The following is a 72,089-nucleotide window of genomic DNA, read 5'->3' on the forward strand; positions in this document are numbered from 1 at the left end:
AGAAATACATATATATATAAATGTATTTACTTATGTTATTTGTACACAACTTTTCCCAAAGTTCACAGTTTATTCATGCGTCGCATAAAGCAAATACTTTGTTAGGTTTCTCTAGGTTTATACAGAATCTTGTGCCAGCATAACAACTTCAGTTATTGTAGTTGTTTTGAATATTCACATAAGAATCACATGCCTAAGAATGTAGCCATTTCTTTCATGCCTGGTCTGAGAATGTTACTGAATAGATTTCTGGAACAATTTGCATAAATAGTCACTTTCATGATTTAGTTTTCTCTTTTGACTTACTGCTATGGAATTTTTTCTTTCTACTCCACAAACATTTTCATGCCAGCACTTAACAGCATCTAAATTCTTCCCTTCCCAAGGAACAGACAATTATATTTTCATCCAACAGGACAACTTATCAACTGCAGCACCTGTTTTCAAGAATATCATTGCTTTAGTGTTAATTTTGGCTGGCCTTGTGCATTGTCAACTGTTATTAAATGGAACTGTGATGTTATACCACAATTCATATTGCACAAATATTGGGTAACATGTTACTTCAAGGTAGGAGGAAGCTGAAGCAGATTCATATTCCTGTACACACAGAAATATTTGAAATTAGAATGACACAGGCTGGACAGACTGCAGTCTTCCAGAGCACTACACCAACGTGCATTTCTTGGATACTAAAACAAGTTGCTTGGGATTTTTTGTGCTTTTTGTAGCTGGCTAAAAGTTGTGATGCATTTTGCAGACACCCAGCTAAACCCTTGCCCAGTAACTATCAGAGACTGAGCATCAACTATTAATCAGAAGATTCATATCTTCCAAGATCTGTGAAGATGCGTATTTGTGTGTGTATAAATATTACACATATATATATATATAAAAGATGCTGCATCAAATCTTTAAAGCCAATGCCTGGGTTTTGCTCGAGGCATAGAAAGTGCCTCCAAGCCTATTGATTAAATTTAGTGTGCAATCCCAGCACTACATTGGGAGGACGGTGCTCTCACATCAGCACTGAGCAAGAAAAAAAGCTGCTCCTGAAGGAATTCAGAGCGTTTAGACTGATCCTCTATTTTAAACAGTGATCTGACAGTGTTTTCCTTGACACCGTAGCAGTGAGGAGCAATTGTACCAACAGGATGATAGTAACACACAGTAGTAGATATAAGCACAGTTAAAATGACATGTGATACAAATTATATTTTCCAGGCATGGACAGCAGGTCTTTTGAGTGTATCTTAACTCTGTTATTAAGCTGCAAAACTAACATCCACCGCTGCTGGGTATTCACACATGTATTTGTACAGAAGATGAGGGTATGTGTGTGCAAACCTCCTGCTTGCTCTTTTCTGTGGCTACAGGACAGACCCTGGCCCTTGTGTATCAAGGAACAGAGAATTGCCTTTTCTAACCCAAAGCACAATAGCCATTTCTCTACCAAAATGCAACTAGATTATGTTGTGGTGGCAGTTCTGTAATGACCTAGAAATGAATGCTATCAGACTGGAAGTGGGAACTATTTCCCCTTCAGGGAGAATGCGAATAGAGCTCCCTCCTCTCCTGGCCAAGTGTTCCAGCCACCACATGATCCTATCCCAGATCTTTTGTTTAATTTTGCTTCAACTTAATCATTCTTGCATCCTTTGTTCACAGAGCTCCAGTTTCAATAGATGGGATAGATAGTACTCCTACCCAAATTACCTGGTAATGAGGAAGGGTGAGGAAAGAGCTGAAAGGAGCTATTATGCTTCCTGGTTATATTCTTATGTAAAAGAACACTAGTACCTGCATCTATTGAAAATCGAAATTGTGAGTGCAAGTCCCTGATAAGTAGGGAAAGAAGGAAAAAAAAAAAAAACAAACAACAAAACCAACCTGCATTATGTTCCTCTTTAAAAAACTCAAGAAGGAACAAGATGGTTAGCCTCGACTCAGTTCCTGAGGAGCTCAGGAAGCACATCCTCCTGGAGTCCATTCCCAAGTACAGTGACTAAGTGACCAGATGACTGTGAAGGATCTAATAATTGTGAATAAGAACTAACCAGCCCTTTCTGAGGCCTCTGACATCCATCCCCTGTAGCATCATTTAGGAGCTGAGGGATCCTGACCTGGGGCAATGGATGATCAGAGTGGATCAGAGACTGGCAGTGGGTCCTAGGCCAGACGCTGGCCACTCACAAACAGGACTTCCAGGTTGGTTTTGTGGAGGCATCTTATATGATACTGAAAGTCCCAAGATTAAGGTGCATCTCAGCCTAGACAGATTTTAGGACTAAGACCTGAAACATCAGTATCAGAGGAATACTTTTGCCTGAATACTTCATGTGATAAGATTTCCACTACTAGCTTGGGAAATTGTAATTTTTTCTTAATGTTTGCATTCTTATGTTATCCTAAGTCTGCACTATCTTTATTTACCATCAGCCTCAATAATTTTACCTGTCAGAGAATGAAAGTATCTGAATTAAAAGACAATGATGCATGAAAATCAGTAACCCCAAAGTTACAAAAGTTGTTAAAATGACTACTCCGTGTTTAAGCAGATAATCACGCCTCAGGCCCACCCTTGCAAAACATTTATTTCTGAATGTGAATCACTGCCACTGTCTCTACCCAAGACATGACGAGCTCGCAAGGATTTGCAGCCCCGCTCCCTGTGAGGCTCCGAGCTGGCTGGGACGTGCGTGCACCCCAACCACGGACCCGCAAGGGCTGAGTCATGCATCAAGCACCCCAGAGGCAAAGTGGAAACAGCAGCTCCCTCCAAACCACACACAAAGCAAACCCAAGTTTGTGTACACACAGGATGGCTCAGATTTTGATGACTTCAAGGATCTGCCTCACACTGCCTTTCTCATTGAGGTCCATTATGTTCTCTCTCGTCCGTCAGGGCTGCCTGCTTTCACATCCAAATAGCATCATACTGAAACTGTTGAAATAATTGAAAAGTACATAGCAGTCTTTCCTAATACTCGGTAAAAGATGTGGCAAATCATTTGGAAAGCATAAAAGATTTCTGCTTAACCCACCCCCACAGGTTTTTCCAGTGTTACTGCAGACTTCTGAATGTTACAACTTTTTGTGCAGTCTTTTCACTAGAAGTTTCTCCGTTCTTTAGCCTTAACTGGCTAAATACAAAACCCTACCTAAAATCATGCACAATACAAATATTCTGTCATTTAAAATCAGGTGCCTCGGTGTGGCTCAGATTAACTAGGAAGGTTCCCACAGCTTCAGACCATTGAAACAAAAAGTATAGAGCCTTTTTGAGGTGGTTTTTTTTTTTTCTGATAGGAAATTTTGCTCCATTTCATCTTCTTTTAGGCGTTATCTGTCAACCTTGTAGCCTGCAAGGTTGCAGCCAATTAAATCATGGCTTGTTTGCTATCTGTGTCAAACTGAGTTATACAAAACCACAAAAATAAGGTTTGGTTCTTATCCTGATACTGTCTCATTAACTACAACATTGCACAATTGTATCAGAAATATCTGACCCTTAGCTATAATAATTCACTAGGATGATGTCATCTGAGCTGTCACATTCGCTATAGGGAGGTACTATGCAAATAATCTTGATAACAAAATGCCTCCCTTGCTTTTGAAGGTTGACTTTAGGGTCTTAGCTTCTTGTGTACAGATGAAAGATCGCAGCTGCGCCTCTTCATGACAACCTTGGGTTTTTAACCCTTTAAACTTATTTTTAGGATTTTTTCTTTTTTTCCAAAAACAAGATTTACCATTGAAAGTGTTTATATGCCGTTGCTTCCTAGAAGTAATTTGAGCGGGAGGTCAGTGTAAGGCCATTCACCTTTAGCTTAAAAAGTTTTTGAAAGGTCATGCTTTGGACTTCGCAAGATTTTGCCTAATTATACTTTAGGCCGGCCTGCCACATTTTTTTCTAACTCCTGTTCCCCTCTCCTTCTTCTCTTTGTAATTCCAGCAAGTATTTCATTCTCCTGGTTGTCAGCTGTAGGAGTGATATCCTGAAGGGAAACTTAGCTCAGATGCAGTTCCCACCAGGTAGTTTCAAGGGACTAATAATTTTATGTCAAATTATTGTCATCTGTTTTAGGATTTATGCATTAGCATGGAAAGGTTAAGTATTTTCACAGTTATTGTCTATAACTCCATCATGCATACACTTAAATACCTGATTTTAGCAAACCATGCTCTTATTCCACCTGCTTCACTATATTCACACTGGATGTTGTGAAATCTGACAGCACCTTTTAATCAAAACTGGGTTTTCACTTGTGTCTTGGTCATCAGAAAAGCAGAAGTTGAACTTTCCCCTGCATCTCATCATTGTCCAATTTCACTTTCCCCCCCCCCCCACTTGGGTCACCTACCAGTCTAATGCTTGTGCCAAGATCTGCTTCTTAAGGTGTTAAATCTGCAATTATTTCTTGTGGGTTTTTTGACTTATTTTTCTCTCTGTCAGCTTCTGTTTTTCCTCTAGCCTCTACAACAGACTAGAGCTGCAATCCCATCACTCCAACCATTGTCTGTCTCTATTCCTTTATTGTTAAAAGGAAAAAAAAGAAAGAAAAAAAGAAAATATTTTACAGTTCAAAGTCTCTTGAACTTGTATTAGCATTAGTTTTGGAAGTCTTGAATTTCCACAACATTTCGAAATGGAAGGGTGGTGCAGCTGGGAAATAAAAAAAACCAAAAAAACAAAACAAACCTAAGAGAAGATTACTTGCCTAAAGTGTAGGGTTAAAAAAACCCAACCAAGTCAGAAAGCTTAAAAACACCCAAAACAAAACAACCACACAATATTTCCTTACTACTAATCTTATTTCTGTTTCTCCCCCACTCCCAATTGCTCTGTGAATTTGTAATTCACTGCTTCCAAAGGTTCTTCAAACTTGTTCTACTGGTTTTCTGAAGCAGACAGACTTGTTTTTCTAAGCTCCTCAGTACACCAACCGAATTTATTTAATTTTTCATTTTGCTCCTGCAGAGAACCCCAGGACGCTCCTTGAAGGGCCCTAAGTCACTCCGCTGTATCCTATGGATATATTCAGTGTGTACGCCACAATGCTGTAATTACCTGGCGTACAAAACCATACAGAGCAGAGTTAAAATGAAGGAATTATTTAGCAGCCATAAAGACCTTGATCCTTGGTGGAAAAGTGCCTTATCATAACTAATGCAGCCAGCTGCAAGGGGAGCAAATTTCAATGAAAATCCTTCCCTTGCTCTGTCACAGACAAAATAAAGGAGGAGAGAGGCTGCTGTGTCGTCATGGGTGCAAGGGGCTTGACAAGGCCCTCGTAAAGGTGTCCTACAGCAACATCCACCTTGTTCTCTTCCATATCCAAGTTTTCCTGGAGGAAGTTCCACCCTCGTTTCTTCCATATTAAAAGGTGTCTGGTTCCAAGGGTTTGTAGGCATCCACAAACTGTAAAGCTCAAGGGTCACTTTAATGTGGTCTAAGGGAGGGATGTGGGATGCCCCTTGGAGCTCTCACAGTGCTGCAAACATTATTTTCGGATCTGCGTATCCCCAGTAAGCAAGGTGGGGAAGGTGGAAAAGGTTCAGAATTTGGGCTACGTTCTGGGGAGGCTGTCGGGGCAATCAGTAGGAGTTCTGTCTGAAACGGGCCAGTTTGGAGCACAAGGACAAAAGGCAATGAAAAAAAATCAAGCTCGGAGCTCTGTGCTTGGTTCAGAAAGACGACTCAAGTAAGGTGTTAAGGCGAGGGCCCGTGTCAGCCCCGCGGGAGTAAGGGCTCGCCTCCAGCCAGGACCTTTCCCCCTCAAGTTTGGCGGCCGCGGAGCGGGGCCGGGACGGCGCCTCAGGCCCGCGGCGGGAGGCGCGGCCGCCCCCTGCAGGGCCGCGCCGGGAGGCGCCGCGGGAGCGGGCGGGACGGAGGGCGGCCCCGGGGCCGGGACAAAGCCCGGGGCGGCGGCGAGGGGCACCGCCCGTCTCCCTCCGCCCCGCACTACTTCGCCCCAGATGTCCCCGCCGCCGGAGGGGAAGGGGGGCGGGCCGAGGCGGGGCCGGGGCGGGCGGAGCGGGGAGCGAGGGAGGCGCCGAGCAGGGAGAGCACCGGGCGGGCTGAGGCAGCCGCGGAGCGGGGTGGCCGCGGCCCTGGCACGGCGGCGCCCGGGGGCGGGAGCCCAGGGGCCGGGCGGAGGAAGAGGAGGGGCGCGGGCAGCGGCGAGAGGAGCCGTCTGGAGCAGCCGCCGCGCCGAGGCGGCGACGGAGGTGAGCGAGCGGCGGGAGGAGGCCCCTGCCCGGGCGGGGCTGACACCGGCCCCGGGGCTGGAGCGTCCCCGCCGGGCGCGGAGCGGGTGCCCGGGTCCCCGTGCGGAGCCGGCTGGGTGCGCGGCGGCGGGCACGGGGCGTGTGGCGCCGCGCCGGGGGGGCAGAGGCAGAGGGAAGGGCTGGGGCGCTCCCCAGCTGCTCGGGGCTTTTCCCGGAGGGAGGTGGTCGCGCTGCCGAGCCGCTCCCGAGCCGTGCCTGCGCGGCGCTGCCCGGGCTGGCGGGGCGCGGGGCTGGAGCCCAGGCGGTGGCTCCGGGGTGCCGCGGAGGGCACGGGGCGGGGGCGCGGGGTGTCACGCCGTGACCCCGGGGCTGCCGGGCGCCGCTGCCGCGAACAAAGAAGCGTGCGGGGAGCAGCGCTGCCCTGCCACACAAACTCCCGAAAACGCCCGCAGCCGGCAGGAGGAAAATGGGGTGAGGAGAGGGTTCGGTGATGAAGCCTCGCTAGGAGGAATGTTTCTGGGATGAAAGGATGTATTCAGTTCTCCTCGGGAGAAAATGCAAGACTTGCTGTGGTTTTGAAGCCGCTGTCATATCTGCTCATTGTTTATTGTTGGGTTTTTTGCGTGTGGCTGATCGCACATCGTAACGGCAAATTTCCTTTAAAACGACTCCCTTGATTAATTTCACAGTGTTAGCAAAAATAAGGAATACAAGCCCTTGACTTTGGTCTTTGTTGTCTGCGTTTGCAGCTGACTGAATTATGACTTGCATGTAGGGTTAAAAGTGCTGTCTCCTTTATTTCAGAGCTCTAGGGGAAGATGTTGTCTCTTCTGACATCTTGCGATTGAGATACCTGAGAACAGGTTCAGTAAGATGCAAGTCCCTGAAGAAGACACTACGAATGTATTGAAATAAGAACCCGTAAACATTTTTTTTTACCCCCATAGCCTGCATAAGAAACTGTAATGTGAAGCACTTCTCGGACGCTCTCCCAGATGTATGAAGTCTGCAAAACTCACTGTCCAGACTGGCTGCTTTAGTCGGTGGTACTTGCCACGTTTGTGGTGTGTGTATATAGTACTCTGAAGAGAAATCACTTTTTTAATGAAATTCCCAGAAGGAACATTTTATTATGGACAGCTTTTTCTCTATGTATATCCAGAGAGATTAATGCCTAGAGTTGAAAGGCATTCAGTATACACTGCAAAGTTGGCTTTCCCTCAGCTTTTCCAGATGTATTGTCTCCCCTGTACACTGGGAACACACACAGCTGCCTGAACCACAGATGCAGCCATGGAGCTGCATGAACTTGTGAGCCACACCAGAGGTCTTGCTGAGGGCTGGTCCCAGCCACCGCTGCACGATGTCAGCTGAGCTGTGACTGTGCCATGCTGGTCCCAGCACAGCGCCCAGATGGAGTGACACCCTTCCTGCAGAGGAGAGGCTGCTGAGTTTTACGAGGAAGGGTGACTGGTTGCTGTCGCCTCTTGTCAAGTTTTGCGCACCAGATCGTCCTGTGCCGGATGAACGCGCGTCTCCCTGCTCCTGGGATGTCAGAGATGTGCCGCAGCTTATGACACATCCGAGAGAAGAAGCTTTATAAAATGGCTCAAACCAGCTTGCTGCAGGGAAAACAGTTTTACTGTAGGGAGTGGGTTTTCCACAAGCTTCAGCACTGCCTCCAGGAGAAAGCAAGCTGCAGCGGCAGTGCTGCCAACAAACCATCTCTTGTAGCGAATCCTGGGAATAACACCGGTGGTGTCTCTGGGAAAGGAGCTGCCTGGGGTGTATTGTTGGTAGGAGGGCCCGGTAGTGGGAAGACAGCCCTCTGCACTGAGTTACTGTGGCCAAGCTCACCTGCAAACCTACAAAGAGGCTTACATCGGCAGGCCCTGGCCTTCCATTTCTGCAGGGCCCAGGACTCTGACACACTCTGTGTTGGAGGCTTTATTAGAGGTTTAGTCACACAGATATGCCGCAGTGGACTGATCCAGGGATATGAGGACAAACTAAGAGATCCTGCTATTCAAAGTCTCTTGCAGCCCGGGGAATGTGAGAGGAACCCTGCTGAAGCGTTTAAAAGGTAAAAACAAATTTAAAAAAACCCAACCCTATTGAAAACAAACCCAAAATAAAACAAACAAGAAAAAATCTGCCATTTAGCTCTTCCTTCCAATGAGCCTAAGATGCAGATAGTTTAAAACATGTTTGTTTAATGGCTAGTTGTCTCTGTCAGAGCGTGCAGACTTACCATGGAAAAATCTAACTTTGTCGTTATAGCTGACATAAATAAATATTTACTTTTAAAACAAAGTTTATTATTAATAGTGAATTTATTTACATTTGTATATTAGTACCCTCAGATGTAACTGAGTATTTTGGAAAGACTTGAAAATAATTGACTTCAGAGTGGAAAATATCTAGTCCATGGTCTCCCATGTGCCATAAAGGTAGGGCAGTTGTGCTTCACAGACCCAAAACAGACCTTACAGGACCCTTGGAAAAGCTTCCAATAACATGCTCTGTCTAAGAGGAAACTGGGCTAATGGACCTCTGGGTCTGATCCAGCACATCAGTTTTATGTTTGTCTAAAAATATGTGGTAGGAAAATGTCAATTAACTCCTTATGTTACTTCTCACAGTATGCACAGATTGTGTCAAATCCTTATTGCTACTTCTTCTGTAAGTATTTCAAAGTGTTGAGGGGATCAGAAATTGATCAAGAGAGCCCCTTAAGAGCTATCTAAACTGAATGGAAAACAAATAGATTTTTTTTATTGGTGTTCCCTAACAAACCACAGTCTTCTGAGTATGTCACTGATAATTCTGTTTCCGTGAGGATAAGTATATTTGAAAGGATGTATTAAATGTATATTGCAGTGTGTATCCATGGATATACTTAGAACAATGTACAGTCTTGAGCACAGCCTGTGTCAGTGTGTGTCTATTGGTCTTTATTCCTTTGGGTCACAATGAAGGAAAATTCATTAGGGATAAGGCTTCATCAAGAGAGCTTTAATGTGTTGTCAGTATAAAACTTCTCTGGAATACTGGTTAAGCTGAAGGTTTTGGTACTTTGTAACAGTGTAATTTTTTGTGGTACTTGAGGGTTTATTGCCTGTTTCCAGTATAAAATGACTCCTCTATTTTATTTTTTCTTTCCTGAGTACTAAGATTGTGGAGACAAGTACTGAGGTTGAACCGTAGTGCTTGCTCTCATTGTCATGGTGGTGTAAAAGAACCTTCTAGTTCTGATGGCTTTATGTCCTTGCCTGCTGAATAAACAGGATGCCTGTCTACATTGTTCTCGGTGTAGTGTCTTAAAACAAACAGTCTAAACCGAGACTGGCTCTAGATTTTGTTGTTTGCTGCTAAGGGAATATGCAACTTCTAACAGCTATTAGGGTCCTAATTTCAGAAGTATTAAGCCCTCTTAAATTCTAATGAATAAAAACTGGGTGCAATTAAGTGTCTATAAACAGAGTAGCAGACTGGCCATCTAGCTTCAGGCAGTCTTTTAAAATCATGAAAGTGGATTAATCTGGTAAGAGCTTGTTTATGTTTAAAAGTCTATTACAGGGAAATCTTTGTAATTTAGTATAGGCAAGTTCTCAGTAAGAGCTGGAATCCTTCCTCTGTTCTAAAAGTAAGTGTCTTACTGCACAGAACAGGAAATAGGTAAATGTCTTTGGACAAAAATGCAACCTAGAAATATAAAATGTAAGATATAATTTGTTTAGACTGATTTTTATGAAGATAGGGTTTAATGATGGGCTGTTTTGAGTAGGTCAATATACAGGTTCTTGGTTTTGTACTGGAAATATAAAATAGACACAACATCCGGCAATAGTATTTTCCTTCTCAAATTTTGCAGCAGTGATTGTGAACTCCTAATACTACACTAAAAATACTTAAGGGGTGGTGCAACAGCTTCAGTCAAGATTTTTCTTTTCTCCCTTCGTGTATTCCCTTGCTCGTGCTTATGCTGATCTCCTGCTCTCAAAAGCAGCTGTGGTGGATGGTCTTCATTCTCCTGTTTCAGATTTAAGGGAGATGAGGTGTCGCAGACAAGGTGCTGTGCTGGGAATATAAGTTTTCAGCACTGTGGCAGGGGACTAGGAGGTGGCTGTTGACAGCGGCACCACGAGCTTGTTCTGCTAAGCGATACAATCTCTGTCCACAAACAAGAGGCACTTGGCAACCCCCTGCCCACCATCAGACACCTCAATCATTTGTTTGTTTAATTGAACCTTTGCTAGTGTGTAAACCGTGCAAGGAATGTTTTAGCAAAATTATAATTTAGGATGTCCCGTGGTTTCAAAGACTTGCCACTGAGCACTTCAATCCTCTGCTCTGGTGTGTTTATGGTTTATGTCAAGTGAAAGTTGTTGTAATGTGAAATGAGTTCTAGGAAGACTTACCAGTCAGATGATTGCATCTCATTGTGTAAAGGCACTGAAGAAGCACAAAGTGCTTGTCTCAGTGCTCCATCGATTTTTGCCTTATTTTAGTTTATTCACTAGAAGAGGAGAAAGATTTTTCTTTGAAGGCATTGTCAGATTTTTTGCTCTGGTTTTCACAGCTGCTCCAGACCCAGCCATGTATTCATGGCCTAAAATGGAAAGACTTCTCTTCATAAGTGTTAAACAAGATGATATCACTCTATTTTTGTGCTAATTGTCCTGGAAATACTGAGAAAGAAAATCTTCCTAAAGTGTTGTAACATGCCAGTTTATAAACAATATGAAGTTTGTTAGTTAAAATACTGACATGTTTTCCTGAAGGACGTTTCTTAAATAGATTTCCAACAGGCCTGATGGTCATAGTGATACATATGCAAGTAATGGCCCCCAGAGTTAAGACATTTCTCTTGCTGTTTAATGTCTCATCTTCAGAACTTCCTACGCATTTATAAGCTTTAAATGCCCTAAAAATTCTTTCAGTGTCAGATCTTGCAGTTTTGAAGAACCGGAAGGGCTGAATTATACAAATCTATTTAGCATTTTGCATTTGTTGGTGCACTGACAGCTGAGAGAAAGAACAGCTACTTACAGCACTTTTCTTATCAGGCACTCAGTGCTGGAACAGAAAGCAGCTTAAAATGTGAGGGAGAGTGCGGATCCCTTGCACTCAAATTTTCAGTGAAAGTAAAGCAGAAGGGAAGGAAAAGATGTTACAGGCACCAGAAGTTAGGAAATGATGTGATAAACAAAGAACTTAATTCAAAATGTCTATTAGGCTCTTCCTCCCTATTGATACAGAAAAGTTAAATGCTCAATAACCCAAATTTTTCAATGCAATATCTAGGGGGTTTTTTTGGTTTTGCTGCAGCAAGTTTATGCTTCCAGTGATTTAGTAGAAATACAGGCAGATACCACTTATCCAAGGCCGTGAAGGCATAGAGGAACTCTGACATAAACTGTGGATAATGCTGAAATTTGTGTAAACTAGGCTGTAGAAAGGCATTTCCCTTATGTTCCTGGTTTATGTTTTTCAGACAGAGGAGATGACATTAAACACCTTCCGACAGTAGGGAAAGGCATGTAATTCCCATGTGTTGTGCTGCAGTTGGGATTTCTGGTGGGAGGCAGAGCTTGTTTCATTCACAGCCCAGAAAATGCCTGTCACTAGAAGTGTGGGCATAGTTTACCCTGCAGAGTTGACTTGTTTTGCAGCAGTTGCTCTTGAAAGATACTCAAGGCCAAAGCTTCTGGGACAGAGAATTCAGAGGTGGAACATGTCAAATAACACCATCTTTTTAAACTTCCACCGAACTCACCTTTAGTTTGTGTTGGACTGGCACAAACTTAAACCAAATTTTGAATTTTGCTTGGGTGTGTTGCTGCAATTAATAAATCACCAAAAAATGGTGAATTTCCACATCTCCCAGCAGGCTGGTGCAGGTAGAGCTGCTTCGCTCTCACTCAGAGGTGGAGTTTATTTCCAACTTCTGAGTATCTTTTCAGGGAACTTCAAATCTTGTGAGACTTTTCGCATCCTTATTTCTCACATACTGAATTTGGGTCAATGATGTCCAAGTGTTTTTTCCTTGTGAAGTATCCTAACATTTTATTGCTAAAGTAATTCTCATACAATTACTTTGATGTAAGAAGATCTAAGTGATTTTTATCAGGAAAATGAAGGAAGCTGTGAATTCAGATTTCCACTTACTGCACTGCTAAAGTTGCATTCCCATGCAAGTAGATGTCACTTATCAGTAGAGACCCAAAACCCCCAGAAATTTAAAAGAAATAAAGCCACAAAACTAAGCCAGAAAGAGCTGCTGAACAAATCTATTACTCTTTGAGTTTCACAGAAGTTTTCTCAAGCTGATGTTACATCCTCTACCAAAAATGAATAGGGAAGCTGTACCTCAGAGCTTATGTATTTTTTTTTATTTTTTCCAGAAAGGACACCAGATTCTATGCATTCTGTGCATTAGCTGGTGCTAAATTCAGTGGTTCCTTTTGCAGATTCCCTGACTATCACAACCTTTTTTCTGTTTCTAACTCCTGATCTCTGCATGCACAACACATTTGCCGTGTAATTCAACATGACCAATAATGCTGAGTGATGTAAAAAGCCAAACAGTTTTATAGTTCTGTAGAATATGCAAATACCTGTAGACTTGAGTGTAAGAGGTGTGAGAGGTCACGTAAGGTTCTCTGCTGACTGCAAGTTTGAAGCAGAGGTTTATGTTGATTAAATTTGAAGTCCTTGTATGAGTTGTGTGAGTCACACCCTTGGACAGCATTAAAGTGCAGCAGGTTGTGCCAATTGCTGTTATCTATGTAAAGTTCCTTTTGCCTGCTTGGAGAACTCCAAAGGATTGAGCCTCTGGTGTTTTGTCTTCAGCAATGTAATGGAAACCTCATAAAGGGCAGAATTTGGAGGAAAAACCTCTGAGTGTCAGCCAGTACTAACAAGCATTTCCTTCCCCCAGCCTTTCACCTGTATTGCCTTTCTATGTTCCTAAGTTATTTACCTTTTTCTTCCCTCAAGAGTCGTGTATCATCACAAAGTTGCAAATTGTAGGTCACAGACATTTTACTCCTATATAAATGATACAGGGCAACAAGTTTTATTTCAAGTTCTGGCTTCTTTGTCTGACAGTGTAGAAAAACAGTGGTTTGTTCAGCAAACTTCCTGTGACATTTGTCCAGGGACTTTAAATCTGCAGTACTGAAATGCATTTTCCCTGCTTAGATGAAGGAAAAGATTTAGACATTGAGTTGTAAATGATAACAGATGAAGTGTGAAGCTGTTCATTTTTAGAACTCCTTGTACCATCTTTGAAGTCAGTAATATAATTAAAATTATAATGGAATGTGTAGGCTTTATTGAACAATTAGCTAGTGAGCTTTTTGCTGGCTTGGTGTAGGTTATTCTTAATTGCAAAAATTTGAGTTCATTTTGGTGTGAATTTGAGATGAATTAGGAGTATCCTGACTATAATGGATTTTGATATTGCACCCTACAAACTTGGGAGTTTTCCGTGCTAGTGAATTAACCAAAGTATGTGTTTCCACTGCAGCTTGCAGCACCCAAGTTCTGAGTCTGCTGTGAAAAGCTGAGAGGCAGTGCACTGGAGACAGTTAAAATACCTGAGCGTGGGCTACTGGAAACCCAAAAGCTGCAGGCATTTGTATCAATTTTCTCCAGAAGACATTAGTAATTCAGTATTAATCTTTTATAGATGATAAATGACTTGGGTTTTCTCACCCCGGTCTCAGACTGTCTGGGAGTGATCTACCTCTTTTTCTCTAATCTACTTTGTTCTGGAAAGGGCTGCTACAGAGCCTTTCCCTCTGCTTCCAGAGCTTCAGTACAATCTTGGGAGCTGTAGCTCTCCAGTGGTTGCAAGAAGGGTGTGAATATATAGATTTTGTCCGACTCTCTTAATTTCATAGAGCTATAAATGGTAGAAACAAAGGCAAGGATTAACTGTATCCTTTTTCATGCAAAGAAGGATCTGAATGCATCATAAATTAATTTACAAAACCTTTTAAAGAGGAAAGTTGTTAAATCTCCAGTATATTTGTTACACATTTACCACATGCAAGTTCAAATGTGCAGTTGACTGATTTGAACCTTGAGAAGGTTGGAAGGGGAGCTCAGAAAAATCAAGTCCAGCATCTCCTTCACCAGACAGAAGTAATTGAAGATGCTGGCTTCATCTGCTCTTATGCTTCACAGTTCTTCCAGAAAAAAAAAAGCCATATGTTACTCTGAGTTGGTTTTTTCCTTGCTATAATCTGAGTTTTTTACTACTTAGGGTGTTCTCCGGAGACATGGAGAAAAAATTCTCTTTTTCCTTTTTGGGACAGCCTTTTACATCTTTGAATACAGCTTTATTCTCTTTCATCTCAACCTGAAATAAAACAATTCATTTTGTTACTATGTCCTCACAGGTCACACCTTAGAATGTGGCATTAAAAAATCCCTTACCTAAATAAAACAGTTCAATTTCTAAAGGGAATTTTTCTTAGCAATGTTGTAGATGTGTAAATAGGCAACATTCTGCTTTGTACTTTCCCAGATTTTTGTCCATTCCTACATCTTTCACTTATGCTTGACTAGAATCCTGAAGCTAGTTGGACACTAGCCCAGAAGAGCTTGATCTGATAAAAGATTAAATTCTCCTTTTCGTATAAGTTTTCAGCTAAAAACGATCTTATTAGAGCTTAAATCAAGATGTTTTGTTTATCTGTGATTTATTTAATATTCAAAAATGATGGAGCCAAGATACCAGCTGAAAATCATACCAATTTATGAGTGAGATGAGAAACGATTTCTGTAAGAGCATGCCACAAGAGGTTAAAAAGAATCTGCCAACTCAGCCTGTCGCAGAGTTGCAGAGGGTAAATTTGCTTTTGTGAGAGCATCTTGAATTTGCTCTTGTGAGAGCATCTTGACTCTGCTGGAGCTTCTCAGTATTTATATGTAACTGGGCCTTTAGAGTTTTAACTGATGCTGAGTTTCATAAGAAACTCTGTGTTCTGCTGTTCTCCAGACCATTAGAAGCGTTGAGCATTGCCTGAAGCTTAAGTACTTTGTGGCATGTTTCTCTTTAGGCTTTTCCCTTAAAGCTGTGGAGTTAACGGGTCACATAGCAGCAGTCAGTGTTTCTGCAAGAGCAAGCTGTATGTTCCTCTTTCATTGTATGGAAGCACAGCCTACAGACTGAACATAATACCGTTTAAGGTTTTAACCTTTTCAGATTAAATTACCATAAGAAAGTTTCCCCGAGGCATTTTAATAATGACAACTTACATAGACCTTTTTGTCTTCTACTTCTATAGGCATTAACATTTTGGCTTTAATCAATGAGGCTCAGACTTAAACCTTACAGGTTTTCCTATAAGCTGTTTAGTTAGATGGACCTTCATAGCAATTCTTACTTGTTAATTATTTCCCTTCCCTTCAGTTTTCTGTGCACATGTTCATAGCTTGTGCCAGGGTTTAGGTTTCTTTTCCTTTCTTCTTTTTCTTCAATGAAAAAATGAAAAGGATTTGGTGGATTGTGAAGTAGGAGGGATGTAGCGTGTCGTATATACTGGGAGAAGATAGTATTGAAATATTGCCTCCTGAAAGCAATGACTTGAAGAGGTTTCAGCTTTTTGCATGTGGTATATACAATACACCGGGAATGGTGAGAAATCTTCTGTCTTTGTCCAGGAGCTGCAGTGTTTTCAATGGTTAATGCAAAGACACTTTGTGATTGAAGAATGACTGCTGAAAGATAAATAATCAGGCAAAAAAGGCAAGAAAATGATTACATTAACCCAAGGGTGGAGTTGTACAGAGGTGTTCAAAGGTACTGCAGAGGAGGTGCCAGAAAGAATGGAGGTGGGTAGGTTCCTGGTCTGCTTATTGACATCAAAATGTGATAAGATAGCATGAAAAAAGAACTGAAAATGAGATCATGAAAGGAAGGCAATTCACTTAATGGGGAAATTTATATAAGTAAAAGGGACAAACAAATTCCTTCTCTCTGTCACGTATTTGCAGACACCTTCACACAAAGTGAGGACCATGCAGGTAGAAGGCCATCAGACTTTTGGGCTCAGTTGCAGATGCTGCTGTTATACCTGATGGGAGTGAAAGGAAGGATGGAATAAAGGATCATATGTGAGTGGACTTTGAGTCCACAGACCACCAGCAGTGTCTTTTCCGTGGGTTTTTTCTTTGTCAGGTCCTAATAAGAGCTGGTAGTGCTTGTGTGAAGAAGGAGAGGTGGACACCTGGCTGTGCAAGATGCAAGTTGTGTGCTACAGATCTGTGGTGTCTTAGAACATGAGAGATGGAAGGGGCCCTGGCAGCACCTTATTTAAGGTTATTTGCAGCATGATGGAGTTGTCCTGGAAGAGAGAAGAGCACTGTTCAGAAGTTCTAGGTCAGTTAAGGAAAGTACCAGCAGTGTAGAGATGACAGTAACAGGCAGGTAGGAATGAACCTCAGAAGGAAAAGCTGTTAAAAATGGGATTACAGCATGATCTCTGTCTTAGAGCAGTTAATTAACAAGTCTTGGTTTAACTACATCAGCTCTCCTGCATGATACACTAAGCTGTCCATCCTTTTTCCACACTTTCCTGGAGCAGAGTTCATTAGGGCATTAGAAAAAAAGCTCTTGTTTGTAGGTAAAGTGAGACTGATCCATGAAAAGAGAAGTTCTGTCCTATAGGTCTTTGGATTACCCTAAATGTTCAAAGTCTAAATGATGGCAACTTCAGCAGCTGACAGCACAATACCAAATCATTCTGTGTTTCTATAATTTTTTTTGTTAGTACTTTCTTTTTTTTTAAATTGTGGTTTTCATCCACATTAAACAATTTGTGTACAAATAATTGGACGGGAGGAAGATGTAGTTTATGTCACTTGTTCTGTTGTAGCTAAGGCTGGTAAATATGAGGCTACAAAATCAGTTCCAAAGCTAAATGCATCAGTGCTGTAAGATTATAGATTCAGGCCAACGTGGTGCTAACCTGAAAGTGTCTTTTGAGACTTGTTTTTGAGAAACGTTACTCCAAATCATGCTCTATCCAAAGAGGCAACATCTTAGTGTAACCTAAATCTCAAGATTTTGAGAGTTAATTATGGCAACAATACGGAAAGCATCAATTGGAGCTTTACAGGCAAAACAGAGAAACTGTATCTGCTTGGGGCTGGGGATGAAAAAAACAAAACCACAAGGTAACTGGTAAGGCCCCAAAGTGATACATGAGGAACATATGCTGTGAATTGTACCTTGGGGAGTAGGGGAGAGTAATTTTGAATGGGACACACGAAAGCTGTTCCATCTGTTGCCTCTTCAGCTGAGACACTGCAGTAAACATTAGGATAGTCCATCTTACTAAGATGGAAAATAAGATGGATAAAGGTATGTGGTAACACAAACAAAGTAGCAAAGTGGTCTTGAGTGTGCTTGACTAGGAAGGTAAATTCTCAACAGTTTTTCATCTGGTATTTGTACAGAGGATTTTCACAAAATGATGTTGGACAAATAGTCATGCAATCAGTTCAGCAGTGGAAGTGTGGGGTGCTTTATGACAGTGTGCAAGACATGACGCAGGCAAGTGTGGAACAACGTGATGAAGGAATGATCAAGATTTTAAAATGTCTGTTGTTGTTTAGCCTGGTTCTGCCAGGCTGGCACAGTTCAGGAGCCCCCTGTTCTGAAGGTGCAGCTTACTGCTGAAACATCCACTGCAGCTCTTCTTCCTACTTTCCAATCAGTAATGTTGGGTTTTTTCCCTTTGGAATGCATAGGAAAAATCTAATTAATTTGAGGATTGTCAGACTGAACTGCAGTAAGGTTAGTGGCTCTTTTATTGTATGTATTAATCTACTGAATTCTGTTTTATGGTCATGGAATAATAGAACATAGTAAACTAGCATATAGCCTGATGACAGCCACACAATTGAATTTATTCAGTGCAGTTTTCTACCTGTCTCATCTGGGAGTTTTTAGGTTTCTTTTTGTGCTTAGCATTTCTCTCATGCCAGCAAATACAATCATATAGCTGGAAAGAAATATCTGTTCCTTCAGTTGTGTTTATACACTGCATAAATAGAAACAGAAAAAAGAAAGGGACTTTTGTCTATCTCCAAAATGTAGAATAGTACCTACAAATTCAAATGCATGTAAAGCTACAAGAATTTCAACTCTGTTGTGCACTAATGGGTCCAGATAGCACAGCTTATAGAAGTTACATTTTTGTTTAACAAAGAAATGTTAGTTTTGCTATGACTAGAGAATCAGGTAGTTAACAAGGAAGGCTGAAAATACTGAATGTATGTGCGGGAATGTGTATGTATATTTCACTTCCTGTACCTTTGATTTCATAAATGATTTAAAAATAACCTTGTGATTTTAATACATTCTGTTGCATATATAAACTTGTTCATTTTCTTATTTTGGTGCCCCACTCTTACATGTTGCATTCCAGCCACAGGCTTTTGAATAATTGCAAAGTAAGTTATTATTCTGACTTTACATATATGGAAAATAAGGTCCAGTATAGGCAATTTTCTAATTTCTGCTAATGATAGTTTTCAGTGAGTCTGATTTGATGCTTTCATCTCATGCATTTGATGTAAAGGGTATGTTCTTTGACACCTACTATTTTTTAAAAAAGAGAGAGATGGATTTGCAGAAAAAAATACCATTGAGAACTTAACTGATGCTTCATAGAAAGGAAAACATTGATTTTTGGCCCTAAGAGTTTTAAAGGAAAACCTGGTAGATTACAAATTCCAGGAATAAATCTAAATAGCAGCAACAACAGCTCAAAAACTGGGGATAGAGGAGGAGGGGAAATAGCCTTAGTCATGTAGGTCATGGGACAGACAAGTAGATAAGTCAGGGAGTAATCAAATGCCTTAGGTGTCTTTATACTAATGAAAAAAGGTAAGGGGTGAACAAGCAGAACTGGAAATTTTAGTGTACAGTCAAGATTGATTTCAGTGCTCTGTCAGGATAACTTGTATAACAGGTATGTGTTTAAAAAAAAAGCACCTTGTTTCGTACATAATGTGTTTGCTTGTAGTTCTAGAATGAAGTAAAGAAATTTAAGCCACTGGAAAATCTGGATAAAATGCATACATCATATGTGGTGATAGCCCTACATGTGAGATTTCTATTTCAAGGTTTGTTGGTAAGCCTGATCTTTCATGGACTGTAAATCAGACTACCTACCAAGTACCTATCAGCCCATCTTGTGTGTCTGAGTGTACCTGCTTTGTCCGAGTAGAGTTCTTGGTAACTAAGAAACCTCAAAAAACACCTCAAAACTGTGTATTTTGTAAAATTACAAGTGCTTTTCCCTTCCAAAGCAGCAAGCTAAAGTAAACAAAGCTTCTTTAAGATAACAAGTGGCATTATCCGTGGCATAGAACTTGGATGATAATGTCTGCACGGTTAAAAATTTGAATAACAAATGGGAGATAAACATCAGCTGGAAGGCACAATACAAGCAGGAGTCTACTTCTACTGCTGCCAATCTACTTCTGATGTCAAAGAGGACAGAATAGCAAGTGGGGAGACATAAATTAGCTTCAGTCACATTGGAAAAAATCAGCTGAGGAAATGAAAGAAATCTTTTGGATATAGTGATTATGAAGTGATCTTAAATGCATGTGGTGGGTTAATGGTTGGACTCAGAGGTCTCTTCCACCCTGAAAGATTCTATGATTCTTTGCTCAGAAGGGGAGAAGGAAGAAAGACAGACTAAAAGATGGGGATGTTCACCATCTCAGAGGATTTGCGGGTAAGATCTGATGAAGACAAGTATAATGAAAGACAGGAATTGGCTGGGAAGAGTACTGAGGTCTCAGAGCACTGTATTAAATGTCTAGTTCAGTGAAACTGAGCTCCTTGTTGCTCACGTGTTAAACTCTAGCAGGAAGGTGGCAGAAAGAAAGTAGAGCAGCACTAAATGTGAAAGTGAAAGAGTAATGTAAAATTGAGAGCAAGACTGCAAGTTCAAGGTGCGTTGATCATGTTTCCTGAGGTGTATTTTACAACTCCACATACGTTAGCAGAAAAAAAACAATATCCACCAAGAGTTGGTCTGCTATTCCTTGGGATGAAAAAACTCATAGCAGTAGGAAAGCTAAAATTTCAGTGCTCATGTACATTGCCCTCTCTTTAAAAACAGTCATTTTGCAGTCAGCTAGCACAATTAAAAGTAGCAAGAAATAGGTAAGATCAAAAAAAAAAGCATAGCTCAGGCCAAAAACCTCAAAGAGATACCAAACATAGAGTACAACTGTTACTGATTGTCTTCAAAGGACAAGTTATCTTTATCAGGATTGCTGAAAATTCAGAGCTGAAAGAAAAATTGTGTATTTAGTGCCTTGATTTAAGAAGGGGAATAAAAGGCATGGGGAATTAGAAATGTGTCAGTCAAGATTAAAAAGTGCCAGAAGAAATAGTCAGACAAACTATTTGCAAGCATCTGGGAGATAACAAAGAGGTGAGAAGCAACTTACATGGTATGACATGGTTGGTTTTGATAAATTTAATCTAATGTCTGTTTGGAAGAGTCACAGGACATGTGGATAAGGGATAACCATAAATGCCATCTCAACTGCAGGAAGGCTTTTCTTGCATGAGACTGGTGCAAACAGGCCATGTGCAAGGTAGAACTATATTTGGCTACATGGAATGAGAGTTTAGTAACTGTACTTAATTATCAGTATTCCACTTCCAAGAAGACAGCACAACATGTTTTTTTCATAGGGGCCTGTCCTGTGGGATTTTTTCTTTTCAGCCTGTTCCTTAATTCTGTCAGCTGACTGGAGAAAAATGGTTATAAATTTTGGGTACTACTGGCTTCCTTGTAATGACCCTAGAACACTAGATCTGTGGGGCAGAAATTATAGGGCAGGAAGTACAACGTTTGAATTGCAGGAAAGCAGGTAAAGACAGGTTAGACACACGAAGGGAAGGAAAAAGCTTCCCAGGTTCAAGAACGTGGAAGCACTGGAATGGATTGCTTAGGGAGACAGTACTGATTGGTGGAAATCTTCAGGAATGCCTAGGCTTGTATCTCAGGGATGACAGATACAGAGTTAGTCCTGCTGTAGGTGGGGAAGTGGAGTGGGTGACCTCTCCATGACTATAAAACAGAACTGTGAGAGTTTGTGTAGAATACGTTGCCTTTGTTTTTATGTTACATGTTTGGGGAAAATCTTTTCATTGGCTTGTGTACCCTCTTTGCCTTTGTGGATGCAGATTTTTTTATATACATATAAACACATAGATTTTATATGTTAGCATATACGGCAAGTATATTCCATTTAAAATACAGCCAGCCAGCTCCTGGTAGCAGTTGTGAATGGTTTCCAGCCACAGTTGTCTGTCCTTTAAAATAGCCAAGTTGTTTGCAAACTGTTCTGGGCAGTCCACTGCTACACCAAAATATTTGCTCTTAAGGCTTCTGTTTTCTGAGGTTTCAAGTAAATCCACAAGTAGATCCACTGGGGGTGCTTTGTAGCCAAAAATCACCTCTGTATTTGTGTGAGACTGTAGGAGGGCTCTAATCAATACCCAGGGTCCAGCATGGCCTGTTTCTGTGGGACCAGTGGCGCTGGTTCCACCATAAACTCTGCTTTTGTCTGGCCTGATGCCCTAGAGCTGGCTTTTGTGCTCTCCTGGTGGGGCTGCAAGTCTGCCTTACAATTGCAGATAAAATCCAGGTTGCTACAAGACATTGCAAAATCAGGTATTGAGTTGCACAAGACTTGCCTGCTGTTTCTAATTCACCACTTCTGAAAAGGCCAGACCCTTGATTTACATCTGTGTACTTCACCTAGAGCTTTCCCAATAGGTAATTCTCAGGGTGGGTTTTGTTTTGTTTTGTTTTTTCTCTTCTGTTTACTGCCCCATCTTTCATAAGATTAACCATGGTTGGGTAGAATTGTTAGAGCCACTTTGTCTTCCTGTGCAGCCTGCAAATGAATAATTTACTAGAAACAATAATCTGTATTATACTGTAGCCCAGGATTGTGCCTTAATTCCAGTATAACTTAGTCAGAAAGTCATAATCAGCTGCAGTGCACTTTTATCTTGTTGAGAAAGTACAGAACAAGTACCTCGATAACCAGATCTGATCCATCAGTGTGTACACAGGTGTGCACACATCCAACTGGGTCACTTCACTTTTGCCTTATAGGTTATATTTTGCAGCTTTTTTCAAGTGTGGAATCATTCTGTGCTTCACAGCCCTTGTATTTCATAAATATTCTCAGTTAGTTAAGGCTCCCGTGTGTCTGTTTTTCTGGATGTTATTACCAGTATGAGCAGCTGGGCAATTAGTAAGAAGGAAAGGCCTGTTATTCCACATGTATATAGTGCCGAGAATTGGAGTGGTGATATACAGAAAGCAGCTATTGATTTGATCATTAATTTCCCTTTTAAACATTAGCCAGAATGCATTATAAGGCAGGTAAATAAACTGTTTACTGTAAGTCATCCATAAGATGTAAATGCCTTGTCACAGGACAAAATAAAATTCACTCCTCTACAAACAGTGCTACAAGCAATTTGTTAAGATGCTCTGGTTTTTCTTTCTGCGTGAATACAGCTGCTAAAAGTTCTTGGAAAGAGGGTAATATTTCATCAGCTGAACAGCAGGAATTGTCAATTTTATTGGAAGTTAAATTCACCTATTCTTTTTTTATTGCGACCTGTGCCCCAAATGCAGTTTGGAAAACAAAAGAGAAAAATGCAGCTATTGGTGTAAGTGTGTCTTTGCCGAAGCTTGTAACAGTCTTTAACAGCTTTATCTTCACTGGCTCCATGCTTTTAAATGCAAATTGAGAACTGGGGGTGGTGGGGACAGACAGCTTTAATGGATTATGCTCCCTACTAACCAACCCCTACATTACTACAATATACAAATGAACATGTGTCTGTAAGCATATGAGAAGCAACCTCTGGTGTTTGCTGTCACTTGTGAGAATTTTTCAAGAAGAGATGATTAAAAAATACCTGGAATTTAGCATTTTGCTTTCTATTCTTAAGCATGTAGAAGCTCTTGATGTTTACTCCATGAGCAGTGGAAGTAGTGAAAGCCCTATTGTATAGATTTGTGCCCTTGGTATGGTACCTCTGTCCTGCAATGGCCTGAGCTCCCCTCTGTAGTTTCTGTCCAACATAATTTATTCCTCTTTCCCTGGCATTCAGCTCTTCCAGCCCTTAACCGTCCCACAGAGCCTTCTCCTTCCCTGCCTGTTCCCCAGCAGTGGGCTGCAGACAGCACAGCTTCTGCTGCATCTGATTCAGAGCTGCAAGAGGCAGCAGCATCAGGTTTCCCCTTAGTGGTTAGGATTTTTGTTAGGTCTCAGTGTGTGATTTTTAGGCAAAAATCCCGCTGCTTCTTATGTTGCTGGCAAAAATTACTACAACATTGTGTAAATATAGTTGGCTTCTTTACAGTCTCACTGTGCACTTCATTTTCTGTATTTGTCAATACAACATAAATGGAAATAAGTGTCTTAAAAATTACATTGTAAAGGGCTATGATATGTCATGTTGTAAACCACTTACAAGAAGGAAGATGCTTGTTTGCTTTTCTGAAGATTGAGATGAGTGCTTTGAGAATTACTTTGTTGCACACTAGGTATTGTTAAACTCTTTATATATAAATACATATACACAAAGACACCAATCCAATATATATACAGGCGTTATTCCTGATAATATGCAGGGTTTAGGAATATGACAAATATTCCTGAACATCCTCAAGGAATCTGGTGTAGAAACGTGGGGAAAAGCAGGAGGAGGCATTATGTGGAATAGGGATGTTGTCAGCTTTTTTCTAACTTTATTTGGAAAGAACAGGGTTTGTAAATTCCTGATGCAGATCTCTGGGATGGTGCTTGTCAGGAATACAAATTGGAAATACTGAGATATAATCTCAGCAGTTTGTTAAAGCATTGTTACACAGTGTGGATGAAGAAAGGTAAGAGCTCAGTAGTAGTAGTACAGCGGATTTCCAGATATGCTATTTCCATAATGAAATTTGAAGTGTGTGATGCTTTGCTAAAAGCAGCAGCACTTGGAGTCTGACAAATCAGGGGTAGTGGTTGTGTTTTCCTTTGGGTTTGTTTTTTTTTTCCCTGCTGCTTCTGGCTGCTTAGGAGATGATTTTTATACTCTTGTTCTGTGTGTTTGTCAGTAGTGAATGGTGGCAGCTGGGTAGAGAAATGGGAGCCCTTTTAGGACACTACACTCCCCAATTTAAGTGTGACATAGCTGAATTTTTTATACACCAGAGACAATCAAATATGAGGAACACATTATGATTTCTTTTGCCCCTAATTAATTGCTATTTGGCAATGTGTTTGCTTTATTCCTTTTTTTTTCTTTTTTTAAATAAGTATGTGCACTCCGCTGTGACTCTTTTCAGCCTTTGTGGACAATGCTGCCGTCTTTCTACTCTGTTCTGTTGTGCCCTTGTGTTTTTGAGGATCTGATCTAAAAATCACAAGGCCAGCCATAAGCAGAACTTCAGCATAGCCTGTATGTATTCCTTCCATGTGTGGAAGATCATGTTTGCATGGGTTCAGTCAACTCAGTAGCAATCCTGAAGAATTCTGTGGGATGGCTCATTGTTCTGAGGAATTCTTATTTGCTGCAGAGCATGTAAAACATCTTTGCTCTGCGTAAGTAAGTCATTAGATTGCCATTAAAATGAATTCCATCATTTTAAATACCTAATTGTGCTGTTTTCTCTAGAGATTTTGTATTTTTACTGACTAGTTAACTTGGTTGTTGTTAATGATAAGCACTTTTATATCTGTATTAAATATAAAAGTTGTAAAGATAAAGCTGTTACCCTTTCAGAAGGTAAAGAGAATCAATTTCCAATCTTTTGAGAGGCACTCTGCAATTAAGCAATCTGTTACAACAATCTGTAGATGAATCACCCTTGAGGGAAGTGCTTTAAAAGACATTGTTAATTCCGTGTTGATTTATGTTATTTTCCTGTGTAATCAAGAAATGGTAGGGGAGTGGAATTACTAAGTCATGTTATGGAGGTAAACACAGACTCACTGGATGGTGTAGGTTGGAAAAGACCTTCGAGATCATCGACCCAGCACTGCCAAGTCCACCACTAAACCATGTCTTGGGAGAAGAGACTGACTTAGTGAGGATTCCCTTGGTGCCCCCATTCAGATCAGCAATGAAGATACGAAACAGAGCGGGCCCCAATACTGAGCCCAGGCAATACCACTTGTGACCTGCCCCCAGCTGGGTTTAACTCCCTTCCCCACCTCTCTTTAGACTCCACCATCCAGCCAGTTTGGCCAGGAGGGTGATGTGGGAGACACTGGCAGAAGCTTTACTGAAGTCTAGGTAACAACATCCACAGCCTTCCCCTCATTCCCTGGTGAGGTCACCCTGTGATAGAAGGAGATCAGGTTGGTCAGGCAGGACCTGCCTTTCATAACCCTGTGCTGTCTGGGGCTGATCCCCTGGCTGTCACATAATGTGACTTCTGGCAAATTAGCTCAGCACTTCCTGAAAAGTTTCACTATTATGTTCCTTGGCATTGGCTCTGAACTCGTGATGTAAAGTGTCTCGGAAGAACAGAATTTTATCAAACAGTTTCAAAGGGCACTTAAAGAGAAAGCATGATCAATATCTTGTTAATGCCACACTTTCATTAGTATTGCTGTAGGCTGGGAGAAGTCATTGTGCCTCATTTCTTATGTGCATATATTTTTCCTAGTGGAATTTAAATTATGTTAATAATCAGAAATACAAGTATTGTGAAGTGGAAAGAAGCAGAGCACAGGGAGACAATGGGCTGTGGAACAGCATTTTGTGGAGCAGCTTCAATATGCTAGGACTAGTCTGCCTGGGAAAAAATAGCTCAGAGAGGCTGTGGTACAAATGGCATAGATAGTGGGAATATGACATTACCACTCGCTGCCCCTTGCAGTCAGAAGTTCAAGGATATCATATGGAACAAGGACATTTTGGTTTTTAAACTACAAAAGGCAGGGTTATTTCATGCAGTGTGTAGTTCGGCTGCAGACAGCCTTGCTGTTGTGGATGCCAGAGCATTCATGTGGTTCATACAAGACTTGGACAAACCTGTGGAAATGTGGTCAGTTAAGGGATGCTAACTGCAAAGACTGAATCTCAGAAAATCCCTGGAAGCTGTGACTGCTGAGAATACTGGTAAAATTTGGTCTTCTAGTGCTTGGCCAGTGCTTACATTATTCCTTAGCCATCTGCTTCCAGCCCTGTTTGGAGGCAGAGTGATTTGGGAATCGTTCCCAGACATGACTGCTCGCTTTTCTTGGTGGTGTTCCCAACAGGTAAAAACTGACACAAGAATGCTTCTGGATGCTCCTGAAGTATTTTGTTAGGGTCACATAGATTATAAGTGAGATTTTTAATTTAAGATAACCATTACCATTTCTTCATATCTCATAGTAACATTCATTCTCAAAAAGTAATTTCATACAGAGAACTATGTGAGAAGAAAATTAGTTTTGATAGGGTAAGAAATGTTGCAGGAAAAATGCCTTGACACAAATAGCTGAGGGGGCAAGGCAACATTGTGGTGGGGGAAGGGATGGAAAATGTGGTCATTTCATTGTGGGATTGGCATCACTTGGGAAAGTAATTTTAACCTCATGGCTACTTTAATTTCCTGTTCTGTAAATTGGTAGCTGCTTAACTTCCCAGCTTAGTGAGCAGTGATTCCAGTTGTACGTCGGGCATCCTCTGAAGGAGTACCTAGCTGAGGAACTGCCAAAGAGTTCCAGAAGTCTTGTGCTTCTGGAAAAAAAAGGGTGAAGGCCATGTTTTAAAATCCATGTCATACTGAATACTTTCAGATCACAAGTATTCTGTACTTCCTTTTTTATACCTCTGAAGAAATTCCCCCCTAGTCTGTTCAGCTAAGTTCTGCTATTACTGTCAGACATGGAAAGTGCACCACTTACTCCATTTTGCTTTTTTTCCTCACTCAAAAAACCAAAAAATAACAAACCTCCCCCTAACAAGGCTTATGAATAATTTCTGAAGTGGGTTAAATTCTTGCATTAACAGGCACAATTTTCCTGTATTCCCATTTGAATGCTTGGTAAGTGATAATGTGTTGACCAAAGTCTTCTGAAGGTAAATTTGTTCAGTAAAATAAATGAAAAAAGGTTATTATGGTCTTGAGTAAAACAAAAAATAATTACAATGGGCATGCCTTCTGTACCTGTGCAAACAGCAAATTTACAAGAGAGTAAACTGTCAGATATGTATTTTTCTTACCTCGTTTCATTTTCCTGTAAAGTCAAAGTTTATTTGCCAAGTGTATTTAAAGATAATTTAGTCAGTGAAACTTAGAGGCCTAAGTCACTATGAAGTTTCCCAAAAAATAGTAGTGTAATGTAGAAGTACTGAATAGATGCATGATGGTTATGCAGTGCTATTTAAAGATGCATGTAGATGCAGTTAGGTATATTTTTAAGAACCACCTGCTAAAGAGAGCAAGAATAGATGCAAATTTGAAATTTTTAGCCACACAATCAGATGTGGTGTTAGAGCTGCATCCCAAGGATGCAGATGATCCTTTCCCAGTAACAGGAGCTTGGCAACTTCAATATAAATAAAAGCTAATACATCAAAGTCACTACCAAATGCCTCAGTCTGCTACTAATTTGCATTTTATTTGTGAAGGTATGGCAGAAATTCTGTTCTTTGTAATAGTGTTATTCATTCAGACTTGAACTCTTTGAGCTTTGATATTTCATGTGTCTTTTAGATTCTTGCTTCACGACCAGCTTTTGTTCACTATTAGTATCTGATAAGCGATAGCAACAGCTTTGGCAGAGACAACAGTAGTGAAGTTCTTAAGCTTTAGGCCAAGTAGTTTCTTAGTGGAGCAACATTTTTCCAAGTCTTCTAATTAGCCTTGAACACTATTACATAATTTAAATTGTTATAAATTAGAAGTTCATGAAAAAGTAATGGTGCCTAAACAGGAACTATACCATTACCTGCTCAAAGTGTTTCTTTTAGTTTAGTCTACTTCAATATTTTCCATGGTAACTATTTTTAAAAAGTAACTTTGTGTTTTAAGTTGATCCTAGCTTCGTCCTATGACAGTCAGTGTATTGTTGAATGCATTTGAAATACTGATTTTGTGTCATGTTCCTTCCCAGGTGCATTCTGCTCCCTCTCTTGGGAATGAAGCCCCCTCAGCAGAGCCTCTTCATGCTGGTGGATTCAGTGGACGAGGGCTGTAATGTTTCCGAGGGTGAACAGACTTCCACGAGTTTATCTGGGACAATAGCAGAGATTTTAGCCAGCCACTTCGAGTTCTTCCCTCCCTGGCTGCTCCTGCTGTGTTCTGCCCGCAAGCAGAGTAAAGCTGTTACAAAAATGTTTACAGGTGAGCACAGAGTACGGGAATTGTTTGGGACCTATACCTAGGACGTTGTATGTGCCAGGCCCTGGGGATGGTGGAAAGCACTCCTGCATGCTTAGTTCTAAAAAATGACAATAGCAGAAGTAGTAATTCTAAAAAACACCCTGTTTCCCAAGGACTATGGAAAGCTTAAATCAGCCAAGCATTTTAGGGTTAAATTTTATCTTTGCAAAGCATCCGTGTTCTCTTCAGTGTTTTCAGTTTTCCTCTTGCTTTGCTCATTTTATAAAGCTTCAAACAGCGTAGGTGATGTGTAAGTGCAGAAGTATTTCTGCTGCATACACCCATTCCTTACAACCTCAGAAGGCTTTCCTTTCATCTCCCAATAAAATCTCTCCCCATGTTTGCAGAAAGTGGGTAATAATCTCTGAAGGTGAAATTGGAGAGAGGAACAATGTAGATGTGGATTCTTGGACTCTGCTTTTGGCAAAGTTTGCACAGTAAAAAAAAATTTTTACAGCTTCTTCATCCAGGCTTTACTGTGTCATGAGAACATTTCTTCACTGTAATGACATTGTTACTGGAAGTTCTCTGAAATTCAATAAAAGGCAATATCTGGACTGGATTCCAGGCCTGTGTATAAAGCCTGTGTGTATTAAGGACACAATTAGGACAAAAATGTGATTATAGAACTTAGACCCATAGGCTTGCTCGTTTCCACAGTGGCAGAAGGTCAATGGGATAATTGCATTTTGGAATGAAGCACTGTATTAATCAGTGGCAGACATGAAGACTGGTATTTGAGAGTATGTGGCAACTAAAAGAAACTTCAGGGTAGCTTCACTAAAAGAAACTTTGTAGGTTCCTTCAGGCATTCATATGGGAATAGTTTTGTCAAAATTTGGCTGATTAGATATGTTATTATTGCCAAAAAAACAGACAAGACTTTCTCACAACAGTCCTATTTCCTTTCCATTGAATCATACAATGTTTCAGACTAGCCCTAAAAAATTGCTGTTGTCTCCTAAGTATATTTCCAGATGGGATTCCTGACAGGAAAAATCAGCAGAAGTAATGGATATGCCTTTAAAATAAGTTTAATTCCAGTGAGTTAATTTTTCATTTCCACAGAGTATGACTTGATGAATAGCATAAAGGAAATTGATGTGTGATACTATAATCCCATCTTTACTGTGGAAAAGGTAGAGCAAAGAAAGAATTGGATACAAGTTGAGAGGAAATTTTAGGGTCTGTTCGGAGGAAGTTGTGGTTTAGCCACTATGAAAGGAAAATGTGACATTACAGCCAATGTGATGGCTGCCCATTTAATACAGTGTTGGAGGATGTTCCTGTTACCAGCCAATATTCAGGGCTGCAGAAGGTGTAGTGAGGATACGAGGAGCATGGCTGAAGCTTCTGTTAACTTCAGAAACTTGGTGTTGTAAAACTGCAAATAATATGGATTTCTTTTTGGGTTCTGGCCTGTAAAGGACTGACTGACATTAAGTCTTCTACTGGGGCAAGCTGTTCTCCTCCTTTGTGGTATTTGAATGTTTACTTTTAGCTGAGTCAATTTTTTTTTTTTTTTTTTTTTAATTTAGTTGGTGGGCAGGCAGAATTGAAGATCAACAAGTATTTGGGCCAAATAAAAATCAGTTGCACTGTAACTGCATAAGAGAGATCGGGATCCGTTTAGGATTGATTAAGAAAATGTATCCCATCTGTAGTTTTTTCTGGTAAAAAAGTTTTGGAGTATGGTATGAAATATACATTAACCAATATTCATTTGTTCGCAGTAACTTTGTATCTGTTTTCACTTAAAATTTTCATGCAGTGAAAACTTCCTCCAGATCTGTCTGACAAATAGGTTTAGCTCTCATTTCAGCAGAGTGTACCCAATGACTGGAAGCAGGCTTGCTGCAGTGGCCTTGTCCTGATGATGCTCTTTTTTGGGTGTGCAGTACAGATGGGAGTGGTGCAAGCAGCTCCTGAGCCAAAAATAGTGATGACATGGAAGAGAGAGTCCAGTCTTTCTCACCCACTGTCACCCTGATGCTGCCAGTGGTGAATAATCATCCCTAGCACTCTTAAGAATGAGAAAAGGAGGAGGGATGTTTGTTCTGATCCTCTTCGTTCTTTCACTTCTGGTGTCAACTTATTTATGAAAACTGAATAGCTGTGCCTGCATCTGCTACAGCTTGTGCTCTGGGCCCTTCTGTATTCCCAGATCCTGTAGTAGCACAATGTGCTACAGATTTTTTCCCCTTACTGAGATTCTCAGCTTTCATTAATTTAAAAAAAAAGAAAAAAAAAAAAAAAGTTTTGCCTCTTGTGGCTACAGAGACAACCTCAAAAATATGAACCAAATGTGAGATGATGCCTGGCTGAGTCTGCGGTCACCCTCCACAGTGAGCAAATGCCAAATGAGTTATAAAAGGAGAGGGACAGATAACTGCCTTCTCTTCATGTGCTCTCTCACCAACTGCCACATTGCTGCCTGCTTGCTTTTCCTAATCCTCTTCCCCTAAATTTAACAGTTCTCTCTTGCACCCATGGTTATCCACGTTGTCTCCCACATCATCATTTGTTATCATTTGGCTCCAAGTATGGGCATTCAAGCAGCTACATCAACACAGCCTTTCCAGCATGAAAGTGGCCCAGAACATAGTTTTATATTTTTTTTCACTTTTAGCTAATGGGCTAATTCTAATGCTTCTTCTAAAATGAGACTAATCTTGAAAGCACAGGAGTCGTGCTTATAAAACTAATTCCCTGTCTTGAAAAATCCCTCATATTATTTGGAAAACTTGAGGTATTTTAAAATCAGGCAATTTTACAAAGATAAATTGGAGCAAGCAGCAGCTAATTTCTCATTAGCAGCATAAAGGTAAATAGGCAAAAGTGCATATGCACAAATGGTTTTAAAAGGCTTTTTTTAATAGGCATTTACCTAATTTCTTCTTCTCTTGCTAGACACGGAAATCAAGTATCTGTGGCATCTGGCTTGATTATACCCCTCAGTAAAACACTGACATTTTTCCAAGGAATTCCTTCTCAAGCATGAGTGCAGCAGTGCAGCACAACCTGTGCAGATGTCACATCTCAGGGAGCTGGAGTTCTCATGAGGTTAATGGCAAATACCAGAAAAATACTGCAAAATTCAATAAAATATCAAAAGTGGAGGTGAAAGGGTTCAGTTCAGCCTCAGAGGCAGCTGAAGTTCCATTCACCCACTTGAACATGACAATGTCATCCGTTTCTCACATATCCTTTTATTTGTCATTCAGTCCCAGACAGACAGGAACCTCTAGGAGTTGATATTTATGGAAATTTGTTCTTGATTGGAAATCTCGGGAACATGTCTTTCTCATGTTTCTACTGTTTACTGGTCTGAACAGATGTGGAGGGTTGTTTACCTTACAGCTTTTCAAAAAAAATTTAAAAATAAGCAAAAATGCAAAAATCTTAGAGGAATACAGTAAAAAGTCACAATGCAGCTTCTCTCAGAAGCCTCAGTTTGTTGGTTGGAGCTACCCAAGTAGTTCTCTTGCTGAATCCCCAAATGAAATCAGTTGCCAGATTTGGAGCTGAACCTTTCTGCCATTCCAGAAAATAAATTACATGAGACTATTTCAGGAGAGATTGCTTCCAAAATTAAAAATAAAAGTTGCCCTCTAGTTTTTCATTGTAGGTTTGAATTTATTTGGGTAATTTCATGTTTCTTTGAAGTTTTCATGGGAGTTGGATTCTTACTATAAAAGATAAACTCTATATTTATGTGGTTGTAAAATTTACTTCTATAATATTGAAGATTTGAAAAAGCTTATTTCTTGCTTAGGTTTGGGGTTTGGAAAGAAAAATGATTTAGAATGCTTGGGAAATATATAGAGAGCTCTTAATTACTGTGCCCTTTCTTTTCATTACCACTTTGAAAGCATTGCACTAGGGAATTTCATATTTCCTTGTAAAAAGTTGTGTGTGAATTTGGAATTTAATTACCTTGTAATTAAAGAAGAAAGACTAAATTGTTTTAAATGGACTATTACCTGTAGATGTAATTAAATCAACCTCTGTGCAGTGACACGGACCAGCGAGAGCAGCCTCAGTGTCTCGTAGCACCTGCAGAAGAGGCAGATAAATTTGTAATGCACAATATACTGCAAATGCACTAAAAGCTAAGTGTGCTGCCTGGGTCTCCAGGTACCCTTTACTCTGCTGGATAAGTTATTCTTTTTGAGCAGGTGTGCATAAATGCCCACAGAAGTGCCTAATTCAATACGTGTTTAGATCAGCAGCATAAATTAATAATGCCAAATTACTGCCATCTTTGTAATAATTTGGATTACTCTAAACCTAACAATTCAGTTAAATACATTAAAATGTGCTTGAAATTTCTGTTATGTGCTTATGTAAATCCATTTAAAGATATAAAAGTGGAAGGGTATTTTTAAGTATTGAAACTTGCTAGTTAATAGCTTTTTTACTATTAAAAGTATGAAAAAGTTGACATGCTATAAAAGTATTTCCAACCAAGATACTTTTTTTTCCCCTTTTGAATGACCCTAGGTCTTGCCAAGGAATACATTTGGAACAGATTTGTTTACAGAACTGCCAGAATGTAATAAATTAGAACAATCCATATTGGAGCTCCCATTGGGCTGGAAGTGATGTGTTGTAAGAAAAATTTTAACAATGCAAGAAGCAGGGTCGTGGGACTGCAAGTTCTGTCTACTGTAACTTCTGTTTTGCTGAGCTTAAGTAGTTCATGGGAATACATCTGAAACAAAATGAGCTTTCTCTTAGTGTTTTGGTGCTTCTTGTCCATGAAAGTGACTTACTGTATGGGGCAGGGTTGAAAAACAAGTTTGCAGGAGCTTTGTTTGGAAATGTAAAATGACTTAATTTAAGCAGATATTTGGAGGAAATAAAACATAGCTTTGTTTTCCTTCTTCAAACTAGCAACAAAAAATTCTGGCTTCAAAAAATTCAGTTTTATCTATCAGGCTTCTTTTGAATTATTTGCTTATTATAGTATGGCTTGATGCAGTGGTTAAAATTAACATCCTGTTTATGTCCAGAATTCTGTTACAATGGCAGTTTGTTAATCCCAGCCCTTAAAGGACGTTTCATCCCTGGGATGTGTGAAAGTCTGTATGAGTGTTGTGTTCTTCTTGCTATTCAAGCTTATTTTCAGATACAATATATAGGATCTCATTAACAAGGAATGTATGGAAATAATGCAAAAAAGGAAAAAAAAAGCAATTTTTGGCTTCCATAAACATGTAGCCAATCAAATGGTTTAAAACTGCTCTGAAGCCCTCTCAAATTTACTTACTTTTCTGAAGAGCTTAGATATTTGGTGTATCTCAGGTAAGAGCAGATCAGGATAATATTTGTAGCTCTATTATGGAACAACATCATCTGAGCATCTTTGTTTTGTGTTGGAAGAGAGCTTAAATACCATCTAATTCCAACCCCCTGCCATGGGCAGGGACAGCTTCTACTGTCCCAGGTTATTCAAAGTCCCATCCAACCTGGCCTTGAGCACTTCCAGGAACGGAGCATCCACAGCTTCTCTGGGCACTGATACCTCATTTAATCGGGAAAAAAAATGCCTAACACACAAAACCTTCCTTTTGTACTTTTTTATTTGGAGTGCTTAGGGTTTGGGGTTTTTTGTTATCACATCCAAAATGATCATGTTCACTTTCCCACTTCTTGCAAGACAAGCAAGAGTTTTCTGTTTTTGAAGCCCCGAGACCGAGACAGAGGCACTTAAACAGCTATCACTGCAAGTTTTCCTGTGAAGGCTGGGAGTCAGGGGAGGTGAAGTGTAATCATTAGTCAGGCAACACTGAGCATCAGCTGAAATCTCAGGATTGGTGTTGTGCCAGTCCGTCGGGGGTTTTCTCGTGGCAGGGAAATTAAATCCACTGCTGAAAAAACACTTGAACGATGTAAAAATAAAAATAGCTTACATTTGCAGGTATATATCGGAAGGAAGGATGTGGGATTAATGGGAGAGGTTGGGGATTTTATGAGCAGGGTCATTTAGGTCTAAAGATGTAGAGAATGAGTTTGCAGAGCTCCCTGCCTGTTCTCATTCAGCCAAGGGATGGGGACAGATCTGTGTGAGGCGAAGCAGGGCAGTTCAAAGGAAGGTGAGTGAACAGGGTGGTTGTATTTGCTCCAGACTGAGCAAAGCAGAGCTGTTCCCTCTGCAGACATGAGCCAGGCAAAGGGACACTTGTCTCTAATTACAGCTCCTTGTATGCGTGTGACTGTGGGTCCATGCACCAAGCAATGCCCTGGCTTTGCTGTTATTTTTTCATTTCTGTATCTTCTGAAGGATCCTGACCTAGAAACAGCTTTTCACTTCAAGTGGGAGCTTGGCATCTGCAGAATCACAGGGCATTATCTGCTCTTACTCAGCAAAGTTTTTTATTTGGGTTATATGCAAGAATTAAGGGCTTCCCAGAGTTACATACAGAATATTTTAATAAAGTACATAGTAAAGCAATAAGTTATGCCATCCAACAGGTCAGGTTGGGACATTACTTGAATTTGTGGCAGATTATGGTGGATAAAGCTGTTCCTGTGTTTCTTTTCACAGAAAAAAAAAAAAAAAAAAGCCTCTGGAATGGAGAAAGATTATTTTCTTCCTCCTGGCCTTCTCTGTCAAAAGTCTTCAAGTAGTAGTCAGTCTTGCTTGTGTAGTCTTATCCTCTGAACTGACTGAGCAAAAGTGTCCTCTCCCATGATCTCATTTTGTGGAGAAGCATGATTTTGTTTTAGGTGTTCTATTGGTTCAGTCCTGTTTGTAGTGCTTCCATAACTACTAAGAAAAGCAAAGTATTTTCGTAACACTTCCAAAGTTGGCCTCTCTGTTCTCATCTGTCCTGTTTGAATAGTGTTCATGTAGACTAAACAATTAACTGAATGACTTAATGGGACATTCAGAACCTCTGCTGAAGCCACTGGGAAGCAAAAACCACAGCTCTGTTACCAGCCTGAATTTGCTGTCAGAACAACCTTACAGACTGAGCAGTTTGATCCACAGAGTATTGTTTAAATACAATAAAAACACAGATCTAGAAGCAACATCCTTCAGAGGCCCATTTAAAATTATTTTTTTTCCATGGAGATGGGGCCAGAATTGAATTGAACACGTTGATCTATGGTTGCTTTTCCTTTAGTGTAATTTAGAGTTTTGTTACTTAGGTTTGGTTTGAAGAGCAGACTAGCTGAGCTGGCTATAAGGAAGGGATCACAGCCTGTCCCTGGAGAACTGAGGTGCAGTTCTGGCCTGAAACGCAGTCACTGAAGCTGCTGCCTCCGTGACCTCTGTGGTTTTCCTGTAACTTCCGCAAGAGCAGTGTTCAAACAATGCAATGTGTGTCATTAATCAGAGAGGGTAGGTCCTCATCAAGTGCTTACCTTGGCCCTACCAGAGCAAATGTTTGAAATGGCAGAGGCAGCTGTGTATCCACAGCCTTGGTTCAGCCCCATTCCTGAGAATCTTACGGCCGCTAAAGCGGCGCAGGGAACTTCCTCGCACGTGCTGCTGGGAGCGGTGTCCCTTTCCTTGAGTGGGGAGGGGATGGACGCAGTCTGCGTGTATGAAATAATGTCCCTTTCTCCTCTGAAGAGTAAACAAGCTGGAAAAAGTGAGATCATATGAGAGAACTTAAGTCTTCATACAGTGAGTCACCTACCAGAGAACCAGGGTGTTTAGCTAGGACACAGTCCTCATTTGCAAAAAGTAGGTAATTTTTGATGCGCGGAGGTCTAAAGATGTTTTAAACTATTTTTGAGTGTCTCTGCTGTGTCATAAAAGCTTTTGGAAGAAACTGTGGTTGTCAAGTTAGTGATTTATATACATTTAATCATGCATATGCAGCAGGTGCGAATACCCTCTTCTGTAATTAAATAAACATAATAATTGTCTTAATCTAAGTAGCTGAAAATTACTAAGAATTCCATTGTTAACCACATTGGAGAAGAGATTATTCCTTTAATAATATAATAATACTTAATAATCTTATTTTGGTTGCAGTTTTGATGGTTTCACTTAGGTGTTTAGTATGGTCCAAGGCAGATACACAATGTCTAATTCAGAGCGATTTTCAATAATTTTTGTTAATAGCACATGTTTTTTCTTATCGTAGATGATGGTAACAGGGCATCTAATTATCAAAGGTTTCTGCTATTATAATTAATTTCTATTCACTGTGTTTACAGGGCAAAATATTTTATTGTAGGTGTTCCCCACCCAAAAATGTCTTGGCTTTCATTGACTCTTCTCTCAACACTGAGTTAAGCAGAACTGGATCAGAAGTAATTACAACTTTCTCCCCTCTCAACAGGTTTTCGAAAAATAAGTCTGGATGACCTGCGAAAGGCTTACATTGTGAAAGATGTGCAGCAATATATTCTGCATCGTTTGGACCAGGAAGAAGCCCTGAGACAACACCTCACAAAAGAAACAGCAGAAATGCTGAATCAGCTTCACATCAAAAGCAGCGGTTGCTTTTTGTATCTGGAACGTGTCCTAGATGGAGTTGTGGAGAATTTCATCATGTTACGGGAGATCCGTGATATTCCAGGAACATTAAATGGCCTCTACCTTTGGCTCTGTCAGAGACTTTTTGTGAGAAAACAGTTTGCAAAGGTCCAGCCCATCCTTAATGTAATTCTTGCAGCCTGCAGGCCCTTGACCACTACAGAATTGTATCACGCGGTGTGGACCAAAAACATGACGCTGTCGATGGAAGACTTCCAACGCAAATTGGATGTCCTGTCCAAAGTCCTTATCGATGGCCTTGGAAATACAAAAATCTTGTTTCACTACAGTTTTGCAGAGTGGCTGCTGGATGTAAAGCACTGTACACAGAAATACTTGTGTAACGCCGCAGAGGGACACAGAATGCTGGCCATGAGTTACACCTGCCGGGCAAAGGATTTAACGCCGTTAGAAGCTCAAGAGTTTGCATTGCATCTCATTAATTCTAATTTACAGTTGGAGACTTCAGAGCTGGCTTTGTGGATGATATGGAACGGCACACCTGTCAAAGACTCCCTGTCAACCTTAATTCCTAAAGAGCAAGAGGTGTTACAGCTGCTGGTAAAGGCCGGTGCTCATGTCAACAGTGAAGATGACCGCACGTCTTGCATCGTCCGGCAGGCCCTGGAGAGGGAGGACTCCATCCGCACCTTGTTGGACAATGGGGCGTCCGTTAACCAGTGCGATTCCAACGGGAGAACGCTCCTGGCCAACGCGGCGTACAGCGGCAACCTCGACGTGGTCAACCTGCTGGTGTCGAGGGGGGCGGATCTGGAGATCGAAGACACCCACGGGCAAACAGCGCTGACCTTGGCTTCTCGGCAGGGGCACACCAAGGTGGTCAACTGCCTCATCGGCTGCGGGGCCAACGTCAACCACACGGACCACGACGGCTGGACGGCGCTGCGGTCGGCGGCGTGGGGGGGGCACACGGAGGTGGTGTCCGCGCTCCTCTACGCCGGCGTCAAAGTGGACTGCGCAGACGCTGACAGCCGGACGGCGCTGAGAGCGGCGGCGTGGGGAGGGCATGAAGATATTGTGCTGAATCTGCTCCAGCACGGGGCTGAAGTTAATAAAGCTGACAACGAGGGCAGGACGGCTCTGATCGCGGCTGCGTACATGGGGCACAAAGAGATCGTGGAGCACCTGCTGGATCACGGTGCAGAGGTGAACCACGAGGACGTGGATGGGAGGACGGCGCTGTCTGTGGCTGCGCTCTGTGTGCCGGCCAGTAAGGGACACGCCTCGGTGGTCAGCCTCCTGATCGACCGCGGTGCTGAAGTCGACCACTGTGACAAGGATGGCATGACTCCACTGCTGGTAGCCGCCTATGAAGGACACGTGGACGTGGTTGATCTGCTTCTGGAAGGGGGAGCTGATGTTGACCACACGGACAACAACGGCCGGACGCCGCTTCTGGCAGCAGCCTCCATGGGCCATGCCTCAGTCGTGAATACTCTCTTGTTTTGGGGTGCAGCTGTTGACAGCATTGACAGCGAAGGTAGAACAGTCCTGAGCATTGCATCTGCACAGGGCAACGTTGAAGTAGTACGGACTCTGCTGGACAGGGGGCTAGATGAAAATCACAGAGATGATGCAGGCTGGACACCTTTGCACATGGCAGCTTTTGAAGGTCACAGGTTGATCTGTGAAGCTCTTATAGAACAAGGTGCTAGAACGAATGAAATCGATAATGATGGACGGATACCTTTCATATTAGCTGCGCAGGAAGGTCACTATGATTGTGTGCAGATGTTACTGGAAAATAAATCCAACATTGATCAGAGAGGCTACGATGGGAGAAATGCTCTCCGGGTTGCTGCCTTAGAAGGTCACAGAGATATAGTTGAGCTACTGCTCAGCCATGGAGCAGATGTGAACTACAAAGATGCTGATGGGCGGCCGACGCTTTACATCCTAGCATTAGAAAACCAGCTTACAATGGCTGAGTATTTTTTAGAAAACGGTGCAAACGTCGAAGCAAGCGATGCTGAAGGAAGAACAGCACTCCATGTTTCCTGCTGGCAGGGCCACTTGGAGATGGTGCAGGTGCTGATAACGTACCACGCTGATGTGAACGCTGCAGATAACGAGAAGAGATCTGCTTTGCAGTCTGCTGCATGGCAAGGCCACGTGAAGGTCGTGCAGCTTCTCATCGAGCATGGCGCTCTGGTTGACCACACTTGTAATCAAGGTGCTACTGGACTCTGCATTGCAGCCCAAGAGGGGCACATTGACGTTGTCCAGATATTACTGGAGCATGGTGCTGATCCCAATCACGCTGACCAATTTGGGCGCACTGCTATGCGGGTTGCAGCCAAAAATGGACACTCCCAGATTATTAAATTACTGGAAAAATACGGTGCATCGACTCTGAATGGTTGCACTCCGTCTCCAGTCCACACAATGGAGCAGAAACCCTTACAATCAGTCTCCTCTAAAATGCAGTCCTTAACCATGAAGTCCAATAGTTCAGGGAGTACTGGAGGAGACATGCAGCCTGGAATGCGGGGATTATCCAATGGGCCTGCACACGCCTTCAGTTCTCCTTCGGAGTCTCCGGATTCCACGGTTGACCGTCAAAAGTCATCTTTATCAAATAATTCCCTGAAAAGCTCCAAAAATTCTTCTCTCCGCACCACGTCCTCGACAGCCACCGCTCAGACAGTGCCCATTGATAGTTTCCACAGCCTGTCGTTCACGGAGCAAATCCAGCAGCATTCCCTGCCACGCAGCAGAAGCAGGCAGTCCATTGTTTCCCCTTCTTCCACAACTCATTCCCTAAGTCAAAATCATAATTCACCCAGTAGCGAGTTTGAATGGAGCCAAGTAAAACCTAGTTTGAAATCAACGAAAGCGAACAAAGGGGGAAAAACAGACAACTCCAGCAAGTCTGGGTCAGCTGGGAAAAAAATAAAGCAGAGTAGTTCCTCCCAACCCAAAGTGCTAGAGTATGAAATGACTCAGTTTGATAAACGAGTACCCATTGCCAAATCTGGCACGAGCATGCCACTCAAATCAATGCCACCAGAGCCACAGTGCAAAATTTTGGTCCCTCCAGCTCAGCAAGAAGTTGGTCGATCTCAGCAGCAGTTCCTGATTCACCAACAGAGTGGGGAGCAGAAGAAGAGAAATGGCATTATGACAAATCCAAATTACCATCTTCAGAGCAATCAGGTTTTTCTCGGCAGGGTTTCTGTCCCACGAACAGTGCAGGACAGAGGGCATCAGGATGTGTTGGAAGGCTATCCCCCCGCAGAGACGGAACTCAGCCTTAAGCAAGCCTTAAAACTTCAGATTGAAGGTAGCGACCCAAGCTTCAACTACAAGAAGGAAACACCATTGTAAAAGGTAACTTACCCAGTCACAAAGCAACCAAATGCCTGCATTTCATTTAAGATGTGCTAAAATTAGATTTTGTTATTGCTTACCATCATAATTGCTTATGTGATGGATGTTAAAGTCTTAACCTGGCAAGTATTTCCTTTGCTGTCGGCTCAAAGCACCGGCCTTAGAGGAGCTGTATTAGTGTCGTGTTGTCTGTTGAATTCAGTTGCTCAAATTGTGCCCCACTGTCTTTGATCAATTAATTTCACATAGCACTGATGTGGAATTTCATTTTCAAACGTAAGGACAGATGAGAATTTCTGTTCATGGCATTTTCAGATACAGTCTGTATTTCATTATTTACAAAGATGCTCCTCAGAAAGTTTCTGAAGGTTCTTAGAAGTTATAGGCAACCACTTTTCTGAATGTGGATTTCAAGGGTGAAGCATAAGTATAAAATACTATTCTAAAGCTTCAATTTTATATTTCTGTTGCTGTAAAGGTAATCCTCCTATAAAAGAGGTGGCTTTTCTCAGTGCAAGATTATAATCTATACAGTGGTACCAACTTTCTGACCATTCTGTTGTTCTTAATCAGTGGAGGTCATTTAGTGCTCTCACCTCCTCTTCAATACTGAATTTTAAGCTGGGAAAGTAATTACAAGTCTCTTTTTCAGACATGAATTTTCAGTGAGTCAGCTAAAATAGTTCTGGTTTTCCCCCTCTTCCTGTTGAGGTGTATGTTTTTTAGGGTATTTGGAATGTGTTAGTATGTTTCCTATGGGAATTTCAGAGAAGCATCATGTTTATGAAAAGTGTGCCCATCTCTTACTGCTTGCTCGCTTATTTTTGAAAACATTTTTTTGTGCATGAATGCAGCATTTCAGAGAGCTCAGGCTGCTGCTCCTTAGAACAAGAATGTTCTTGCCAGTTCTGACTCAGTTCTGCTGCAGGTCATCAAAGACAGCGTGTTTCTAGGACAGTTGCAGGTGGTGCAGAATCCACACATGGAAGGTTTTCAGCTGTCAGAAACACATAAACATTTCCCAAAATGTCCTGGAAATCAATTTTAACAGAATACATCTGTAGATGTAGCTGAGGTCTCTGGAGAATTGGAGAGCTATAGAATATTGTGCAGGACCCTGTTAGGTTGGCTTTTTGGTTAAATTAAAATGTTTGAAACAATAAAGTGTTTCAAAAATATCTGCACTAGAGCCTGCACATTTGTAAAATGCAGATTTTACCAAAGGGTCAGATGAGTTGTGGGGCAGGACAGCAGAACAGGCATAGAGAGGAATGTCAGCTGGGAGAGAAAAGTCCTTAAATGTTCGTAAAATGTTACAAGGACTTCAGATTCCCACAGTAGTGCATCATGCCCAAACAGGATTAGGATTTATTTGTAATTTTTTCCTGCTTCCATAAAACTTTAAAACGTATAATTAAAGATTGTATTTCCTAATTCTTATGTGCCTGCACCTGATGTTCATCACTTTGCTTTCATGTTATACTTTATTACAAATCCATTGCATGGTTCTGACGTAGCATGTGTTCATTTCACCTGACCTGTCATCAAAAGACTGGCTTTGGTGAATTTTTCCATCTTCCTTGATTTTCAAACAGCATATAAAGAAATCTGAACATTCCACATCTAATACTAAATTTTGGCTTTGCTTAATCTGGAACAAATGGTGTGCTACTGAAAATTCAGGGTTTCTCTCAGTGAAGTTCTTGGTTTTGCAAATGGCTAAAAAAATGAGGTGTGGGTAACCAAATGGTTCCTTCTGCTTTCCTCTTAACACTTCCAGAGCGTCACTTTAAAGATGGGAGTTTAGAACAGTTCTGTGTGGATTATGAATTGCTTGACACAGGCTGTAATTTACCTCCTCTTTTGCTAAATCTCAAGCAGAAAAAATGGTAATTTCCCTGACTGGTGGATAAATGAGTCACCTGTGGGGAATCACATCAGAAATACTCCATGGGAGCACATTCCTGGCTGCTGCTTCCCAGCCTGTCCAGGATGCTCTCCTGTTGTGGGGACCTTGTAGCTGCTTGGGATGGCAGAGAGCACAGGGAATCAATCACAGGACTGGGCTTAGCCAGGAAACGCTTTTCCTCATCAGGTTGTTGTTGTTGTTGTGTGCTTTTGACTTTGATTAGGGATGATACAGCTCCATTTCTGACAGTCCTGTTTGTGTTACAGACTATTTCAAAGCTTAATGTTTTTATTTTATACTTCCAGGCCAATTCCATGATGCTGTGAACAGAAGCGCTTCTGCTCCCGATGATTTATCAGCTGGCTGGGATGAAAGCAAACAATGCTTGTTTAGTCCACCTAGAAATTCAAGAATGTGATTCCTACAGTACAGTTACCTTAATTACTGTAACGTGCCTACATTTTGAGGCTGCCTTCTCAGTATAACCCTCTGTGCTTCGAAATTTTATTTTGTGTACTTTGTATTTAATACACAGAATGAGCACTTTTTTTAATTGCAGAAAGATACATGCTGTATTTCCCTGACCACAGCTGAAAATGGTAAGAACCAGGAATTCTGATTTCCTATTCCAGATCGCTTGGTAGAGGTGCATGTGCCACAGTGAACTGTGTTATGGAAAAGGCAGTGCTTTTTGTATTTATTTTTCTGTGGCTAAAGAAACTAAGCAACGAGTTTGTCACATTTGCATTGTTGTCATGTATTGTCAGTTCCCCGTGTACTTCAAAAGGTTCCCTCCAGAATTACGAGTCTTGTATAACAGTATTTTATAAATACTGTACTTGTCTGTTCTGTCTGTGTAATTGCTGTTCAGTGGTGGCAAAGAAGTCGGACTGCAACCACCTGCAGTGTCTTTTGGATTTTTAAGAGGCAAAAATGTACTCTCTGGTACTACAGCACCAAATCTGGATGTCAGACTGGGACCACTGAAAGCAATAGGCAAATTTTGGACACTTGGTCTTCAATAGCCTCTGTTACTGCTACGGTAATGAGGTAACTAATATGGGTATGTCTGAGGTGCTAAAAGGTCTGATCCTGCTTTCTTGTATATCTCTATACATTAGAAACAGCTCTTTCTCTTTTCCAAGGTAAAGGACTATGTTTGGGAATGCCAGTAGAGCAAACCATGGAAAATGCAGACCCTTTGTGAGCGAGGCTGAGAGAATATGCAGCGAGAATGCGGTGGAAAAGCACAGCGGCAGCGTTGCCTGGGGAGTACAGAGATTACTGAGTTAGTCCTGTCCTGAGACAATAACTCCTTAAAGCACAAACTTGTATGAATGTGGTTACTGCTTCACGGGGATTAGGTAGAGCCAGCGTGTCTCTGTACCTGGAGCACGGTTAATCAGCAGTCGGGAGAGCGGATAATGGAAAGCTGGCTTCCCGCTCTTACAGCAGAAATATTTTACTTGTGTGAAAGAGAGCAAAGTCAAGGTCATTGTTGTGAAAGTGAGCAGTGTGGGTTTTTCCTTTGAATGTGCACATCTTACTTGCACAGTTCTGCAAGTGAAAAAATGAAACAAGTGGGTTCATTTTCTCCTACAAATGCAAGCTATATTCTACTCCTCACCATTACACAGCCTTGCTCTTTAGAAAATAAGCCTATTTTTGTATGCAAGTATTTCTTCTAAAGGCTTGGATTTCATCTTTTTCATACTCTAATTCTGATCATTCCAGAAATAAGATGATAGAGAGCTGAGGTTATTTTTCATAGATGATTAAGTAGATCCTTAAACTTTGATGAATGGCCCCTGGATGTAGATGTAGTGCATATTCTGAGGCACTGAAGGGCTCCATGTCTGGTTATTATGATCAACTGTCATCAGAATACTTATTTTTTTTTTTTTTGGGAAATCTTGCACCTCCATTCTTATTTGCTTTTTCCTAAATGTAAAAAAAAGAATCTTTTCTAGTCAGGCATTCAGCATATAGTAAAATTAGATGTTAGAAGCTGACACACAGCAGTATGGATTATTCTGGATGTTTCGTGTATTGAATTTCTTGTCCCCGTGGGACAATTATAAAATAAACATAACAGGAGTCTGGCAGAATGGGCTTAAGAGGGTTAGTGGTTTAGAAAAGAGAAAGTACCAAAATGTTCTCAGCAAACTTGTTCCAAACCTCAAGTATAGTACATTTGCAATACTGTGCAAGAATATGGCTTTTCTTAGTTATTAGGTGTATGTTTTGTTCTGTGGAAAGGGATCCCTGAATGCCAACATTTTTTCTACTGACCTTGACTGTCATTGGGATTATATTTATTTAATTTTATTGTGTTGTTATTAATTGCACCTTGTGGACAGAGGACGTAAAAATATGGCCAATTTCACAAGGGGCCGCAACTTACAGATAGTCTGGTGGGTTTTGTGTGAATAATATTTACATTTGAAACAGTCACTGGGGAAACCCTCTCTCCAAATCAGCAGACAGTAGACCTGTAAGAAATGTTTTCAGAATGACAATTCTGAAACTTTTGAATATTTTGAATATCCCTTTGGAATAGGGCATGAATTGCTTTAAATCATCTATTTTCTCAGAAGGTCTGTGTAATTCCAGCACTGCTGTTGTGTGTGATTTTTAGCATCACCATTTGTGAGGGGTTTTTGTGCCAAGCAAAGTTGCTGTTCCCCGGTTGTTCCCTCTGCTCTGCCCTTTCCCATCTGTAAATGGAGTGGTGTGAGCAGAGGGGTGTAGCTGTGACTCAGCACAGCTCCTTCTGCCAGGGCAGCAGTTCTCACCACCCAAAAAGCCCAGATAAAACAGGAATCCTGTTTCTCTTCATCCCATTTCACTGGTCCTTCCAAGGTCATCTCCACAAGACATCCAAAATTCTTGATGGGAGAGCTGGGGAAAAAGACTGTTTTGTGGACACGGATATCAATACTGTGTGCATGTGGAAAAATTCATCTGGAGAGAAATGCATTAGGAGATACCGAGGCACAATTGATGCATTTTTGTCTTCTCTGTGATCAGTATTGAAAACATTACCGTTTCTTTAAAACTAAAAAGGTGTTTTCCCTCCTCAGTTACTCTGCTATGCAAATGTCTGTTATGCTTAATATTCCCCATCTGAACTCCTCAGTTAACTTGGTTTGCAGATAGACTGCTTTTTCCTGGAGTGGGTTGTAAATAGCCTTTAATGTACATTGAATGAATTTCACATTGTAAAATTTTTATTTTATTCCTTGTATTATATTAAGCGAAAATCCCTGTGTATATTAAAGTGCATAATAAATATATTTGCTTTTCAGCAGACATCTAACTGTTTTAATTTTTCTACCTCATTTCCTGGGACATTTCAGGAAAAGGTTATTAAACTTGATTAACTTTCATGTAGTACTAAATGAAGCGTTATGTGTGTGCCCAGTAAGCAGCCCAGTCTAGCAAACCTCAGACCCTGGCATTGGTTCCTGTGGCTTTGAGCATTTGCAGGATAAGATTTGCTGCATGTCCTTCTGTTTAAAATGACCATTATATACTGTAAATACCATGAGGGCAAATAAATTCACTATTTCAGTTGCTGTAAGTTCTTTACAAGTTCAAATGGATTTTGTTAATTACTGCCTTGATGAGTGTTTCTCTGTAGTATTTTCAGCTTAAGCAAAAGCTCTCTTAATGATGGTGGCTACTCATTTTTCTTGAATGTGTTATTAAGAAAGGTAGGGGAGAAACGTTTTCTGGCAATAATACCCTTTTGCCCTGTGATCTTGTCTCACTCCTTCAGATCATAGAGCCACCATCATTTCCCTGCAGAGGGTTTTTGAGTGTGAAGGAGGAGTTTGGCTGTGCCTTCTGCAAATGATGCTTCAGGTATTCTGGTCCACACAGATTCCAGCAGCTGGCACACGTGGCTCGACTGGTTCCTAAAATTAGGTTAATGGCAAAATTGTCACTATCTGCTGACTTGTTTTCTGTGGATTTCTGTTGTCTCTCACAGCAACTATTGACCCTCTTTTGTTAAGTTCTCCATCTGAAATAACAAAGTATGAGATGCATTAATTCAGTGGCTATTTTTCATTGAAGCAAAGAATTTTCACTGAATTCATCTTTGAATAAGTTCTGTTACGTTCCAGAGACAGACATTTTCTTCAGATAAGCACTGTAATAAAATCTAAATAAAATTATACAACACCCATTTTAAATCTCTCATTCTATGGAATATACACAATGACATTAAATAATGCTTCACATCTTCTGTGAGATGTGAGATCTCTGCAACAATTTGGCTTGTGCATTAGATGTATTTTCCAAAAGAAAGCTGAGATGGGTTGGCACAGTAAACTAAAGCCTTTCGGTTGGAGGCCCTTGGAGAGACAGCAGTGAGAGTTTGGCCTTGATCTAAATCCTAATCCTTTTGTGCCACAAAGAGGGGTATGGGACTTAGAAATCTAGTTGGCATTTTGATAAAGAAGTCCCCAAATGTATATGTAGATAATATAAACAGGTTGACCTTTAGAATTAAAATGTAATTTGCTGGTTGCGGGGACAGAATAAGGCATTGGGGTCTGGTTGTTGATTTTGGTTTTTTACTTCCCCCAAAATCTTTTTTGATGTAACAACTTTTAAGCCTGCATCTCCTAGGGAAAAAAGTTGTTTTGAAATATTAAGATAAGTAATAAACTTCTCTTAAGAGTTAAGGCTGTGAGCAGAGCTGTTGTGTTCTTGTTGTGTCGTGGTGAACATTAGGCAATCTCATAGAGAGACTTTAAAACTATCCATAAATGACAAGAGTGGACTTTTATTATGATTTATTCTGTCATTTTCCACGATGCTGGCTATCCAGTTCACCATTGTGTTTTCCCCTAGAACAAAACATTCCCATCTTGCTGCAGCTTTAACAATATTGTGATGGTTTCGTTGCTGTTTTTTCATGCTGCTCTCACGAAAGGTGTTACTATTCACCAGTAAATCCCAAAGCACTTCACAGAAAACTCAGGAGAAATACAGGAGATGAAGATACATTTGCTCTGTCAGTTGCTGAACAGGCTCAAAACAACATCAGGAAAAGCCCCTGAGCCTCTCCCAGCACTAGGCAATTTGCCTCCTTGAATAACCTGTTGTCTGCCATTAACTCATCTCCTGTTGGTTTTTTTTGTTTTTTTCAGTTGCTTTTTTTAGTTGCTTTTTGTGCATTTGCAGTGCAGCTCTCTGGGGGCTGTCCATGCAGCTGGGAGCCTCCAGCTCCTGGCTGGCTGCTGGAGCTATGGCAGAGGAGTCAGCTCCGCTCTGGAAGCTGCTCTGCCAGCAGATTCCTGCAGAGTTGGGCCAGGGACCACCTCATGGCACAGGGGAGAGCTTGCCAAGCTCTCTCTGGAGTTATGCTCATTTTTCCTCCTGCAATCAGAGCTTTCAAAAAAAATAAAAAAATAGAAAAAGCCCAGGCTTATCCAGGAGTCTCGTTGACAGGTGAGAGCTTTGTGAGAGGCAGTACTGAGCATGCATCCAAGCCTTTGTGTCCCAGTGCCAGTTTTCTGCTAATGTAACGCTCTGGACTGAGCGGGAGATAAAGCAATCTGAATGTTTGTGTCTCTGCTAACATCTCACGTCTCCCCTGTGCCTTGGTTAGCTGTCAGCCTGCTGACGAATTAATGGGGATGCCTGTTTCTGAAGGCTGTCATTTGAGGGTATTTGTGGAGAGATAAGATCCTTTTAGAGGCACAGTGCTGAAAGCAGAGAAGTGTTTCAGAAGCTGGATAGGACCAAGTTTCATGCTTTCCCTTCCAGCTGGCCTTCTCCATACCAGGAGCAGGAGCAAAAGAGCACCTGGACCGGTGATGTACGAGGTTTAGCCGCATGAGAAGAAAGCAGGGAGGAAAGGTTTATGTCATCTCTGAAGTCTTCAAAATGCAGCTCACTCTTTGCCACATCTGAAGACTTTACTGCTAAAGCGAATCTTGAGATGATTAGAGGGTGCATAATTAAGAGTCCTCATTTGGCTGCCGGAGCTGTTCACTGCAGACCAGGAATGAGGCATAAGCGCATTCGCTCCGACTCTGTTGCAGTGTTGGCCCTGGTAACACCATGGTTAATTCACTCTACTTGTGCTCTGCTGAGATTTCCCACAAGAGCCCTGGATGGAGTTGGTTTTGAAATGCTTCTGCTAATTACTTTTTTTAACATGTGAAATTAATGAACAGAATTATTCAGGGACATTGTCACTTACATGGGGTCGTGACTTCAGCATTTACATTCCACTTCCACAGTAGTATTTGAAGAGTGTGGTTCCCTTCACCTGAGGAGAGGTAGCAAAATCTGTGCCTAAATTGATACTAAAGTGCTTTTTGGCTCACACTGCTGGCTCATTTACATGCAGCCTATTTTCTAAAAAGGGTAAGTCTTTCCTCTTTGCCAGGATGGGATGATGGATTTAAGAACAGCCATTTCAGGACACACCAGAAATTCATCCAGCCCTGCAATCTGTCATTAACAATGACCAATATCAGATAGGAATAGAAAAGTACAACAGCAGGGTAAATTTTCAGTGATTTTTCCCCGAAATGTTCTCTAGCTGTTTGTGGTTCAGGGATTTCCAAACCCAGAGACAATGTCTTTTATCATTAATATTTTCTGTGTCAGTGTTAACTAAACCAGGAACAAGTGGCTGAGATAGAAAAAGTGCACTGTAGTTTATAAATAATATTTGTTCTTTAGGGGTAAAACCACTGGACAATCAGCTCCTGAACACAAGTTTAAAGTGGTGAGTAGATTTATACCACTAAATGTCCAAAAGAATTTGGTCTGGAATAAATGTGGAGCAGTTCATATGAGCATTATACAATGCAGAAAGTGAAGATACTATTTGAAGCATAAGGATTTCCTCGCATCTGCTGAAAACCTGTTTTGCAACAAACTAGGAGGAGCATTTCTGTGCCCCAGAACCATGTGGGGAAGTTGGTTGACCTTTTTTGCATAGAGACAAGACAATCCCAGGAACATCAGAGTTACTCTTCCCTTACTAGCAGCACGAACAAACTTGGATATTGCTTCACCGCCTCTCCAGCTCTTAGCCAAAGCCATCAGATGCTGGTAATAGGGAATGCATGCTCTCAAAAACGAGTGTTTTCCAGATGAACAGCGGGCACAAAGGGGAGCACAGGTGCAGGAGCATATTTCCATGGCGCTGCTCAGCAGTGCCGCTGTGCAGCACGGCGGGAACCAGGTGAAAAGGAAAATTACTCTAGCAGATGTACTCCCTCCTGTATTTCCTAAGCTCCCAGTTTGCCAAGCCGTATCCCCAGGATAAAGCACTTTCCCTGCAGAAATAATGACTGTGTTTGCCTTTTCAATCTGTTTTCATTTAACTCTGGGATTTTCACAGATCACACGGACAGTGACTAGAAGTTGCCAAGTAGCGTCAGTTGCTTTAAACTTGATATTCCCCACACTCCTAATCTGCTTCTTCAGAAACAAAACAGGTTTCCACAACCAAGGTAACACCATGGTCGAAATATTCCTTGGCTCCTCCAGTTTTCCCACTCTGGCAGGACCGCTAGGTTTGTGGGCACCGTGCCTCACATGGAAAAACCAGGCTCAATTAAATCTGCTCTGTCCTCATTTAGGCATCCTAATTATTAGGGGGCGGGGTGGTGCTGAACATGGAGATGGACAGACAGAGGACGGATGTGGAAAAGAGGCTTGGTCTGTACACGTGTGTTTGTTACATCCCAGGGGGAAGAGTGGAATGCCTTGTTTGAGCCCCCAGCTCCACGGCGAGCAGCACGGGCTATCCAGAGAGATGCCCCTCAGTAATAAATGAGAGTCTGGGAATTGAAGCCTTCAGAAACACACTGGGGGCTCATTTTTTGGCTCTCAGTGCAGAGCACGGGGGCATGGCAAGAGCCACACCAGCAAGGCTGTCCTCGGGGTGGATATAGCATGGGATGCGAGGTATGGGAGCTCATCGGCCCAAGAGGTTGCTGAGACTGACAGAAGGGGCCCTGAAAAGTTAGGTGTGATCTGAAGACCGAGTTAGCGACAAAATGTCTTCATCCTCCTCCTAATGTAGTCTGGGCTGTCCCCCGCTTGGGAACAGCTGGTGGGAGGACTTTGTTTGGATATCAGGGCGCTGCCGTAGCCTCGGGGTTGAAAGCAGGCTAGCGCAGCGTGACCCCTCCCTTCAGAGGAGGACTTTAATCCGTGCGTTCATCAGCCTGAAATTACATAAGGCTATTTCAGTGTGTTTCTTCCATTCCGGGGACGTTTGCCTAAGTGTGTTGTGCAATTAAGACCAGCGATAGCTGGCTGTGTGCAGCCCTGCTGGGGCTGCGGTGTGGCCGCTGCATCCAGGTCTGGAGCACGGCAGCTTCCACGGGGATAAATTCCAGCCACCACCCGGACTGACGGCTGCCAGCAGGCTTGGCTCCCCCGGGAACAAGCAGAGGGCTATTCAGAGAGCTTCAATCCCTCTCTAAACATGAAATGCAGCCAGTTTATGACACAGTTCACCCTCTGTTAGCTGAGATTAATCAGGGAGTCTCCAGGTACACTCCCTCAAACGCTAGCGCTGCGGGATGTGCGTGGGAACATCCACACAGCAGGTTTGCTGGCCCCAGGGCAGAGCTGGCTTTTCCTGACCCGTGCCTGCTCCTGCGGGGCGCATTGAGCACTGAGCAGGCAGGAGAAGGTGCTTAAAGCCAGCACAGCATCCCCAGAGACAGGACCCAGAGGAGAGACCCCGCCTGTCTCAGCCCAGCCCCAACGCTGCGATCAGCACGGTGCCCATCTCCGCTTCCTTCCCTTCTTGGCTGAGTTTCCCCACCAGCACCAGGTTCAGAACAACGTCTCTGCTCATTTTCCACAACCCCTTTAATCCCCAAATAACCATTCAGACTGAAGTTTGCTGTACAGTGAGAATTGCTTGAGTTTAAGGTAATCCAAACGGAGCATGATGGAATAAATGCTGCTTCACTCACTGTTACTATTTCATCTGGCAGTGGGCGAAGGATCTTTAGGAACGGCTGACTAAAAAAGGAAAGCTACTTCACACAGCAAGAATTTCCATACTGCTTTTAAAAATTAGTTAAATAAAATGAAAGAAAGCAACCATAAGTCCCTTTCCTCCCAGCAGACTGCAGCGTCTCAGAAAGAACAATGCAATATCGTGTGTGAAAATGCAGGCTTAACTCCCAAATGTTTTCCCTATCTCTGTTTTTATTGCTTTAATAGCAGCTTATGAAACATTAGTGTAAAAAGACTCAAAGCATGAGTCTGAAAAGGCACAGAAAATAAAGTAAATCCCACGGGAACAACAGTCACTGTCCTTCAGCATTCCATTGTTCAGTGGATAGGAGCAGAACGTCAGTCATTTATCACTTATTGATCACTTTATTGCTAGGCGTTAGTGTAGGAGCTCTGTAGCTGAAATTCCACTGAGAGAACAGTGTTTTATTGCCGAGTTCAAAACCCATGAAAAAACACTTCCAGAAATGTCTGTGATTGCATTTAATCTGTGACAAATCACAGCGGAATACGGTTTGGCCAGTCCCTGGCATTAACCAGACACAGAGGGATTCAAGCTTCACCATTGTACAAGAAAATGACTCACATATTCCTCTTTCATCCTAGGGGACAGATGAAAAACTGATTGCAGGCTTTCTTGCCACTATCCTTTTTTTTGCCCTTGGACCAGTCCTGCACTCAAGCTGGGTTCAAGGAGAATAAAAGATGTTTATGTCTAAGAGATTAAATATGCTTTGGCTGTAGCCATGAGTTAGTCCCAGCTGTGGCACCGTGCTAAACTTGTGCTGTATCCCAATCCTGTGGCATGGTGACAGGGAAAAACCTTGAGTATTTGCCCCGTGCCATATTTATGCCATTTTTCCTCCACTGGCTTTGCAGACTTTCATAACCACAAGACACTGGAGACTGTGCTGGCAAATTGCAATCTAGATTTAAAACATATCCATATATACACTCTCTTTTCAAGGACCTTACATCCAGTGGAAGTTTGGCCCCGTGAAATGATGTTTATAGTACAGTATTTTGATAACTATAAATGCTGTTGAGACTCGGAGCCCAATACAAACGCAGTCATTACGGACCCAGAGAAATTGTTTTCAGGCTCGTGCCAACAAATTGTGATTAATTTCTTTGTTGTGGTGCAAGCTGGTTTCTGAACATGTTCCCCATTAGCTCTGTGAGCAGCCGGTGCAGTCGCTGGCGCTCTCCACAGGACTCATCCATCCTCCCTTCCACATCGTTGCCTGCAAAATGCAGAGTGCAAAGCTCTGTGTGGCTTCCTTCCCTCTATCTTTACCTCCAAACTAGAAAATGCTCCTTTTTTAGCTGCTCTGAGGAGGCATTTGGGACAAGCAAAGATGAGGGTACTGCTGTCTTTTATAGCAATTACATACATAATTATATACATAATATATACATTTTTTTTATTATACATTGCTATCTATATGAAAATAGCAGCAATTCACCTAAATTGAAACTCTTCTGCAGAAAGAAGACTCAGAATCAGCTCCAGTTTTAATTTTCTGCGAAGTTTGAAATCACTGAAGCGTTTTCTTTTGTGATTTTGTTACTTCAAATTTTTAAAGTAAAACTTACAGAAGCAGAAGGCAGGCCTAAAAATGGGGGGCTTGAGATGAGCAGGCAGAATTTTTTAGCTGATTCAATGCAGTTTCCTCCCATTAAGATCTCTGGGTCAGGGTGGCTTTCAGATGTTGAGCTTGAAGTCTTTAAACACAAAAAGTTTAATCTTCACCCAGCTTTAATTTTCCAGCCTTTTCACCATATGAGCTTGTAAATCTATCATGCACCAGGTTTTCCAAAGTGTAGGTTTTTTGCCTGCTTTTGGCTTGTTTTATTTGACAAAATCCCTAGGAAGTATGAGCAAGCATATTCCAGTCTCTCGTTGCTTCCTGGCTTTCCTCTGGCTGCCGTCCATCAGGGCCATGGGAAGAGGCACAGACACCACTTGGCTTTGTGGGGAGCAGTGGTAAGGCTTAAAAGCAGGTGAGATGGCACCAGAGAGCGTGGGGGAGGAAACTCCTTTCCTCCTCTGGTGTATTTTTTCCTTGATTTAATCATTCCAAGCACCCTATGTGCCTAAAATCTGAGCACAGGCATCATATCTGCCGGGGTGTCACTTTTCAGAGTTTCTGCTCACAATAAACAGAATGAGGCATGTGTGCTTTTGCAGAACATATTAGTTCCTATTTTTGGAGCATTTTTGGTCAGACTGAGGGGAGTTGGGTTCATGGTCATAAAAACACGTAGAACCTGGTGTGTCCAACAATCCCAACAGGGATTACAAAGCCCGAGGTCCCGTCCAGGAGCAAAGCTACAAGGGGGAGGTCCTACATACATGAGGGAGAGTTTCTTGGCATGAGGATGGTGAAAACAGGCTGCCCAAAGGGGTGGTGGAGGCCTTATCCTTGGAAACATTCAAAGCCTGGTTAGATAGGGCCCTGAGCAAGCTGACCCAATTGGGGATGTTCCTGCCCTTTGCAGGGGGGTTGGCCCTTTCCAACCCACACCATCCTGTGATTCTTTTGACCTCAAATTGCCCAGAAAACACATCAGGTTTATGATCCTCAAGTATAACCAAATTTCCTTTACACCTAGAGTAGCTTGACTAGAGTTGACTTTAGATTGGTGCAGTTGGAGCCATGGGTGGTGAGGAAAAGAAAGGTAATGTCTGTTTGTAGGAAAATGTTATGGTGAACTGTGCTGACTTGATTTATAAGGACAGAAATCATGCCTTTGTTCCTCTATAAGAATGGATGATTATGTTTATTTTAATCACAGCAAACTGTTTGCAGCTGACTACAGGAGATGAAGTAACTGCTGTGTGATCTCACTCTCCATGGAGTTACATTCTTTTGTTTTAAAACCTCCATCAGTACCAGCCTCCGAACAGTTAATGAGTCTGGTAGAAGATCATATAAATTTGGCATCTAAGGCAGCTTTAATCAGACTGAAAGTCATGTTATACAGAGCTTGTGGTGCTGTCATTTACTGCACTACAATAACTTCTCTCTTCCTTAGAGCCACAGCTCTGCCTAAAGTCGTATCACCTACTGCTGTGATCAGATTTCACAAGTTAAGCAGAGTCACACCAGATCTGTGCGTGATGGGAGCCCTTAAAAATACATCTAGTGCTGCAGGCAAAGGCATCTGAGTCTCAGCTGGATGCTTGTGCTGCTTCTTGGGGGTCTCTCTCAATGGATTAGAAGATATTTTTGGCATACAGCATGACTGCAATATGAAGGAAGGAGGGTGCAGGAAAAGATCCTTTTCTTTCTCTTTAATCGCTTTTTGTCGTTTGTCCTCGTGTTCTCCCCCTGCCTTGTGAAAGTGAAAGCTTTCTCCTGAGATGCTCTGGAGCCTCATCCCGGGGGCAGGGGTTTGCTGTGCTGCCTCCCCAGAACTGATAAAGTGCCTCTCTACCTCCCTGCTGGTGCTTCTTCATTCCTCACCTCCAGCTTTTGGGCAGACAGACAGACACAAATGTCACTGCTAAACCAAACCCAGTTGCTAATGATATTATTGTTGCTATTATTACTGTTATTATTTTAGTTAGAGGCACAAAAGTGTCTTTCTTCCTAGCAGAAGGAACCTAGCAGAGGTTCCTTGAGTACTTAAGACCTGCAGAAGATGATAGTTCACATTCTCCTGTATCCTTCTTTTATTAAAGCAAGTGTTAAAGCTAATTATACAGACCCTGGGGCAATTGCTGGCTCCATTCAGACACAATGAGTGTTAATGAGAACAATGCCTTTTTCTTTTAATTCACCATAAAACAAGGCCTGTTGCCTCCAGCTCTCTGCTGCATAAACCCTGGGATGTATTTTTATATCTTTCCATTTGGTTTAGCGTTGTCTTGCAGAGTGTTTGATAATAACCTTTAATTTGAAGAGATGCTGCTACAGACTGTAATTAAGACAGCCAGTTTGATGTTGCTTTTTTGGGGCTTTTTTGTTTAGTTTTTGTTTGATTGTTTGTTTGTTTGTTTTTGGTGTTTTGGTTTGATTTTTGGGGGGGGGTTGGGTTTTTTTCTTTTTTTTTGTTGTGGTTATTTTTTTTTTAAAAAAAAAGGCAATCAACCTTCAGCAGAATATTTTTAAAATCCAGGCGACTTCCTCCTTGTTAAGTTGTTTAGAGGCCTGTAAAAGCCTTCTAGGGTTTTTTTTTCCCTTGAGAAAATAACCCTCTTTTTAAATATATTAAATATATCAAGGTATTCTCTAGATTGTCTTCTTAAAGGTGACTTCTTAAGGTTGTGCTGATGTAACAAAAACAAAACTGGGAAGTGTTTTGATTGTAGCTGGGCTCAAATTTCAGTTTGAAGGAGAAAAAGCCTTTTAATTATTTCTGAAATAATTGCTTTTGATAATACAATCTCCTCTGTAATGTTTAGACAGAAATAGTTTCTATATAAATAGAGACATTTAATATAATAGTAACCTAATCTTTGTTTTGAACAGTGATACTTCAAGCCCTGTTATAGGATCAAAAGGTTTTCATATCAGCAGATAGCTGTTAAAAAAAAAACAATTTTAATGATAATTGAAGGCCTAATTAGTTAGTTTGTAATACTTAACTAATATCTTTACTACTTCAAGACTTCCTAAGAAAGAGAGACAATAGCTCTGCCAATGTAAGCTAAAGGAACTCATAAAATATGAATTTGAAAGGGCTGCTTAAAAACAAAAAGTAAAGGTTCTTTTATTAATAAAAAAAAAAAACAAAACCACTTTTCAAATTGAGCTAAATTAGAATGTACTTCCAGCTTTAAAGAGGTTCTGAGAGCGGCAGGAACAGCATCGATGGATTTCCACACAAACCACAGAGGAGGGCAGTAATTGTGGCTCTTGTCTTACAGGGAGGAAAGTTAAAGAGTGGAGGAGGATCTGTAGAGGGCATCCCATCCAGATGCCAAGGAATGGACAAGTTCTCACCCAGCCAGTGTGAAAAAGAGGATATCAAAGTGATATTTCCATTTCTGTCGCAACCACGGGCTTGTTCCATCCATGAGGATTATCAGTGATTCTGACAGGAGCAGGAGATTTCACAGCAATCAAATAAAAGGGATTACATTTGCTGTCACTAGGTTTCTGGGTGGAGAACAAGGGAAGATGTGAGATTTATGGTGTGGAAACCAAAATCCAGGCAAGGCTTTCAGCTTTATCAATGCTGTTCAACATTACACTCTCTAATGTGCATACAGTATTCCTTGGATGGAGAAAGAAGGGATAATATCACAATGCTTTCTCTAAAACAATCTCATCCTCATCATGGAGATACAGACTTGTGGAAAACCACACTCTTTTTCTGAAAACATTTTTATTTGTAGGGTTCTAAAACAGAACCATAGAACATTTTGGGTTAGAAAGGACCTTAAACATCATCCAGTTCCACACACACACCCCTCCTTCTCTCCTCCCTGCCCTGGGCAGGGAATGTGAGCTGCCTAAGTGCCAGATGAAAAAATAAAACATTTATAAACATGCTTCAAGAGGGCTTTCTGGTCTGCTAGGAAACTGGTTTAAATCCTTAAAACTTCAGCTATCTTCAGGATTATACAAGTTGAGCATCTCTGATGGGACTCCTGGTCAGTGGCTTAATGGTTACAGTGTACTGTGTCAGGCTAAATTGCTAAATTGCTTGTGCCTTGGTTTAGCAGAGGGAAAAAGCTCTGACACTGCAGCCTCTGCTTTTGATAGAGTCATAACAGTTCATGCCAGCCAGCTCAGAGCCATTGTGCAGGAAAAATGGAAAATGGGATGGTTTAGATGGGACAGCAGAGCGCTGAAGAGAACTAGGCACAGCAATTATGATATATGTATTTTTAATTAAATTTCATAGATTTTAAATGTCGTTCCAAGCGGGGAGAATTCCCAAGGCTACCAATCATTTTGCACCACTTATAATAACCATAAAGTGCTGCTACCTTTCATCAAGTCACTGGGAAAAAAAAAAAAAAAAAGCAAAAAAGAAAATCCTTGAGCAAAATGTGGAAGATTTATAGCTCTGGAAAAGTTTGCAAGAATGACAATGTTGATATCCAAACTTCAATTTTGGCACTGTTTGCTGTTAATTTAATCTTTCTGCTTTAATCTCAGCAAATGAGATCGACTTAAAACCTCTGATTTTTGTTACTCTCCAAGCTAATTCTAGGGCCAAAAAAAAAATCTGTGATGAATATGCCTGAAGGATAATGGAAATTGCTGTGCTTGGCGTTTGCATTAGTGTAGGGTGTGCTTTGTACTATATATGCAAAAGTGCTACTGCTTTATCATCATATGTGATCTTCTGCTATAATACTTCCCTAGTGTTTCTGTTCGTACTTAATTTCTCCTTAATAGCTGTAAAATACAACTTTCCAGTGGCAATATCTTGGTAAAGAAAAGCCCAGGGATATATTTCTACTGAGAAAAAAACCTCTGAGAAGAAAGGGAAAACAGATAAAGTCCCCCCACAAGAAACAGCTCCTCTAGAAGATTCTGCTATTGGAGATACATAATTACCTAATCGCTCCCATCCTGGTATGAAGCATATAATTAGCTGACATCCTCCCTCCTCTTGAAGGGGAACAAATGCTGCATGGCTTCGATTAGAAGATGATTAAATGAAGTATTGCTGGAGCTCAGTGTGAGGAGGAACCTGAAGGACTCAGGTGCTTCCTCTCGGTATCTAAGACAATCCCATCCATTGTGTCTTCTGTGCTGCTCAAAGCGAGGGCTCCAGCAATCCAGGGAGGCAAAGCATGAATCAGGAAAAACTGTTGTGTAAATAAGCTGGCAGACAATGCCAATGAGAATACATTTTAAATAATAAAGGTAGGAATGACTCTTGTTCACTTCTGAACCTGAGCTTTTCCTTAACGTGGCCAAGAAAAACTACCTGAGCAAGTTCCATGGCCTCTTTCACAACAGTCATTAGACAGTATTGTTTATATCCCTTTGAATGGAATCATGAGAGCGTTGTGGGAAGGCTACAATAATTGTTAGAAGCTAATAATACATGTGGTTTTTGATGATTTGTTAAATTACTGAATCATTATATATCTCAGATAGGCAGTAACTGTGACTCTGGCAAGTATCAATTTATAACTTAACTGTAGCAAGTTTGAACTTAATGGAAAAGCTATTAAAGTAAGAATGTGAAATCTTCCAGAAAACAATGCTACCATGTGCAGAGAAGACTGCAGAGCCTCTAGCTTCTAATCTCTTCCCTGGCTTCCCCATATATGAAGCAGACATTTCGTTAAGTCAATTAATAAAATTAAATTGTAAGTCAAAGAGAACTGCAGGAGAAAATATTCTTTATAAGTCATTTATATATATGTGATAGATAAAAAGATGAAAAAACTTGAGCAATTATAATTCCATGCACTTTGCTAAACAGTTGCAGCTGTAGGGAGCTTTCATTCACTTGTGGAGGTACAACTAGTTAAAATGCCAGCTCCACACTTCATTTCCATAAATGAGCAATCCCAGAGCTGGGGGTTTGTGCACAGCAAATCCATATCTGTAATCTGGAGTCAGCCATGGAGCCTGCAAGAGTAGTTTTTCCACAATCACAGTTATTTTTTCCAGCACATGAGCCCTGAATCTGGTTCCAATCTTCCTGGCTGTGTGCATCGAGTATTATTCCTGACAAATGCTGTCTCTCTGAATGGTTTGGGGCTTGCCATGTGTCAGCAGCACCCCTGTGGCCAACTGCAGGCTCCATCCCTGGCCCAAGTGGAGTACAGCCCTTGGCACAGCCTCGGTGGAAAATGCCAATTATTTCTACTCAAAACAGCACAGATATGGAGCTTCGCAGAGATACGTGCATACACACCTACGGGTTAGGTCTGTGTGGTGCACAGTGAGAAAAGAAACTGGGAAAGAATTTGAGAATTCAGCTTTTCCTCCAAACTCAGGGAGGCACTAGCTTGGTAGCACTGTGTGACCCGTGTTTATGGTGACAACTGTGGGGTTTCTGCTGGCATTATGCTGCTTTGCTAGGAATAAAACTGCTCACAGCTTTTAAGATGTGCTTGTATTAACCCCAAACTTCAAAGAACTTGTTTCTAAGTTGGTAAACAGAGTTTATTGGGTTAGGTCATGTGGTTTCTGTAAATACCATCCCATGCTGGCACAATGCTATCTGTTCTGCTGCAGGTTTAAAATGGACTTTGTCCTGCCGTAATTCCTGATTTTTCTTTGCTAGCATCCAGATTTTTTGCTTATGGCAATACACATAGGAGAGCTAGAGGAATATTAGCAGGAATGGAGTTTTATGACAGCTGTAAAAATAGTTGATTCCATATACCTTTGTGCCTTGCAAAGCATTAGTAACTGGATCCTGGCTACAGCATGTAATTACATTGCTTGATGCATTGTTGGGCATTAGTAGGATTCCTTCCATCTGTCTAATATTTCCCATCCAAGAATACTCACATTTTATTACAGCCATTTAAAAATTCCTGATCCTTTTCCAGGCTCACTCTGGGTGTGATGATACAGAATTTCACCCAAAATATTTTAAAGGCAAACTAAGCATTAAAAAGCAGGCGTGGACAGTATTTTTTATTACCAATGTCTCAAATCTATGCTTTTGCTGGAGTAAAATAATTTTGGGCTCATTAAATATGTCCAATCCTCTTATTTTTATTTTCACAAAATCATCAGTCAAATACAAAAATGCTTTTTAGAGACCAAGGACTTCACAAAATAAAAAAATTAATTAATCCATATTCTCTCATGTTAATTATCTATTATATTAGCTTGGTCCATAAGCAAATGACCTAAAATCAGATCTGAAGAGGTGTCAGTTGTATCTAAGTATGAATTAATTTGACAGGGGAAGGCAAAAGCGCAGCCCCAGATCTCTCACCCTCTCTCACCCTTTGTTCCTCAGGCAGCAGCTGGAGGTACCACATGTACACAAGATAAAAAGGAGACATCCAGCCTTTGCTGCTGGTGTTTGAGACATCACTGTACTTTTCAGGGGAAATGCAAACAATCTGAGATGTTCTGTAAAACATTTTTTTGTAAAAAAGCTGAAGGTGTGGTTTTTTTGCCAGTGTTCTTGTTTTAAATGTAATTATTGACTGTAAAGAAAAGAAACCTCACAGCCTATCGGTTTTCTGTTGATCTGCAGGAGATATGGCTCCTTAAAAAAACCCATATGTAGGCTCTTTAACTCCTCACTTTTTGGAAAAACCATTTTAAAATTAGACATGACATCCCAATGCAAATTAATTTCAGGGTCAAATTCCTTTTTTTTTCATAATACATCCCCCCACTTTTAAAATGATGGCCCAGTTGAGAGAAATAGGCAAAAAAAAAAAAACATTCCCTGTGCATTTTTGCCCTACCTGGACAAAAAACTGGCAAATATTCACAAATTGAAGGATTAGTCAGCATAGTAAATTCTCTAATTACAATAGGCTGAAAAGACCCTCAGGAAACAGCAAGGCAGAATCTGCTTGTGGTCTGCAGTTGGTTTTCATGTAATGGGATGAAGATTTCAGTAACTTATTGGAGTGGCACCTTTCTGTCCCAGATCAGGGAAGGCTGGAGTAAGAATATCTGTTGCTGTCTTTATGCACAGATTAGCCTGAAAAATTTCTTGTTAACCAGGAGAAGAGCACATTGCACGTATGTGGTGGTTTAGGGGGGTGCTAAATTTCCTGCACACCATCTTTTTTATGGACACACACCTAGAAGCATCATTGTGTGGCTCCATTGAAATCTGAGCAGGAATACTATTTCCTGCCCTTCTCCTCAGAACTTTTCCTATTGTTTCAGCTGTCTCCAGCATCTTGCTTTGAATCGTTGATTATAAATGACCTAAATTCTCGAATTACCATTTCTGTATTTTCTTCAGGAAGCTTCTGTCAGATTCCAGGACATAATATTTTTGGATGAAGAGCTTAAAATAGACACATATGATTTTGATAAATAAAAGAAAAACACTGCAGTCTGCAAAGCCATCTCAATATAAAAGTGGTTTGTCTTTTGCCCACTCTAATTAGGCTATCAAAAATAGAAATATTGAGCCAGGCACATCCAATTAAGTTTGCCATTCACCAAGCTTGAGGCTTTCTTAGGGAGATTTCTACCATAATGATAAGGAGATGGAAAAAGAAAGCAGTCATTAGCAACGCTCAGGGAATTTGGTTTTCTTGATGTGAACCGCGGCCGTGGTAGATCTGGGAGGCGGCAGAACTTTGCGGCTTTTTCTTAGACAGTTCTCCTGGTGGTGCAGAGTATAATGATGAGTATAATGATGGTCTTCTAGTGGCATCAAAGTGTGCTGGTGCTGCTTCTGAAATGGGTTTGCAGACTTGAGCAATCACCATCCTCACTGGGCTGTGTAAGACTACGGGGCTGGGAGGGAACGCTTTGTTTTGATGGCTCCCAAAGAGGAGGCATGTGGCGTCCTGGAGCAGCTCAGAAGCCTTCCAAGGGCTTGGATTTTGTGTTTACATGGAGATGAGGGAAGGAGGGTTGGCCAAATTCACTCACAAGGTCCCTTCCAGACTAAATTTTTCTATGGTATTTCTGTAAGATCTTGAGTTGATAAAGATCACTTGGGCTTCATAATCATCCTCTCATTCCCATAAGATCTTTTTGCCCAATGGAACTCATTCAGCACCACTTTAAGTGAGCAAGGATCGCTTTCTGAATGGTGCTGGCTCGTGCCAGAAAGCTGTCATTCCCTGGGGGAACCACGGCTTTCTGAACAGGATGGCTTTTGTAGTCACAATCTTGGAAGAAAGAAAACCAGTGCGACCCACATGTGAGTGAATGAAATGTTGTCACCTGCAAGGCAGGCTGAGATTCGTTTTCTAGCAAGTGTCAGGAGGTTTTGGAAGACAACACGGCACTGAGGGATTAATTATTACACAGAGAAAGAAACAAAAAAAAACAAACAAAAAAAAGGAAACTGGGAAGAAATTGGGAGGCCACATTCTGGTGAAAACTCACCTGAAGTAACCTTGATAAGCTCTAAGACTAAGCAATTCATCAGTGCTCATTTGCTGAAGGGAATCGGTGAATTGGTAAATTATTGGGGTAATTTCTATCTACAGAAGTAGTTCACCAGCTCACAAAGAAGAATTTATATCATACTAAGGGCTGGCTCGCATTTCCAGCTGTGGATTAATAACAACTGAGTGCATGCTGGCACATAATTTAGATTCCAGCCATGAAGTCTCTGAATTGTGGGCTGGAAGCGACAATAATGTATTTCATAAATACAGCTATTGTTTTTGCTGGCATGGTGTTGCACGTAGCAGTTAAGAGAGCACAGTGCAACATTTAGCAAACTTAAGGGCCAGGGAACTGTCTGAAAATCAAGTTTGCATTATTTGGGGGATTGAAAAGCTGTTCCAAATTGAACTAAAATCCACAGATCAAGTTGCTAAAATGGAAAGTGTACGTCCATGGATTTGTAGCTTTCCCTAATTTGAAACTTTTACTTATAAGGGAATATTTTATTTTAGAAGTTATTCTTAAGAATTGAATATTTATATAAATATCAGGCTGTAGTTCCTCCCCACCCCCAAAAGAAACATTTGCAGATCCTGAATATTTGGTGTCAAGGACATATTCAAAAGGAATCAAAACATACCACTGAAGTGAGCAATTGCTGAACCCAGGCAACTTCATTTCCGTCCTCCGATGGCATTATCGTGCACCTCCTTACCAAATCACAGTTTTCAGAAATTAAATAAATTTACATTAGTTTGGGTTAGGGTTTTTTTTTAGATCTGGGAACAAAATCACTGCCACTGAGCCTTAAAGCAAATTTTAATCTAAACACCACAAATTCCCTTTTAAATGTAGGTTTTGTAAGTGCAATTCTCCATTCAGACTAACGCAATTTCATTTTAGGTATGAGATATATCTGAATACTTTGATAAACAAGTGCTCCTCTTTTGTAAGAAATTTTTGGAGGAAGTTGTTCTTAGATTTTAAATCACATAAAATAATGAGGAGGTTGAGATTCACTTTTTTCACAGCATGATTCCCTATGGTTAAGCTTTTGCTTATTTATGTGAATCTGAAATGGGGTTTAAAAAATGTATGTTTTGGTTTTACTCATCCATATTCTAAAGCTGATGAAGGAGCCTAGGAGCAAATCAGATGTGCTTAATTCAGGCCAAACAGAAACAAGAAGGAGCAGCAGTTCTGTCCCCTGAGTAGAGATTAAATCAAGATTAGCTGGGTAGGTGTTGTCCATCCTACTCAGAAAGTTTTTATTGATTTCTGAGGGATCTCACGCTGAGTTTTTTCCAAAAGAAAACAACACATGCTGCAGGAATAGTGCCTTGACACCCATGAAGGGTATTAGGAGCTTAGTGACTCAAATAAAACACGGAAACTTTGAGCAGCCGCGCTCCGGGCCCAGATTCACACAGCATTTATGTTACCATTGGTGGTTTTACCAAGGAACTTTGACACAAAGGGGTTCGATTCACACACAAAAAAAGAAGCTTTTAAATTCACATGGGCTATAAATCAGGCTCAGGGATGCAACATATCAGGAACACGTAGAAGGGCCCATCCCTGGGGTAGGTAAGTCCCCACATGCGGCCTACCACACGTGGGAAGAGTCAGCTATCTGAGAAGGAAATTGAGAGAAGACTGAGCAGGAAAGGCCAAGATGAAAGTTTTTGCTTGCAGTCCATCTTTCAAAGACACTTGGAAACCTCATTCCATACTGAAGAGATACATTTAACCCTAAAATGAAATGACAGCTGTGAATCCTTCTCCGCAGTTGGTCACTGTGACGGAGATGGCCTCTCTCAGCATCCACTTGAATATTCCAGGAGGGAGGGAGGAAGGAACCCTGTCTGGCAGGGTTTTCCCTTGGGTTTAGATGCTGACTGATGAGAACACAAAAGCAAAATTAAAACAATTTTATGTATCCATTTGGACATTCAACATAAGCAGATGCAATCTCCCATGGCCATTCCAAAACTGTTAAAGTTCCTTCGTTTGCCAGGGGGATTCCTGGCACAAGTCAGACCCGTAACTTAAAGCAAGTTAGTTATTTATGCTTGAATACTCAAGTGAACAACTGATAAACACATCTGGATATATTTATCTTTCAGTAACCACTGATCTGCTCCTCCCAAGTATAAAACAATATTTGTTGCACTCTTGTTTATTGAGGTTCCTTACCAAATTCACATCACTGAGTCATGGGAGTAAAGTACTGAAGTATAAACTTCATTGCCTGTGAAAAGCCACACTTAATTCACTGATCTTCCCAATTGCTGTGTCCAGGGCAGGATTAATGGAGCAGTGCTTAGGAACTTCTCAAAAGCACTTTGAGATTGTTTTCCCTTTGTTTCAGTTAAAAATAGGAGTATTAACTTTCTCAATAGGAGTATTGATTTCCAGATAATTTACAGGTGGAACCTGCATCATTATGATTGCATCTATAATGAAACATGAGAACCATTCAGAGAAACTGTCTGGAATTAACAGCCAATACACTGCTGGGAATCCAGCCACTTCAGCTCAAATCTGGGAAGTTTAAAGTCTTTTATAACTGATATAATCTCTCTCATGAGGCACACTCCTCCCACAGGATGTTGTGGCAGCAGGGCTCCCTACCTGCTGCTTCTCCTCTCTGATTTCCACAGAGAAAGCTACTTCTGTACATGCTCTCCCCATCTGCTCTCCAGACCATATACATGCATTTCATCCACAAGAAATAATGCATGAAACAGAGTGTTTGCATCTCTTGAAGTCAGGGGACTGAGTTGTCTGGTGTGTTCTTGTTTAGTCTTGTTTGGGTAAACACATCATCACATAGCTACGGCTTAAACATTGATTCTTCACGGGCCAGGGAGCACTCCCAGCCCTTCTGTGACATTTGGACAAAGCCAGAGTGGTTGAAATTTATGGTGTCAGGCTGCAGATCTGCGATTGATCAAATAGCATCAATCTATCCGAGTGCAGGGAGAGAAAGAAGGACACATAATAAATAATAGACATTGCCTATGTTGTAAAGCATTCTGGGAATTGAGCTGTAAATGTAAAATCCCTTTCTCCCTCTGTATGGAACTCCAAAAGCAACCAGTAATTGGAATTATCTGTTAAGTGTTATTAAAGTGAAGAAATATTACAGTTTTTAGTACTGAAGTCTCTCAGAACACATTCTCTGTGGGCTTACTCAGCCCTAGAGAGGTCAATAACCTTTAATGCAATCCACTGGAGAAATAGAAATGTCAGAACTATAAAGTAGCCTGTATCAATTTCCAAATAACTGGTTTGACCTATGGATCTAAATACTGGAAATAAATTGGAGTCTCAGGCCATGGACATACCAGCCACCTCCACACTGCTTGGACTGCAGCAGAAATGGTCATTATGGTAAGGATGCCAGTTACCATTAAATAGTGATGAGTGACCATTTTTCATTATTATTGCTTTTTCAACATTGCAGGACTGCTGTGCTACCCTCAGAGTCAGTGACACATAAGTCACTTGGCTGACATTTTAATAAACATCTGTTTTTTTCAGAGCAAGACAAAATGGTCATCTTTGTTAGGGTTTCCAGGCATTCTGATATTGTCTCCATGGATATTTGCAGTCTGTTCCTGCAGAAACAAAACAAATATAAAACCAACCAGCCCCTTCAGAGCTCGCAATGGGATGGAAAGTCCTGGGGAGCTTTCTTCTCTCTCCATCCATGCTTCTTACCCACAGCTCTGCTGCAGTAAGAGCTCACAAGAGGTTAGCACTTGCTTCCTCAAGTGCTGATGTCTTCCTGATGCAGAGCAGGGTTTCTGGACTCTCCAGGGTGAAAAAACTTGGGAAGAGTGGCATTATTCCTCACGATCTTTGATGAGTTCCCAACAGCCTGAGGGGCTTAAAGGGGGTGCCTCAGGAAAAAGGGCTTAGTTTCAATGCAGTTATATTATGATGTCCATATCAACTTGTGTTTAGGGTTTTAAATGGGTGTAGTTCTCTTGCCCTAAAAATGCATGTATTTTTCATAGTGTGGGATGGTGGGAGTAACACTGTTTGAGGTGGTGTAAGTGAGAGAGAGAGGGAGACTTCTTTCTCATAAATTGCCAGCTTAAGCAAATAGTGAAAGTGCCAGACAACCAAACCTGTAAAAATAGGTTTTTTTCACTGCTTCTTAATCCCTCCTGGCCAGAAAATATTGAGAAAATTCAGTAGTAAGAACTGTGTTGTGCTGTGGAAATATGCTGTTATGACTTAGGGTTCCTATCAGAGAAACTGAAGTGTTTTCTGAGGTCACAAGGTGAGAAACTTTAGAAAGTCAGAAACTCTCTTATTTATGAAAGGATATGGGCTCACATTTAATGCTTTCATCTGATAACAAGTATCATTAAAAAACTGGGCTTGGAAACCTCAGCATATTCTTTTTGTGTTAAAGGGCAAAAATGCACACTGAAAAGCCTAAGCAGACTATTTGATCAACGAGCACATGTGAATTTACACTGTCTTTGCTTTTATCAGAAGTTATAGAGGACAGGGATAACAGCAGCAAGAGTATCTGGACTAAGCAACCTCAAAATATAATGCAGTCAATGGTGTGCCTTGAGAATTGTAAATAACCTCCTACATGCGCATACAGAGCAGAAACTAACCACAATTTGTCGTATGGAAATTAATTTTACTCCAGCACTAACCCTGATCATCACAGAAGGTCCTGCAGATTTTTGCCTGAAGCAGAAAATCCGACAAGACACTGAACCCATTCTTCAAGGTTCAACTGGATTCCTAAAGGAGGTCTAAAGTGGGTTTTTTTTGTTTTGTTGTGTTGGGGGATTTTTTTTTAATGTTCATTTTTAGGATATACCACTTGGCAGCTGCCTTGTAGAGCTGGGTCTACCTGAGTGCCTTGGAGCTGTGCTGGATTTTATGGCAGATTCAGGAAGGAATAGAAATAGGCCAAAACACTTAAGGCAGCTGGAAGGTTACAATCTTCAAGGAAAAGGGAAACATTAAAAAAAGTCAGAAAGGAGGCAGGGCCTCAGGTTATCCTGAGAGTAATTAAAAAATAATAGAGCATAGGACTTACAGGTAACTCCTTGGCAGCGGATCGAAATGCGCCTGAGGAAGAGGTCCAAGACTTTATCCGTGTTTTTTTTCAGACAGAGCGGCTGGCACGGTGAGTGGCAGGGGATTTGCACCATCCGTGGGCAGTCACTGTGCCTGTGCAGCCTCACAGGCACTCTCTGGGTGGTGCTACAAATGCTGCCCTTCACTTGTGGGGCAGCTCCAGACACAGGTGAGCGCTGCTCAGGGCCAGTAAAACACAGACACCTCCGCCAATGGCACTGCCGAGCTTAGAGGAGAATGAATGGCGGTGCGTTAATTGCTACTTTGGCAAAGGTTTAATCTGGAGCTCTCCTCCAGCTCCCCTCAGTGCTCTGGGCAAGTTTTCCCTGCCTCCTCACACCATTTCTGTGCTGAGCCCTTGAGCTGTGCTTTGCACGTCGCCGTAGCCAAATCCAAGACTCCCGTCCATCCCCTAGGAATGCCATTGCTCATCCCTGTCTCCTCACGTGGCAAACTGTGAGGTCACTGTGAAAGCTGCCATGTTTTCTGCTCCCCTCAGGCTCTCTATCCTCTCAGCAGTTTTCCATATGTCCACCAGGATCCAAGGAAAAGCAGATGCATGACAGTAGTAACGCAGCTCCATCTAAAACCCCTCAGCCGGCCCGATGCACAGAGCTCTGCCTCTCAAGCACTTCCCTTTCTCACTGGGTCCTCTTCCAGGGGGGAGAAATTGAAGGCAGGGGGGTTGCATTTTAGGTGATCTTGAAGGTTCTTTGCAACCCAAATCATCCTGTGGTGATTCTATGATTTTTGTGCATTGTACTGCAGTAAAGATTTCAAAGATTTCAAAGATTTTCAAATTTCAAAGATCATCTTTGAACGTCAGTGTCATCAGGCACAGACTGTGCCCCTGCTCCTGGAGGAGAGGTAAGGGGAAAAGACACAGGGCAGCTCTTTCCACGTGTGCTGATGGGACAGAAAACAGAAATACTGCCGGTCTAACCTCCGGCTCGTCGAAGAAACAAAAAACTCTTGCTGTCAAGAGTTGGCTTAAAAACAGTTTAGTACAGAGGAAGGGTACTAATGGGGTAAAAATGAGGATGAGTTAGCACTACCTGACACCCTTTCCTCAGCTATAATTTCTGCCTTACAGTGCAAGTACACCTAACAGCTTAGAGCCAGTCAACTATTGCAAAAGCAGGTATTCCTGATCCCTCATCTCAGCCCAAGGAGAGGTTCAGCTCCACCACATGCCTGCTGCTAGGAATGCCTACACCACTGGAGTTTTGGAAGAGAAATAACTGGCAGCAATACCATCCACCATTTGTTGAGCTATTATTCTACATTCAGCCAGGAAGCACAAAAATACTGCACAACATCAGTGTCCACGTGGCGCGAAGGGAGAATATCTGGAGCAAACAGAACTGACTATGCACTGAAAAAAATATTTTCCTATGCTGTGCAGCAAGGGTTTGTGAATAACAAACAGATTTTCCTTCATCTGAGCAGCCTGAAATTATTTTCTGATGCAGAAATAGCATGCACATTTCAGATAATTTACATGAAATAAATTAACCAATAGTTCTGCATCTTTATGTTTAAGGAGTAGCAGACCCATTACAGATCCAGAGTGGCAGCAGGGAGTGATAATTTCAGATAAACTACTTATATTGTACTTATTATAACCAGAATATAGTCATAATATAATAAGTCTGAATCAGAGAGACAGAAGCTTGGGAAGATACAGGTCTGAAGTAATTTTTCAATTATTTTTCAATTCAGGAGAAACCTGTCCTTCTGCCCACCAACCATCTAAAACCACTGAATTTTATTGTCAGAATTAAAGCCACTTTCTCCTCTTAGGAGTGCCCCGTTTGGCTAGACATGCACTTTTGTCAAGTGGAAAGCAGAGCAGCACAGAGCAAACAGGACCATTCATTGCTTAATTTCTCAGTGTGCTGGTGATTCCACCCACACCTGCTCAGATGGGTCTGAACATGATCCAGGCTCCAGCGAACCCCCGGCAGGAGATTTTTAGTTCAGGCTCCACTGTATAGCTAGTTCCCAAGACAGAAAGAGCATTTTTGACCTGTGCTCTTAAAGGTGTTAATGTGATGTAATTGCAGCTGAGACAGAGTCTAAGAAGGTGAAAAAAGGCTTATTCCGTGGCTCAATTCCAAACTGAACTGCAACAAACCCAGTGTTATATTAAGATGTGAACGCTGCAGAGTGAATCTCCTCTGCTACATTAAAACCAGCTGCAGGACCTTGTGAAAATTGTTGGTTAACATAATGACAAAAATTTGAGTGTTCTCACTGCATTGTTTAAACATTGTTGACATTTTTTTCAGAGATCTTCATTTCTATCGTGCTTAGATATCCCCACTAACACGTTTTAACGTGGTACCCCTTATCCCTGATAGATCAGGGATGAACTTAACATTTAGTGATGAGTATGGCAAAATGATGGCATTCCTGGAAGGAAAATGACTTCTGCTTGGGTGTTTTTTTGTTGCAAAACCTCACAACAAATAGCTGCATTACCCTCTGTAGTCTCAATATAGGCAAAATGGACATCTGAGAATTCAGAGTAAAAGAATTTGGCCTGGTCTCCAGCTGAGCTTTGAATTTTGCCAATTATTCTCTCAGGCAGAATTCAAAGTTTACAGAGTAATCTGGAAATTATCAAAGCAACAAATATGCTGTATTTTTGGGACTGGACAAAACACACTTAGGTTTCATTTTTATTTTAAAAAATCCTGCATTTTCATCAAAAACAAAATTGTACATTTACATAATATATATGTGTTATGTACAAAAAAATTTAATGTACATAAAATTGTACCATTAACTTTTTTTTTTTTCAGTACCATTGTTAGAATTCTGTATTTCTTAATCATTCCTCAGCATTAAGAATGTTACTTCTTTGGGACTGGCAGGAACCACAATGTGTTTAACATTTTCCCTTTTCAGTGCCTGGAGTCTGACAGGTTTCACACTGTGGCTTTCCCTCCTTGGTGCTGTTTTTTGGGGTGTGCCTTCCACGGGGCAAGGCAGAAATGCAGAAGGAATCTTCTGAATGGAAAAACTGGGCGGGCAACTCTGACATTTCTGTGGTTTATATTACCTGTTAGTCAAAACAAATAAGCAAACCCCAGCCATCTGATGGAGAGAAAGAGAATAATTTATGCACAAATTTTCAGTCTCTCAGCATTTTTAATTACCCAGGTTTAGTTCTTCACTTCTCATTTTCCTAGACTGAAAAATCACACGCTAATGATCTCTACTAAAGACAACTATAAACCCCTCTAATGGCTTTGCATTTGTTGTAATGACATCCATTATTTATGGATTGTTATTCCTGAGTAGAAATGAGGAAACCTTTCATCATGCTTTTGTATCAATCCCCTTCTGATAGGTATTTCAGTATATCCTTGCAGCCTGTGAAGTAGGAGGAAGGCTTTAGCACTCATTTCTCACATCCTGGTTGTATTGATCTGAAGGCTGCACTCCTGGAATGAAGTGGATCCTTGTTTTTTTAGGAAGAGGGAACGTTGCCAACTGATTAATAAGGGTCTGACTGTAATACCTCAGCAATGTTAGCTTTTCTTCAGGAGCTCAAAGTCAACATTTGAAAGGCAAACACTGCAATACACAACCTGCAGCTCAGAAAACATGTTCATAGCAAATATCCTGCTAACTCACACCGAATTATACCCAATAAGTACTCTCACTTTGTGATCTTGGCAGCTTTAAGACTTCAGAAATTATGGTTTATTATGGGAAATGACAAATGTTTTCATATATGAAAGCCAAATTAGACACGGTGCCATTTCATACATGGGGTCTTTCAGATATGGGAGATGTTTTTCCTCCTTTTTGAGATCAGTGAAGTACAAATGCATTCTGTATTTATTTATGTATTTCACATTTATTTACAGTACCTTATATTTTTCATTTGTAGTTTGTTTCTACCTGTCTAGCTCTAAAATGTCCTTCAAATACACTCGTTTAGGTGTTCCTTTGAAAAATAAATGAGGGCAGGACTTCAAACCTTTATGCAAAAAAATTTAAAAAATTTATGGAGTGTACAAGCAGAAAATAGAAAGGGTTTCTGTGATGTAGAAAGTCTGGCCAAGATCCTTGCCCTGGTTGGAGGAGCCTGTCAGTCCTGCCAGCGACAGTAGGGCTGTGTGGCGAGATCCAGGGCCACTGTCACTGGTGCAGACAGAGGGAATAGAAATTAAGCGGGTTTTTTGGAGTGTCAGCAGCAGAACTGCATCACCATGGCAAACAACAAACGTTTCTCCAGATGTGTCAGGTTCAGTGCCTCACCCCAGCCAAGTGTAGAGCCTTCTGCAGCCGAGGAAACGCCACGTAAAGCCAGTGCCACACGCAGCAGCCGCCCTTGGAGAAGGCGCCTGCGGGCTCCATCCAGGGCCCCCCAGCCATTTCTAAGCTTGCATCCCGTTTTTTCCCATTAAAATTGCCTTGCAGTTGTACAAAATATTTGCTGCCAGTGCAATGGAAGCAGTTCCACCTCGGAGAAGGGATAATTAATTTTCCCAGACTCTGGGAGCTGGATTTGTTGT

General features: G+C 41.4%; 1 protein-coding gene across 2 annotated transcripts; it reads left to right on the top strand.

The window, feature by feature from the left end:
• The first annotated feature begins 6,101 nt into the window (after positions 1 to 6,101).
• Positions 6,102 to 45,752, top strand: ANKRD50 (ankyrin repeat domain 50). 2 transcript variants are annotated; one of them, XM_088056473.1, is made up of 6 exons: positions 6,102 to 6,231; positions 7,036 to 7,094; positions 7,179 to 8,314; positions 28,414 to 28,643; positions 36,986 to 40,533; positions 42,748 to 45,752. In XM_088056473.1, exons 3-5 carry the CDS (start codon positions 7,836 to 7,838, stop codon positions 40,528 to 40,530), a joined length of 4,254 nt encoding a protein of 1,417 aa, XP_087912599.1. In that variant the 5' UTR covers positions 6,102 to 6,231; positions 7,036 to 7,094; positions 7,179 to 7,835; the 3' UTR covers positions 40,531 to 40,533; positions 42,748 to 45,752. The 2 variants fall into 2 exon arrangements, with proteins under 2 accessions (XP_087912599.1, XP_014115107.1); XM_014259632.2 differs by lacking the exon at positions 6,102 to 6,231 and adding an exon at positions 6,641 to 6,702 and having other exon boundaries at positions 7,036 to 8,314.
• Positions 45,753 to 72,089: the final 26,337 nt, after the last annotated feature.

This window comes from Pseudopodoces humilis, chromosome 6, assembly GCF_049639895.1.
Source record: "Pseudopodoces humilis isolate 2021_Gansu_Grassland_sample_001 chromosome 6, ASM4963989v1, whole genome shotgun sequence".
NCBI lineage: Eukaryota > Metazoa > Chordata > Aves > Passeriformes > Paridae > Pseudopodoces > Pseudopodoces humilis.

What these genes read in the sequence shown, in the direction of transcription:
- ANKRD50 (XM_088056473.1), top strand. Translation starts at nt 7,836, where the DNA reads ATGGCTCAAACCAGCTTGCTGCAGGGAAAACAGTTTTACTGTAGGGAG. An exon ending in CCTGCTGAAGCGTTTAAAAG is followed by an intron (nt 8,315 to 28,413) that starts GTAAAAACAAAT and finishes GTTCCTTCCCAG; the next exon opens with GTGCATTCTGCTCCCTCTCT. An exon ending in TGTTACAAAAATGTTTACAG is followed by an intron (nt 28,644 to 36,985) that starts GTGAGCACAGAG and finishes CCCTCTCAACAG; the next exon opens with GTTTTCGAAAAATAAGTCTG.